The 72,089-nt window shown below is 33.3% G+C and overlaps 1 protein-coding gene across 1 annotated transcript; it reads left to right on the top strand.

Moving 5' to 3' along the window:
* The first annotated feature begins 35,587 nt into the window (after positions 1 to 35,587).
* LOC146994041 (uncharacterized) lies at positions 35,588 to 64,773 on the top strand. Its single transcript, XM_085826295.1, has 3 exons — positions 35,588 to 35,663; positions 58,749 to 59,588; positions 64,250 to 64,773. Exons 1-2 carry the CDS (start codon positions 35,588 to 35,590, stop codon positions 59,432 to 59,434), a joined length of 762 nt encoding a protein of 253 aa, XP_085682421.1. The 3' UTR covers positions 59,435 to 59,588; positions 64,250 to 64,773.
* Positions 64,774 to 72,089: the final 7,316 nt, after the last annotated feature.

Raw genomic sequence — 72,089 nt, 5'->3', positions numbered from 1 at the left:
ACGCGCTGTACGCCAGCTATAAAAATGTTATGTTTAGAAATAGGGAAAAAGTGAGCATACGAAAATTAGATTTCTGCGTGTAATTAAATGCTTTTTATATCTTCTATATCTTATTTTTCTATATCTTCTACTTGTGCCTCTGATATTTAATGTAACGGCATTTTGCTTTAGAGTAAATAGATTTAAAATAATTAAAAATTACATTCCTATTTTCAAAATACTTTTATTTATAATTCAAGGTAAACATTTTGATATTCGTCAAATGGAACTCGAACCTAAAATTTAATTTTTATTAAATCTTTAATCTATTTCCAGCACTATGCATAAAAATGCCCTTTCTTGTTAAAATAACGAAACTGATTTCAGATTTACTAGTAATGAATCAAATTGCAAATTGCTTAGATGACATTTTTCAGCTCTCAGAATACATTTCATTTAACTATGCAGTAAATCGAATGATTGATTGCAGTTAACAATATGTAAAAATCTGTTTGGGCCAGGTCGAGAAACAGGTGGTTTACATCTGGAGGAAACGAATGTTTGACAATGTCTATATACTATATATAATCTAATAATTAGAAACTTCCGCGTAATGCCCTTATGAAATAATTCACTGTATATTAGAAAAGTACGAGAAACAGACGCATATTTTTTCGAATGAAAAAAATCGAAAAATTATGTGCTTACTAAAATCAAAAATCTCAGGCGAACAACACATAAGGCCTTGTAAGGCCTTATGTGTTGTTCCTTATAAGTTATGTGAATTTCCTTATAAGGCCTATTAAATTATACACACTTTTTGCTGCTGCTCATTAAAATTTATTTCTTCGAATTGCTCTTTCAAACTTGAATACCCGATTCCTAAAAGAAAGTTGCTGATTTTGAAATTACGTATACTGCACAATTTTGGTCGTATGTTTATGAATTTTTTCTAATTTTATTTCTTTATTAGCGGAAGTACCCGATGTCAATTAAGTTATATTGAAAAAAATGTATCTAACAACAGAGAGAACGATACCGTTGTAATCCTTCTCTAACGATGTAAAAAATACGATTCATAGTTATACATTTTTCAGTCTGGTGCGATATGCAACCCCACATAAAAAATTTCGATAGAAAAATATAATTCTCTCTCATTGTATCAGAAGCAATGTCACTCAGCTTTTAGTGATTTTCGTCTTTCTAATCAAATGACCATAACAGCTCAAGTTCCATCCAATATTTCACCTATATTCAACTTTAGTCGATTCAATGTCGCAAAATATTTATCATAATTGATCAGAAATCAATAACGCAAACAAACAAACAAACACACAAACAGACATTCTTCTTTATATATATAGGTTATGTAAAATTTACAAATTATTTTATTAACAAAATGTAGGATTTGCAAGCGAGCAGTAGCAACACTTTTCGAAATAAAACAATTCTATCTCCAACGCCCGAGACTGTTACCACTAGGAAAAATGAGTGCGAAAATTAGAACTTTCAGAATTTTTAATTAGTATTTTGGCTCATGAAAGTGGTCAAGATGAGAATAGTCGAAATGGCTTTTCTCGAATTTTCGGAATCGGGAATAACGTATTTAATGTTTGGGAAAGCTATTTTTATTTCATCTTTTATCTATTTTCGTATTTTAACAAACTCTAGGATTTGAAAGAGAGCAATGGTAACAACTTTCGAAATAAAGCAGATTTTCGTCTCCAGCTTGCGAGACTGTTGCCACTCGGAAAATGAGAAAGAAAATTATCGTTTTTCCGAGTTTTTAATTTATAGCTCTGATTTTAGCTACTTTTTTTTTTTTTTTTTTTTCCTCTTTTTTTTTTTTTTTTTTTTTTTTTTTTTTTTTTTTTTTTTTGGAGAAAAGTGACGTCGACCTAATTGTAGAAAGTTTGGTGGTGATAGCTATAGTAGTGACCGAGTTATGAGAGGACAAACACACAAACTTTCTTCTTTATATACTATATAGATAACAAGTATGAAACTTTCCCAAATGTAAGTATACGAACCGCGAGACTGTATTAAAATTTGGATTTACTTATTTGTCAAAAAAGAATTTTTTTAAAAATTTGACATCGCCAAAACATGAATATTTTCGTGATTTAAAAACATTTCGATAACTGGAAGTATATTACTACAAGCAACGATTGCAAAAATAAAGGTCGTGTAGGGACTTTTAAGCCGGATAAAGGATGTTGGTGTACATATACGTGAGCATATACATATACGGTTGGTACAGCTAACCTGCAATATAAAAGTGAGAAGCACGCCTACTCTTTAGAAAATTTCAATATTCTTCGGCTAATCGTTTTTGAGTTATGCGAGATACATACACACATATATTATATCTACATACATACAGAGAACACGAAAAAATCCCTTTTGAATGCATTATAAAATATACTATGAAAAGGAAGAAGTCTTTATTCTGTCCGTATGAGATGTCGCACAAAAATCATCCAAATGGATTCAGATATGGACAAAATGGATATTTCCACTGAAATGTGATACTTGAAAATTTTCGTAATTATAATACTTCCTTTATATTGTAAAATGCAGTAATAAAATATTACCTAAATGGGAAATCTTAAAAAGATGAGAATTAGTACCAGAATTCCACAGCTATACTTTTAAGAAGTGGTCGTAAAAAAAAGTGGTTCGCTGAGAACTTCGTTCTAAAAGTTCAAGCAATAACTAAAACATTTTCGAATAAATTGTGTGTGAAAACTGTATGTCCCGTCGTTCAAAAGTAGTGGACTGTAAATTCACTTGATGTTCCCTCAGTGTAGAACCCAACAAACCTCAGAGTCATAATGTTGACCGAAACTAGTTTATTGGCTTTCAAACATTAAGTTGGCTGAGGAACGGCGAAGAACACTTTGAAACCTCTGACTTCCGTAGCGGCTCACGGAAGTCGGAATTTCAGCAAGAAACGTTGTATTCAGTCTATTTAGTCCTAAATAAGTATACAGGTAAAATGTTGTAAAAATTGCGCTTACCGTTTTAATTCTGTGGGTGTTCCATGAGGTGGAACACTGCGCCGCCAGAGCTTTTAAAAGTGCGACTAAGCGAGCATTGCAGTGAAGCACGAAAATGAGTAGAAGCGTTTGCATAAGAATGAAAAAACTCTGTATTATGGCTGTATACATGGTTTCCTGGATATACACAATATTCTTGAATATATACGGATAAATGAGATACATATCTATATACACAAGTCTTATATACAAAAATGTTTATAAATTTTCCTATTTCTTAGCTTCGTGAAATTGTTCAAAGCAAGTCACACCTTTTTGATGGAAGCACAAACCAACTAAGATTAAAATAGTTAACTACGATTAATATTAACAAAAAAGAAAAATAAGCTTATAATATATAGATACACGAAAAATATCTACACAATTATTGAAAATAAACGGGAATGAGACTAAAAGGACAGCAAAAAATTCGCGTAGGTCTAAGTAAAGATGAGTCAAGCTACTAATGAAATTCCCGCCTAAAACCTACCCCCAAAAATTTCGAGATGCCAATATTAATGCTTTCATAACACAAAAACCACCTCGCCCCTCAATGCTGCTTTGTTTGAATTCATTCCCTCCCCCAAAAAAATCAACGGAAACAGAAAACGAAAACAACGGATGTTCTCTCCTAAGAGCACAGATGTTCTGATTAGTAAGAGCATGAGATTGCTAAAGGCGCAGTGTTCCCGCTAATGGAACACCTGGTTTTATTCAATGATTCTGCGTATGATTTTTGTATGAAAGATTAAAAAAATAATTTGGAACACATAATAAATTAAAGTTATGTGTCTCCTTGTGATATGCTGCTATCTACGGTTTAAAAAGAAAAGTTCAAAGTATATTATAAAAGCATTTTTATCTATTTACGGTTGAATTTAGAGGCTTTCGAAGCGATTCAATTTGGGTGTTCCATGTAGTGGCACACTGAGACACAAAAGCTTAACCATATTTTAGAATCATTTTTAAAAATATATAAATGTAAAGTTAAATATAAAATATTCGTTTCAAAGCGATCGTTGACGATTCCATGTCTCTTTAGTCTTCCGTTGAATCTTAGAGGGACATTGTGAAAAACCTATATTTACTTATTTTCTCAGAAACATCGGTCATCTTAGGATGGTAATCGGCAAGAGGATTTATTGTACCTATATTTTCATTTTGGAAAATTCTGCGTTTACATTTTCTAGATCTAAATTTAAATTTGATCTTTCTCAAAAAAATAGTGTGAAAATGAATGCATTACCGTTAATAATCTATTCCGTTAATAACTCTATCTGGCTGCAGTGGTCCAGAGGTAAAGTCGTTGAACGCTGGTAGCTAGACCCAGCACAGAAACACGCAGCTTGAGAATTTTGTGGTTTTTCTCATGTGTAATGTGCATACGAAACTTTTCCTGAGAAAGTCCTCCCCAAACGCTTCCCTCCCCTTAGGAAAAGAGCCCTAACGTGCTCTTCCAATAATCCAATAATATAAATACGGTACTGAAATATTACGTAGTTTATCCTGACTTGTGTCATCACAACTAACGAATCACAACATGCAAAGGTTACTTATATAAAAGGATTACTTTGAAGTCTTAATTTTATTCAAAGAACTTAATATTAGAAATTTCAGACATGCATAAAACTTTTAAATACATTTAATCTAAAGTAAATGCTCCTTTTCCCTTTTTTAATTTTTTAAAAATATATTGTTCATGAAGAACTGCCAATACAAATTTATGAAATGACTTAATTAAATAATAACTTTTAATAGTTAAGTAAATAAATTTAAAATTCTCTTAAAATAAAAAATAAAAAACTGCGTAGTACTCCCATATGTATCATTAATTTTCTACTTCCTTTCAACTTTTCAATGCAAGAGTTCCTTCTTGGATTTTTAGCAAAAAATTATTAATGAAAGGAAATATATGAAATATAGAGGTAAAAATATTCCTCAATCTTACTCGCACCTAAAATTCATTACTTGAATACGCACCAGCACCTTTTAAAAGTAGAAAAGATATATCTGCAGAATAATCGTCATGCGATTATTTTATTTACTCTCTTTTATAGGAATATATTTTCCACGACGATATTTTTAAACTGCGAAGTTTTGGAACCGCTTTCTGTTCTTCGTCGATGTTTTGTACCACCATTGTTTTCTTCGATGATGTTTTAGACTTACGATATGTTTTCCTGCCTTCTTTTCTCCCACATGTTTTCTACAACGAAGTTTCCGTCTTACGTTGTTTTCTCCGCTACGTTTTCGTCCGCGATGTCTTCGTCGGACCTCCTAGAATTCACTCGCAAGCAAGCGAAGTAATCGTTCCATTTAGACTCTTGTCCTTCGACAAAATAATACCTGGCCCATTATGGATTTATGCAAATGTACAGAGACGTATAAGATTATGGGGTTCATTTAAAAATGACTTTTCAGTCCACTTTCATATTAGTTTGATTACCATTAAAAACGAACATGAGAAAGGTGTCTAAAAATTTGCGTCTTATAATTAGGAATTTTTGAATAAGATTACAATCAAATTTTTTTTTCTTATGGTTGGCACTTGCCTATGTCGGCATCGTCCTGCCCTAAGGCCAGATCGGTAGTCTCTTTATCATGGAGGCGCCTAGTAGGCGGGCCATCATTGCCTCCTATGAAGGGACAGACAATTTTACATCCATGCCTTCTCCGGGATTCGAACTCGAGCCCTTCGGTATCGCACTCAGTTTTCCCTAACCACCATAACGCTAAAAAAGTCTTGCAGCTACAGATTTGATTTTATTCTTGACTTATCATTATAGTCGTTAGAATATTTTATTCTCACAATTAAATATTGTTTTTTTTTTTTTTTTTTTTGGCTTGTACAACGATGATTCAAATTTTAGTGTTTTTCCAGCATCAAAGCGGTGCGCACATTGATTACAGACATGTTGTTTAAAAAAATAAAATTTACGAAAAAAAAAATGCAGATCAATTTTTTAACAGTGGGAATCAATTTTTCGTAACTATTTCAGTAGTGTCAGTTAGGTCAGACTTGTAGAGATTAATATTCAAATATTAAAACTGAGACTCGGTCTTTCAGAAAGCCTCACAAGTACTTTCTCTCTTTCCATAACAATGTATGTTATTGTCGTTATGATTGATCAATACCAGTATTGATCACCGATAATTTTTAAGAAAATCTGTGATAACTCTTTACCGACTTTTAAACAAAGGAATGAAGCTTATACAGGGTGAGCTGTCAAGTACTTCAGAAACTGTGATCTTAAACGTTTAAAAATATTTCATATCTTTTAATGAAATACATCTGACACTGAAGCATGTCTCCATTCGATGATGCCACCGATGCTTGAAATTATATTCACAGTTTCAGCATGTTTATAATAAAAATTGTAACCAATGTGCTACTCACTAGTTTTCTGATATACTCCTGCGCTTTATCTACTTAAAAATTACAAACGGCTACAACTGTGTCTCTGTTCACCTTGTTTATTTAATCAAACTACTTTGTCTTTAACTGACAGAGTGTTGGCTTTATAGTAATATATACTTCTCACACTTCTGCTGCTTTGTTTTATGTTTAAAATGTTTCTTCAGTTTTATTTGGATCGTAAGCGCTTCAAGAAAGTAATTCAGAAATCTGATTTAGAATGTGCGTGTTGATGATTGACTGATTCAGATGCTTGATTATTTTCTGATTAGATCTCATCTGCGTCTGCAAGAAGTGCCAATAATTAGGTAATAAATCTATGCAGACTTTTCGTCAGAACTCGTTGGTATGCAAGTAAATAAAATGCTTACACAAATGAATAAAATACTCCTCATATTACCATTTCGACGTTTCATATACAGATAATTTGACTAAAACCTGATAATAATTTATATTTTTTCTCTCATTGTAATGTTTCTTTATACTTTTATAAACGTTCTTCCAAATAAATGTTTCCACAAAATTATTACAATAGGTTCTCAAGCATTACCCTCTTAACCTTCTAAAACCGGGCCGAAATTCTCATATTATAGCTTTCAGACCAGCGCGATCCGAAACAGTTTTGCCCCCTCTTTGACATTTTCCTAATGAGAAAAGTCGTCAGTTCCCCTCCATAGATGAAGTAAAATTTACATGTTTGTCGGACGCCTACGTCCCATAGTAGAGGAGTTGCTAGATTTGCAATTTTTTCGATGATTATTTTGCTTTCATATTTAAATGAAAGCAAAATTCTAAATAAATAGTGCATAAATAAATGTGCAGTACTGGATGCATATCCAGTGCACACTTTATTTAGAACAAAATGTATGCAATGTTTATATTTCATTCATTATTTCTAATCAATCTCGTAAATAATTTGTGAATTTTTTAACTTTGTTTTCACTCTTCATTTATATTCGCGTATTTTCGTATTAGAAATTAGAAAGCGAGAACAAAATTTAACAAAATATAGTAAATACAGACTAGATCTGTAAGTCTGCAGGCCGGAATGCGATTTTTAATAACATATTTTCATTAATAAAATAATGGTAATGACTAATTTAATGAAATAATAATAATAATATTTATTACCATTAGATGATTAGAATGAGATTCAATACAATTAGATTTTGAGATGAACTTACAGCAATAATAAAGCTTTACATAACAATAACAGAGATTTAAATCTGCTTTTTTCGATAATTTTGTTATTATAATATAAAAATCAAAATCCGAGATACATTGGTTGCGTTTAATAATTAATTTTAACAAATATTACATTGGACTATCAGGCAAAGAAGGTATGTCTTTAACGAGAATTTTTCTTTGTAAAATTGGCTTTTGTTTATGTTAGCCGAGTAAAAAATTCGTGACTTATACATGCAATCATCAAAATAATTTTGAGAACAGTTTTAAATGTTCATGAAGAATTAATTATACATCAATTTCTTTCCATAGGTAGAAATTTCGTCTAAAACTATCGTTATATCCAAAAGTTGAAGTCTATTTCATTTTCAACGAATATTCTATTTGCACATAATATATTTTCTAATTTATTTTAGAAAGAGTAATCTTTCACGTTTTCAAAAGAATAAGGAAATATTGGGTGTTGATACCATGTAGTAAATTTGTTTTTTATATTTCTTCCAGTAATGAAAACGATTACCCTGCAATATTTTCAAAGCAAAATTAAGAAAACCGTTTACGCCAAATTTTGCATAAAGTATCTTCTCGTGTATATTTTTATTTAAAGTGTGAAATTTTCTCTTTGAAAATATCAAAAATCATGAAGAGCAAAATTAATTCATGAGAAATAACTTTGAAATGCAATAATTCCATTGTAATATGACATAGTGGATAAAAGTGCAATACAGTTTATTTATTCACAAATAATCCCCCTCATATGCGTAATTTATGTACTGTCGATTGAGAAATATAGTTTAGTAAATTAAACCGGTTAATTCAATACTTTTCCTTTATCAATACTTTTACCTGCTCTTCAGTAAAGCGGTAAAGGTGGCTGAACACTTATAGCTCGCTTGGACTTGAATCCCGGATAAATAGTTGGATTCATGGTTTTTGTGTAACGTAAATACAAGCCAGCTTCTCTTAGAAAGTCCTCCGCGAAGACATAACTCCCCTTATACAGGTAATCGTTGGGTGCTTTGATGTAATTCAGTAAGCGAACAAATTAATCCAATCAATACCGAAGAACGGGTTGATTACATGTGGAGTTTTCCACCAGGAATGTAAATGCGAGCAATTTTCTCTTAAAAAGGTTTACACGAAAGCATCCATTCCCTTAAGCAGATAGCGTTCGCGTGCTTTTCCGTAATCCAATCCTAATTTTCATACATTTAGTAGTAAGTTGATATACACCTTATTACAGACAAAATAACAACTTTTTTAAGATATTTTTTTATCAACTTGTCTGAATTCTCTCTATCTCTTGAAGAGTATAAGAATTTCAGCAAATAAAACTGGCCAAAATTTTATAACAAAAATTAAAACACGCTTAAAGCATTACATTAAACGCTTAAAGCATTAATGAGCAAATTACAACATTAAATTGCACGCTTAAAGAGCGTGCAAAATCGCTGACGTCAGTACTAGTCAGTCTTAGCAAACGTCAGTACTAAAAAAATAGCATTAAAATTATGAGACAGATTGAGAAAGAGATGGCCTCTAATTAATTTTCAAGTATATTGGCGCGAGACGAAACCTGCGGTTTTTGCCAAAATGTAGCTAAACTGATAAGAAGAGGGAAATAATGCTTAGCCAGCGGTTACTCTGAGCAGCGACAAGGGACCACCCAAAGATCTAAAGATAGGCGATTCTCTTAAATGGGGAGGGCATGGATGGTACGACAGTTGTACCAATGCCGGCGTCTGAGAAAGTCATTCTCCTTGTACAACTGCTGTACCAGCCGGCTTCGAGAGGTTAATCGCATTTACGTTTACTCGGCTGGAGAACTCAGTAAAGGACTTCTTACCACAATGCCCACAGTTGGATAATCTTCGGTTTCTGGCAAGTACTATCTTAGCTGGTAAAAGGCAGCAGACCAACAATAAAGTGCTATTGACAATCAGTGTTCCCATGTTTAGCTATTGTCTATTTTGCCTTTCTCCTCACTTTTCGAATATTTGATTTTGAGTGAAACGATCGTTAAGATAGTAGGGGCTTTGAAATTTATAATCATTCATCCTTTGGTATTTAATTAGGAAAATTCTCATTGGACGACTCAGTGTGAAAGTAATTCAGCTAACAGGGAAGTACTGCTATATGCGGTAGAATTACATTTGCATAAAGGTATAAAACCGGCCCTTTAAAAGAGCTTCAACGTTTTCATATGAACGTGTATTTCTGTTGAAATTCAACTAGTTGCAAAAGCACAAATCTTCATAATTTATTTTGAGATGGTGGAAAGACAGTGCTGATGTGTTATCAAGCTAAAAAAAAAAAAAAAAAGGGAGGACTGTGCTATATCTCCCGTTCTACTGGGCCGATTGACAAAATTCAAACTGCGTTTTTCATGTCTCGAAAGCGCGACTTAGGAATATATTAGATTTATACATAGCACTATTCTAACATAGGCATGTGTTGAAATCTTACTCCAGCTTTGGATTAGCGTGATTGTTTACAAGCTCTTTTGCGATTTCTAAATTTCTTTTCACATTTTTGAAGGTGTTTTTATTATAACATTGCAGTTTTTGTTTAGTATTTTTATCACCTGATAATTATGGAAAATTGTGAGGAAGATGTAAAAAATAAAAGATCTTATGGTCATCGACCAAAGAAAAGAAAGTTCCAGGGTAATCAGCATGATGATACAATGAATAAGAAGTGTGGTGTCAGTTCTTCGTTTAAAAAATTAAATAGTGACACTCTTTTGCCACCAAGAGATAAAGATAACTTTAGAGCCTAATTTTAGTGGTTATAGACTATTTGATTTGGATATCCTATTTCAATTTATTGAAAATAATTTATGTTGTAAAATTTGTAATGTTCATTTAAGTGAACTATTTCATCATGGTTTAAGCTCAAAATTTGAGTTACTATGCTCAAGGTGTTCATGTAAAAGAACTTTCAGAAACTCTAATATGATGGGTGTCCGAAAAAATATATCAGAGCTAAACAGAAGATTTACGTATACAATGCGAACTCTTGGTCAAGGGAAAGCTGCTATGCAGAAATTCTGCTGCGTTATGGAACTCCCTCCTGTGATTGCACATCGTTCTTTCAAATTCGTCGTTAAATGTGATTGTAAGTGGAGACGGTACGTGGAAGACTCGAGGACATACGTCTTTGGTTGGAGTCTGTTCCGTAATAGGGTCAGAAAGCAACACAGTAATCGATACAGAAATACTGTCTTTATATTGCAAAGGTTGCGAGTCATTTCTAGGAAATGGCGTGAGTGAACACAAGGCCTGTTTAGAGAATCATGCTGGTTCTTCAGGAAAAATGGAAATGAATGGAAAGATAAATAATTTTTCATTATCCATGGAAAAAAGAGGTGTAAAATATACTTCTTATATTGGTGACGGTATCAGGTTCAATGTTCTGTCTTACTTTCTTCGGGAACATGCAAGGACCTGACTCGGAACAGAGAGCTTCCTAAAGCTATGTTCAATAACTGTGGGAAGTAGACAGGATACACAAGAAGGGTATACAAAACCCTTTGTTTTTCTCTCTTTACAATAATTTCCGTACTTCGGAATACAAAGACCCACTACTTGTGGTCTAAACGTAAGAATATAAAAATATTTAACTAAACTCTAACTTAACTTTGGAATAATAAACGTGGAAGATTGCCTTATATTAACAGGAAGCCGTACGTAGTACAGAGAACTGTTAACACTACAATACGTTTAAAAATTATCACGAGGATTAAACCTCTGGCCTGGAAGGCAACCAGCAACTGAGTAAAACTTCTAAGGTAAGCGGCCTACTTCGACTAACTCCGTCCTCTCTCTCGCTTGGCAAAAAGCCACAACTTAAGTACTTGGCATTCGCCAGACAAATTTTGCATAAATAAGTTAACGCTTTTAATTCTGGCCGGAAGTAGAAAATAAGAAGTGATAGTAAAGATTTAAAATAAAATAAACGTTAGTAAAACTTAAGATCCTTACATACTTCCCGCCAGAGTTAATTAGTTTTAAACTGAGGTCTAAAACGACCTTGTTGAAAACTTTTAGCTCTAGAATCTAACGCGAGGCCAATCTTTTACAAACATTTCTCACTAGAAACTAGAAATTAAAAAAAAAAAAGAAATTTGTTTTTACAATAGCAGCTCCAAGGACACGCAATTTTTCATCTGTACTGCATCTAAACAGGAGCTTTTATTCAAATCTGGTTCCTTCCAGAGATCTGGAAGGAAAACTAGTTTAATGAAATGTTACACAATGAAATGGCAAGTAACATGCATATTTATATTTCTCTTAACATTCTTATTTCATTCATGACTATTTTAATTATCTCTCCCCGTGCTCTCTGACATGTGTTGTAAAAGAACACCAAACACGAATGTGTTTATGTATACGTGTTCAACACTTCCTCCTACAATCAAAACACTAACGTGTTAAAAATTCAACATACCAAGACCTCGTAACACAACCTAACTTCAACACTAAACACTGAGATACTATTCTGAAAGTGGCTAACTCTGAAGTTTAGCGTCAGAGAGCCTAACTACATTCATTCAATCCTTAACACATATTCACCATGATTTGGTCTTTTTACAGTCACACGAATAAAAAAAATTTTTAACATTACTTTCACTTTTACCATATCACGGTATTTCTTAACATTTAAAATAACAGTTCACATTGTATATAAGAACATATTAACATGCCGTTAATTTTACGCATTTGAAAACATACATTAGTAGTACATTGTTAACTTCTATTCTTTTCAAATCAAGTGCCAATTCTTCTACATTGAAATACTACATGTCAAAAAACTTTCAGACTAAAACTTCTTTCTTGCCAGAATATTTTAAATAAAATTTATTCAATAACTTTTACAATATTTAAGTTTTTACATATTCCTATTATACATCAACTTTAGTTTTACGCGCGAGTAATTGAAAAACATAATACCAAAATAGGTAACAACTCATTTCTCGCCTTTTTGGCGATAAAGGTAGACCTCGCATGACGTAAAACTTCTTGAAATCTGCCACTTGCAGTAAGAATGAAAGATTAACTTAAGTTTGCAAAGTAACATAAAATTTTATTTATCTTTGTTATATTCGGACATTCTTTTCTGAGCCCAGTCCTGGAAGGTAGCGCAGATTCTCGTTTGATTTATCCTCCTTCTTGTGCGGGCTCGCCCTTCAGTGCCTTCCTCTAAAAGCTTTCTTTTTTCTCCAGTTCGGTCACCCTTGAATACCTTCTTTTTCGCCTCTGCCTGTGGTCTTTGCCGTTTGATGGCAGCTGGTCTTGGCGGAACCGGGAGACTTCTTTCGCGTTCCTGCTTGGACCTCGTTGCTGGCCGTTCAAATTTTCCTTGTAACTTTTCCTCCGCCGCTGGTGGCCCTTCCGCAGTTCGGCGACATTTGCTGCGGAGAGTCCTGTCGGATGAGTAGATCTTTCGTTTTAGAGCCGGATTGTAGTTGCCGTCATTTCTCCTGGCTCTCTTTGCATACGTCGTCCTTCTCCCTTCTTAATTCTGGGGGTGTTCGTGAGCTCTCTTTTCTGGACGGTGGAACGGCTTCTTTTTCTTGTTACCTTTAATTTTCCCGCGGGGAAACTTTCTTTTCACTTGCTCCTGCCTCTTAATGGCTTGCCCTTGAACTTGTCGTTGTTCCACCTCTGGAGCTTGTGCCCGCCGTGTCTGCCGTGCCGGATCCTGCAAAAGATCTGTAAATATTTGCATTTTATTACGATCATAGTAGGGTTTGATTTGATCAATGTTTGCGGAGCAGGTTTCACCATTCCTGGCTTTTAACACTACTACAGCGTGAGTTATTTTTTCTATGACATATGGTCCTTCAAATCGTGGAAAAAATTTAGCAGTTTTATCTTCTGGTGCTGAAGAAAGTGAATGCTTAATTTTTAACCCCCCGAGCGTTACGGGTTTTTTCAGGAAACGACGTAAAAATAATGGTGTTTTCTTACCAGGACTGTCGCAAATGCGGTAAGCATTTTTACTCAAACTGCTTCAAAAGCGGGCCCCCTTACCATGTGGATATAATTAAGCTAATTCTCCCCTCCGTTGAATTTAGCGAGTGAAATTAGTTTTTCTCCGTATGGTATCTTCGTCACGAGACTGGTTGCTAAAATAGTATTTTATCTCCTATTTGGCTACTTTATAATTTGCACACTAACACATATGCTGTATATTACTCGTACCTTAAATCAAGATGTGTGCCGAATACAGAAAGTTAGTCAATATACATCAGTAAGAGAAACTACGTAAAATGCTTTAAATTTTCAGTTTCTTTAAGGAATTGCTTCGATAATGGTGAAAAATTAATCTTGCATTTTTTCTCCTTATTTTCTGAGGAAATACTTTTTAATATACGAAGGGAATTTGTGAGAATTTTTTTTTCTCTCGTGTTCCAATTTTTCGAATACAAATTATTCGCAACTTATTTTAGTATTATGTTTATATTTAATTTTCAAATATTATAAGTTTATTCCAGTTTAAAGTGTTAGATTTAAATAATTCTTTAGATTGCATCATAAATTTATTAGTAGTTAGTTATTTATGACACCGTTTTGACTTGTGAGAAATAAATAAAGTATTGTAATCGCGAAACATTTCGATTTTCATATTTCAAAGGAAATTTCCATTTTGAATAGTTCCATCATGACGTTTACACGTACGTATGTCGCATAACTTAACATAAAATGTTGAAATTTTATATTTGGGACTTATGACTAGTTTTAGCGCGACGTATGTCTGTACGTATGTATGCATGTATATCGCATAACTCAAAAACGGTTAACCGTAGAATGTTGAAAGTTTCTGTACGGGGCATCAATAACATCTAATTGTGCACCTCCCTTTTTTATTGCTTTCGGCAGTGCCAAAGGGGCATTTTGAAATGGTAGATCATATCTCATTTTCAAACGAAATAGGTTTAAATGAAGTTTAGCAAAAATTGCGTTTCATTTATTTGTCGTACAAGGAAGTCATGTGGTGTCCGCATCAGATTTTTTAAGATGTTTCAAAATAAATAAATATATGGTTTGAATATCAAATGATCTCAAATATATCAGCTTTATTTGTTTGTAAATATTCTACAAGGAAGTCAAGAAATAATCTAAATAGCATACCTTGAGAAGAAACACATTAAATACATTTTCTTTTCAAGGAAACTTGAAATTTTAAAGAATAACTGATTAAATTTTCTTAATCCTTTTATAAAATATTACATATAAAACCAGTTACGGTTTTCAGAAAGACAATTTAAGGAGGAAAATATTGTTTTAGAATGCATATCGCACAATATTTCCACCTTAAATTGTTTTTCTGAAAAATATTTGTGTAATATTCATTCTAAAGTAATATTTTTACTCATAAATTTGGTATGCTTAAATTTATGTTATCTACCTGTATATAATATAAGCAGTCAGTTCAACCACAATGTAACAATGATACAAGCTCTGTGTAAAGATCGATTTCTATCATCTATGTCCATCTGTTCTATAATCTATTTCTAACTCTATAATCAGCCAAAATAGTGTTATAATTATCCTTTTGAATATTGGAACGGGTAAAATATATCAATATGAAATATGCGATCAAGTAAAATTATCTCATTGCTGTTACATGAGGATGTTGTGTGTAAAACGTCCTTTAAAAGGTGGCAAAAGGTTTAGTTTTATTTCTTTGATTGCGGCAAAACAAGTATTCGTAAGTATTATCTGCCTAATGAAGGCATGCTTTCGTGGAGATCTGCTGAAAGGAAAACTGGCTGGCACTGACGTTAACACATAAGGAAAACCATGAAAGCCTCCATGGAGTCAGCCTGTTCGCCAGAACTAGACACAGGCTCGAAGTACTAGTGTTCAGAGATATTACCGCTGTACTATGTTAGAATTTTAAGTCTATGTCATCTTTAAGTTATTTAGCAGATACTATGTAACAACAAATTATTAAATTCTCAATGACTTGATTCAAGTAATTTTCTATAAAACTGGGCCTTCTGATGGCCGATTGAATAAGCCCAAAGAATTTGAGTTTTCGACCTGGGCCAGAATCATGGCAAATGCCTGGCTGCACTTGTGGATTTCTCCATAGAAAGTACAAATGTGAGCTAGGTTTCCTTACAGAATCCTTCACGAAAGCATTACGCTCTTTAGGCAGATAACCTTAGTATTTTTCATCGCTTACAGTTAAATCAAATGAGCTTCCGATAAAGTGCGATGTAAAAGTAGGACCGAGGAAGTACGACAGTCCTCTATATACATATATCGTTCTGAGGAAGTACGATATACATACACAGAGAAAGTATGACATAAAAAAAGGCAGTAAATACATTTGAAGTGTTGAAACTTTTTTCGAAGGAGAATAAAGGCAAACAATATTTTGCTTCTAGACACACTTTCCAAACTGGGATAAATCAGAGTGCAGAATGCACTTAAAACAAATTAGCTTGAATAATTTTATCAAAAAACTTATTCATGAATGAGAAATCATAAATACAATTTTTGTTATTTTTTACGTTGTAGAGACATTGGGTATTTTGGAAGCAGAAAAAAATGAAAAATAAGCAATGCCGGGAAGCGAACCTTGGACCTTTCAATTATGCGCTGAGCGTGCAGATTACCACACCACGAAGGCATACCAAGAAGGTGAGATTTGGCAACTGGGTTTTTAGATCGCCAAATCCAGGGGAAGGAGAATCATCATCCAACACTCTTTTAGTTCGGGCGCCACTGTAGAGAAATTAGGTAATTTTTGGAAAGCAGGAGTGATGAAAAATATGCAACGCCTTTGCCGGGAATCGAACCCCGGACCTCTCAATTACGCGCTGAGCGTGCAGACCACCAAACCACGAAGGCGCGAGAAATACCTTATAATGTAATGAAATTTATAAGTATTAAAATTTTAATACAGCTAAATTAAAACTGTCTATAAAATTAACTGCGATAATTCGATTCTTCGGTTATCGCCGTTTCAATTATGCAATTTTAATGTAATAACATAATTACAAAATATTTTTGCCGGTTTTTCAGCCGCCTTCTAAAAAAAGGAGCATATGATATGACGTGATTTTCTTCACTGCTTAGTTGTTCGATATATTGCTCATTAGCTGTTTATTTATCTGATGTCTCACTATATATGTTATTAAATTAAGCAAAACTTTATGTATAATGGAACTTAATATTTGCCTATAGCAGTTCTGTTACAGATCGGACATACGTACATATTATTTGTCTCATCGGTACATCATATACCTGGGAGTCTAAATTCCCTTTTCTCATTGTTTAAAATCTGATAAAATTATTACCTTTAAGCTGAGGTAATCTGGAATACCTTGTCACGCAAGGAAATTTCCCTTAAATTGTGCATTTTACATCCATTCGGTCGTTTTTTTTTTAAGTCCAAAAGTGCAGGTTGGCTCTGAAGGACTATTAATTTCGTTTTGGCATTTTGCTAAGAGGCTGAATCATATTTTAAATCTTTGCCACCATGTCTTATCGTCCTGTCTTATATTTAAAGAAATTAAATAATGAAGAATCTCAATAAATGTACGTATGTTTCTCGCATTGTGATAAAACAACGGTACCTAGAGTCACCCAAATTTGAATAACATAATTTTACATAGAATATGGGCACGTGGAAGCCCTAATTTGAATTTGAAATTTATTTTATTATCGATTTCAGATTTTGTAACCCTTCGACGAATTTTTGATTAAAAAAACGAAACGATTTCAAAGCGAGCAATAGCAACACTGTACGGGAAAAAAAAATTATCTGCAGGGCGAGGCACTGTTTCGGAAATTCTAAAGATATGTAATTTGAGATATTGCTGTTGAACTGAATTTTATAGTTTGAGTACGTACAACATAATATTTAATAAATAAAGGTGAACACAAAACGTTAACAAAGGTAAATAAATAAAAGTAAACACAAAACGTTAAAAAAAAAAAAAAAAAAAAAAAACGCCCTTTTGGACGTAATTTAAAATCTGAAACCTTTCAGATTTTTTTTTTTTCTGCGCATTGATTTCTTTTAATTGTAAATAATATGTAAAAATTTTTAAAAATTAAATAAAAATATGTTAAAACTGTCATTTATTTTTTATCGATTAAAGGAAGGCCCTAAAGAATTATCATTTTGTAATAATCATATATATATTAAACGTTAAGGCTTACGCAAAGGAAATATTTCGAGTGTTATTTCGAATTTCATCTGCGACAACAAAGTTTAATCATTTTTAAAGCAACATTGTTTTTGTTTTTTGCTCTTTCTTTCACGTACACATAGGTTCAGTATTTACCATTTATTTTTTCAGTTACCTTCACATATATTACATAGTAAAATCGTGTTTTTAATCTTACCCACGAAACAAAATCTGATAAAGTGATAGTAGTGGGAAAATTAAAAGACTTCTACTATCATTTATATTACATACATCTATCTTTATTTTAAATACTGAAGGACTGAGTATTAAGTATGGTTTTTATGCAGAAAACTAAAAGATTACGGAAATTATGGCACTAGCGTCTGAAATTTTGAACACACATGACCTCTAGCAACTGATTTGGCTTTGCTGATAAACAGATGTGCAAGAATACATCTCTTTAAAAGCCGTCTTCTACAATAAATTAGAGGTATTTGAACTAATTTTTAAAGTTTATATGAAACATATTATTAGGATAGCTAAGCATTTGGCTTCCGATTTGTAGAGTTGTAACGAAAAACAGTAGTATCATACATTTCAAAGCCTTGTTTTTGAAACAAAATAAAAAGGTTCGTCGAATTAGGTCGTATAGCAGTTTATTTCAATTATTAAATATTACAGCTGAGCGTAGCGCAGGACTAAAGAACACAGTAAAATAACTGAACAAGTATAATAGCTGAACTAAATATTTCTTTTTTTCTTCGTTTACCAACATTATATTAGGTATGTAATTCCCTTGTAGTGCATGCTATGCAATGGGGTTAAGAAGAATTTCAGGACTCTGACTTTTTCATTTTCTTATTTTTATTGAAGAATTCGATGACGCAGATATTGTAATTTCACACTGTGTTTCAACATGCGAAAAGGAGGGATTAACGATGACATTGTCCTGGTGGTGAATGGAGAAATTTCTATCCTTTTGATTTAATTAAATTAATTCGAAGGTGAGCATATTTTAGTATACTAATCGTATGTGAAAAACCTAACAATTTTTATACAAGGGATTTTATACTGGGAAGCTGATTTAAACTATTTTTGGTAACTCATTTGCAACTTCTACGCACACTGCACTGTCCCTTTCACCTTTGTTTATATTTTTTCCTGAAAAAAGCACAAAAGTAAAAAGAGTCGATTCTACTTCTTTCATTTGTACATTATTTTACCTTCGAATTAAAAACTTTTACATTACAGACAATTATGTCTTTTTTAAAAGATCAGGTTACTCCTTCAAAATTCAACTCATTCATTCAACTCCAATAAACTCATTTTAAAGATTACTCCTTTAAAATTCAACTCATTCATGCAACTCCAATAAACAGAAAAAAATTGGAAATCGTAACAAAATGCCCCCATTTGTTTCCAAAAAAAGTGTTTTTAATATAGCAGAGACAAATCTAATAATTACATAGCGTAGAAAAATATTTACCTTAACACAGAAAAAATTCAAGGATCATTTATTTGTATGTGAATATTTATGTTAAAATAACAACAATGATTTAAAACTATTAAATCCTTGTTAGTTCATTTGAAATATTTCTGTTCACAAGTCCTTTTACGTTTTCAGAAATGATATAAATTATGGTCTGATCTAAAGACAGTTTAAAACGTCATACCCGATTTTATTCAAATGAACTTAATCACAACGAAGAATGCTACAAACGTTAATACGTAAATGTTTAAGAAACTATCGATGGATTTGTGAATATACGGCTTGTTTTTTAAAGAAAAAAAGAATTCGTTTCTAAAAATACACTAGAACTGTATATTGCTTGTTGCCTTGGATTCGTGATTAATTTATTTTCAATTTTCGATCTTATCTATAGCGATAATTTAATCAATAAATGTAATCTAATTATCTAAAATACTAATTTATTTTAATATGTTATATTTAACATACTGATTATGGATATTCACAAAATATATTTTGCAACATATAAGATTGTGTAAATACATGCTTAAAAATTTAGTATATATCTATGCTACTTTACACATAAAAACATGTCAAAGATTGAATCTTTAACTTGGTTAGCCCCTTCTTAAACAAAATCTGACACTTCGCTCTGAATTAACCAAAGACTAATTAGAAAATATATGTCTTTTTTAATATACTTTTATGTCGATTCGTTTTTCTATTCCTTGTTGACTGAATAGTTGACTAAATGGCTTCAGTATTTAAAAAAATAAAATCTAGAGCCCATATGAAAAGGTTATGATTATTTTCTCATAAGTAACCTAAGTAAGTTCTCTTTAGAACGCCTTCTTTGAAAGAAGTCCCTCTCATAATCTTAATGTGTTATTCCGTAATTTACGAATCTAATCCAACCCAACTGATTTGGGAACTTACCTCAAATTTTTACCGCATCCTTCATTAATTTATCCTTTTAGCTTACCTTGAGATTTGAGCAACTTTCTGCATCTAACATGTATATAAGTAATGCTTCTAGCCCTAATTGCTATTTGTATGAGCCTCCTCTTCGGTTCAAGGTTTGTTACGATATCAAACTTGTTAATAAAGAATAACATTAAAGCTTTAAAAAAACCCAGCTTATTAATTTAGTTGCCTTTTTTCATTGATTTAGAAATGTATTTTCAAGGAAATGCAAGCGAAGAATTAATACGCTAATATTTGTTATTTAACAAAACCTCAAAATCATAATTCAAAGAATGTTTACGAATGTGCAAAACAATTGTTACTTAGGCTGCTACCTTTCCTTTCAAGTTCCAACAAATGAAAAAAAAAATTCTGAAGCATTTTAGTAGCAGTCAAATATAGTAGTTCTGGCTTCTAACTTTCAATTAAAATGAAAATGCAAAGCAGTTCTAAAATATAATGCAAAAATTAATTTAATATTTTTATAACGTAAATATCAAAGACAAAGAATGAAATATTTTTAATGATGACACTAAAAATAAATTTAAAATGAAGTAAAAAATTATACAGGGAACAAAAATACACTTCAGCAAAATCTAAGGCAAACTAAGTACATTCAATGAGTACAATGATATGAAATATATTGTGAATTAAAAATAAAATGGGAAAATAAATAGTTATTCTTTAACTAGCAAAAGCATAAGTTCTTACTGTTGTACGTAGCTTTGACTCATATTTCTTGAAAATTTAACGCTTGATAATATTCTACAATAATCTTTAAATTTACGATATAATTAATACATACATTCAAAATTAAAATATTTTACACTCAGATTTGATACTTAATGACAGGGTTTCACCACCAATTAAAAGTTCTTTTCACTGAATTCGCAAACATCTAACCAAAATTTTTTTAGAGATTTTCTAAAAAGACAAAGTTCTTTATCTAAATATCTGAGTTATGGTAATGAAAATGATAAGATGAATTTAAAATATAATAGCATTTTCACTTTAAAAGTAAAAGTAATGAAGAAACATACCATGATTTAGAAGTCCTGAACAGTGTGATATGTTTTAAAACATGGGTGAACACATAGTCCTACATTACATTCTTCGCACCAGTATCTGGTTTCGCGTCTAATTCTTTTTCCTTTATCATTTCTTTGTTTATTGCACACAACACATCTACGCGAAGGATTGTTTCGAGTAGCACCAGTATGAGGAATAACAGAAGGAAAATGTCTTCCAGTTAAACGTAGGATGCTACCATATTGTGATGCGTCATTTGGGTGCGATAACTGTGTTAAATGCTCTTCAATTAATCTCTCTATCAGTCTCAGTCTAAATTCAAGATGCCTGTTAAGGCCTCCACACTTCGTATAAATGACGAAAGCATTCCATACGGCTTGATCTAAGAGATGCCGAAAAATCTTTTTATAATACTTTCGTTGTTGGTCTCTTATGACTGGATAATACGCTAGACACTGGTCAGCTTTATCCACTCCTCCCATTTTTTTATTGCAGTCAATTATAGCAGTAGGTTTTCGTATGAGTTTATCATTTTTCGAAAGAGTTTCGAAATCTGTACCATGGTAGGTACTTAAAAATGAAATGGGTTTTTTGTCTTGCCATTTCAGAACGCATATTTTGCCTTTCTGAAAGGCCATAATTTCGCCCTTCTTCAATCTTTCTGATTTCAGTTCTTGAGGAAGACCTTTCCTATTTGCACGCAAAGTGCCACATATATCTGTTTTTCCCGCGATAAGTAATTCCGAAAGTTCAAGTGAAGTATAAAAGTTGTCTACCGTTAAGCTATAGCCTTTGTTTAGTAAATCATGTATCAGCGTCATTGCGCTTTTCGTTGCAACTCCAAATTGTTCGTATCGCAGATCAAATTTAGTACCTTTACCGGTATAAAGTACGAAATTCCAAATATATCCACTTGACGATTCGCATAATTGGAATATTTTAATTCCGAATCTAGCTCTTTTAGTCGCTATATATTGTTTCCAACCTAGGCGGCCTTTATAACCCAGCAGAGATTCATCTATAGCTATATCCCTGTCAGGGATATATGCGTTTTTGAATTTTTGTCGCAGCCTTTCAGAAAAGGTATAAATTTTTTTCAGTTTAGGCTGAGGATGTACACTTTTGTCGAAAGTTTCGTTATTTTCAAAATGTAAGAACTTCATAAGGAGACTGTATCGCCTCTCTGTCATTATTTTGCCTATAGATGGAGTGCTTATTATTGGTCTTTGAGTCCAAAACCATTTCTCCACTGGCTTCTGCATAATTCCTTGCAATAACAGCAATGCAAAAAACACTTTTATTTCACTTGGATTTGTTTCAGTCCATGCGCGTGTTCTTGCTCGTGGACTTAATATAGTTGCGGCCAAATACTGGGAGGCATATCTATTAGTTTCTTCAACTACAATGTTTACAACTTCATCATCGATAAAGAGAAGGAGGAATTGTAAAGGATCATTCGCATCCTTTATGGTCATTTTTAAACCTGGGCAAGCGCTGAATGGAAATTTAGGAGGAACAGATTGAGTTTTAGAAGTGTCTATCTTGCACCAATCCCGCACTTTGCTTAATTGTTCTTCATCTGAATCACTTTCAGTTTCAGATGAAGATAAAAACTCGCTTTCTGAGCTAGATAATAAACTTTCTTCTTCAGATTCACTAGCCATATATGCTTCTTTCCAAAACAGCACGAAATAGCAGCAGCAGATAACACAACAGCAGAATAGATGAAGTGGCTGATGAATGAGATCCGGCAGTTCGGCTTTTATAGAGTAAAATCACTTTGGGGGTAGAAAACAAGTAAATAGCTTGGTCAAAGAAGCTTCTTGAGAAAATAAATGTATTTTCGAGTTACAATGCAATTTCCCTGTAATTAACTATATAAGAGTTACAATGCAATAATTTATATACTACGTTGCATTATCGAGATGTTAATAGAAACCAAAAAAAAATTCTTTGTAGCAAAATTGTTAACGATATTATTTCTCCAAGACATTTACGCAGGTGTGTATTCTTTTCATGAATGATGAAAAATAAGTTAACAGTTTTCCGAGCAGATGCTCCAAATTATACAGCTTTGAAGATTAAGTAATGAAAACATAAACTCTTATTTCTGGTTATGTGCTGAAAAAGATATTACCCTTTTCAAAGAAAACACCTAATAGCGGAATCTCCAAGTTGACTTCAACGTAAATATACCTCCAGGGGGTACTGAACTAAAAGCTTACCACCTTTGTACATTTTCTACTTTGTATGGGAGACCATTACCTTTGTGCAAGGACAAAAAAGCAAAGCATCCGCTATCTATAACCTGATCTTTCTCAGTTTGTTCCTTTTGTTAACTATGACGAGAAATGGAGCTGCCGTAAATTCTAAATTTATTGCTTCTTCCAAAGACGCTGATTTCAAGTTGTGTATTTGCCGTCTGTTAGTAATTTAAGCTACCCTGGCTTTAAATTCAGAAACATCCTTTCATCAGTAATTACAGTACATATAAACACAATATCATTATTTAAATTCAGACTTTAAAATCTTCATCTATGTTAAACTATAGAAAGCGCAAGCAGTTTATTTCGTGAAAATTTATCACATTTTTCGTAGAAATTATTAAAACGGTTTTGTATGTAAACTATATATATATATATATATATATATATATATATATATATAAACACACATAACAAAACACTGTGTATACATATGGTGATGTATGTTTGTGAGCATGAGTGCGCGTGTATGTTATATTTCCCTATTATATATCAGTATTTTATTGAAAGTAGTTGTAGACGACATTTAATATAAAAAAAAAAAAAAAAAAAAACTGAAAAGTATAGTAAATCTCAAAATGCCATTATGAAACTGAATATTACATGAAATCGAAAATTTATGTGAAGCAACTATGGAATGAAAATAAATTCTAGTTAGGTTTCACAGAATCTCTCCGGAAAATGCCTCACGGAAAATATGCATCTGGTTAAAAATATCGCTAGAATAATAAACAATGTAAATCTTTTTATCAGGTACATATACACATGCACCTTGAAAAATATTTGTAATTTTTATACTTTGTAGAGATATATAGAGGATTCTTTAATATTAAATATATTTTTCATTTATTTATTACAAAATATTCTTTTTTACTAAAAATATGCTTAATGATTACATAGTTTATATATCTTAATTAATTATGAATATTTTTTTAGTTTCTTGTGTATTTGTGTTTCGTTTCTGAGAATTATTAAAATTCAGGCAATCTGAATTTTACACAAAAATAAATTCATTCCTAGTAACAAGTATAACTTTTGCATTAGAAATTATTCACGATAAATGCAATCTTGCTTTTTCGCCAACAGAATGTTTTGGCTTATTTGACTACATCAAAGCATACTATAGAGCTGTCTGCCTAAGAGGAGGGTCTCTTTGTGGAGGACATTTTAAAGGTTAGATTATTTAATTACGGCAAAGACTCGAGGGCTATCTGCTTAAGGGGATGGATGCCTTCGTGGAGGACGTTCTAAGGGAAACTGGCTCGTATACACGTTGCACATGGTGAAAACCCTGAAAACAGCCATGCAGCCAGCCTGTTCGCGGGATTCGAACCTCGGACCGAACTACCAGTGTTGTTCAGCGACTTTACCGCTCGGCCGCTGGTGGGCCCCAGTACTTTTTAAAAAAACTGCTCGTATATATGTTATATATGCGGAAAACTATGAAAACGCCCATGCAGCCACCCCGTTCTCCTAGAATCGAACTTAAGTCGAAAGTCGGTATTCTGCGACTATTCAGCGACTTTACCGCTCGGCTGACAGTGACAGAATGTCTGCTACCTATACATTAATCTACTACAGAGGTAGATTTGTTTCCGAGAAAAGGATGCGAAACAGAAAAGAGATGCGAATGTGCCAATTGGTAGTGCTCTATTTAAATGGTCAACGTGTAAGTTAAGTGGGTGGCCAAATCAAGTAAATGTTTTAATGATATATCTAGCATCTAGATATGATTCGAAATTTTTTTGAATGGAAAGGCAACGATCGGTTTACAAACAAATTTAAAAATAATGGAACATAATATTCATTTTCAAATACTATTCTATCTAATTTTCGAAATTAAAATGCCCAACAATTCATATAATTAATGCTGTCGTGCTAGTACATTTATAAAGAATTACTGGTTTACCTTGCGTCCTGTGGTGGTGCAAGTAGTAGCAGATTCAGCTAGTAAAATTGGAAGATCTGTGGTTCGAATCCCGGTCCTTAAGGGAGGAGAATATAAGGAATGATCTTTCTCTTTTTTTTTTTTTTTTTTTTTTTTTTGTGCCCTTGTAAGTAAATTGACAGCACGTCTAGATGAATAAGTTTGAAGATTCATGATTGTGATCCAAGCCTCATCAGTGGTTAAGATACACCTCTGAATACTGGCAGTTCGACCTGTTTTGGGTTCGATCACAAGCGAACTGACCGGCTGCATGGTTGGTTCTTGTGGTTTTCCCCCTGTATAATATGCTAGTTTCTCTCAGAATGTCCTCCACGAAGGCATCTTTCCTCATAGGCAGGTAGCCCTCGCAGCTTTGCGTTATTTAAATAACTGAATCGATCATGATTTTGATCCGTCCAAGGAAGTTTTGAGTTTACCTGTTTCATGGCTTTACTATTATTAATGAATTCCTCTCAGGATGTTATCCAAAAATATATTAACAACTCAGATTATTCGAGAATTTTTTTTCTATCCGAATACCCAGTAAAACACCTTTGTTATGCATGAAAACTATTATTCATCAGTTTCCACTGAGGGATGGTAATTGAAAGAAATATGATTATTTTCTAAAGCTTAAATGTGAACTTTAGTATAGAAGAAGAAAGATACTAGGATGCTAAAACAATGAAATTTTTATTAATTACATAAGAATAAACTGGCGGTTCTAGCTTCATTAATCGTTCACATTATGCTATTTGTAATTATTCAACTTAGAGTGTATCACTTAGTTTTAAAAAACAAGTGATTTATGCATTTACAATTACCAGACAAGGCATTTTTTAAAGCATAAAGATAATGTACTTTAAAAATTGAGTTTGTAATCAAGCTTCGCTATCTAGGAATAAGATATAGCGCTGCAGTTAAGTTATATTCTTTCTTAAAAAATATTTCTTTTGTTCACCCATTAAAAATAACAATCAGCAGCGTGTGTTTTTGAAAATATCCCTAAATGCAACATAAATACAAGGCAGATTTCTTTAGGGAATCCTTTACGAAGACATTTTACCACTTAGGTGGAAAACGTTTTGCTAAATTAAACTCTAAATTTACAAAGGCGATTTTATGAGAAAACAGAAGGAGGACTCTACATTGGACTAATAATTAGCAAGTTGCTCATCAGGGAAAAATAATGGCAATCTTGGATAAAATAAAAATCAGAACGATATTATTGCAAATTCTTCAATAAAGCATCTAACATATTGCAAATTAAAAAGTTAAAAAAGCGTTCTTTATTTTGTGAGTTTATTTGTGAAACTATGTGAGAAATAACCTCATTTTATCTTGTAATATTGGAAAATGTTTTCAGCTGTCATTATCTATCACAAATTAAATACTTTGAAATTGGATTCATTTTAAGCTGTTTAAAATATTATTTGTGTTCGTGCTTAGGGTGAAGAAATGTGTGTGTGCTGTGTTCATTCATAAGTATATGTATTTCGCCAGGATTTTGATTTTGCACTTCCCAGTTTTTATCAAATAACATAAAATTAGCATTTCATGGGGAAAAAAAACAACATTTTTTGTTTATCTTTAATTTAAACAGCAAAGGGATTAGAATTTTTGTTACTTTGCAAAAAGTACTTAGTAAAAAGATGGATTTCGAATTTGAAATGTTTTTGCTATTTGGTTAGTAAATTAATTAATATAATGTAGTATACTACTTAGTTAACTATGTTTTTATTGGGAACCATTTAAGGACATATTATAACGGTGGAAATTACTTTTGTTCTTTTTGAAGTTCCTCTATACATTATAAAATTAACCAATTGATCAAAATTTGCATTATATAATAAAATAAGTACTGTAACACAACAACAACGATAAATAGCCTTCTTATATAACAGCCCCAATTAAAATTGCTAACTAACTAAAAACAACGAACGTGGAGACATTTCTATTATGTAGGAAAGTAAGCTTTAAAATATTTTGGAAGAACTGGTCATAAATTATGTGAAAGAAAGTGAATCCAATTTTCATTTAAAAAAATTTTCTTATAAGGTGTCAGCTTATTTTAAGCCATTTTATCTAGTAATAACAACATGATATTGTTTCAGATTAAAAATAATGAATGCAATACCATCCATATTTCGAAATGGACTTATTTAGTTATGCTGTTATAACTACTAATAACTGTTGATGAAACATTTCCACAGCAACATAATTTTGATCTGCTATGCAAGTTTATTTATGTGTTTATTTTTTTAATAAATATTGAATCGCCGAATGTAAAAAAAAAAAAAAAAAGCATTAATAAAATATTTAAATGCCTGTCTTTGAGTCTGAGTTCGAACACAGCATATTTAAAACGAGAGACTATTACAAGACTTTGCTAGGATCCTGCTAGCCGCGCAAGACGCTTTGTTAGAAGGAAACAACTGATTGAAAGCATGTGTTCAAATATCACATCTGTCATTTATCTGTCGAGAAAAGGTAGGACTTTTGTATGAGTATGTTTCAAAGCTTGTTTTTCCGTTCCCTAAGTACGCCAATCCCCAGGGGTGTAATTAGTCTTTTACGACAAATCTGAACTACTGCAGTTCTTCCGAAACGTGAAGAGGATATACTTACGATGACATTACTGAATGATCTGAAAGCCATCTGCTATTCTGAACTATTTTGTACTTTCTTTAAAAATGCAGAAGGTTATAAGTACAGGTTTTTGCGCATTTACAGTTATTGTTTTCTAATTACTGTCATGTAACATAAATGCAAAAGCATTTAATATTTATTTAGTCTTTCACATAATATGTCAAAACAAATTTTTCTTAAGTCACCTGTTTATGGCTGAAGTTGCTATGTGTATTTCTTTAATTTATGCTATGGAAGTTAAAAATACAGCGATTAATAAAAAATATAAAAATTCTGCACATGTAAAAATAAAATTATGGTAAAATGCTTGAACACCATCTCCAAAACAAGAGACTAAATTAAAAAAAAAATCATGTTTGAGCAAAAATATTAATGTCATCTTTTCTAACATACGTGACAATTTTCTATAGAGGGACAAGCTTTTTTTTACTTCTTAGACCTAGAGTACTATTTTTTTACTTCTTACTAAACAATCATAGATTCTTTCCCAGATTTTACTAATCAAGTCTTGCTGGCCTAAGATGTAATACTTTGATAAAGAAATTCTAAAAAGGTTACCTTTTTTTATTTCAGTAATTCTAAATACTTTTAAAAATTCGGACTACTACAAATTTTATTAAAACTCATACTATGATTCAAAAAGGTGCTTCAAACCGAAGTTTTTAAATTAAAAAGAAACTGTATTTGATATGGTAATGAAGTTAAAATATCATTGCACCTGCTTAGGCAATATTCAGTCTAAGAATGCTACTATTTTAGAGAATTCTATGCATTTCAAATAAAAAATAGCACAAATAATTATTATATTTTCAGATTATACACGACTACTGCGTCATTCGCCAACAACATATATTCAAAAAACAATAAAAATTTTTAAAAAAATACGTCCAAAAGGACATTTCTTTAACGTTTTCTGTACTACTTTTTTTTATTAAATATCATGTTCTTTGCACTTACACCATAAAATTCAGTTCAATAGCAATGTCGATAATTAATTTTAAAATGAGCATATATTTAGAATTTCCAGTACACAATTCCGCGCGCTGGAGATAAAAAGGTTTCCACCCTCGTAGAGTGTTGCTATTGCTTGCTTTGAAATCTTTGAGTTTGTTACTCAAAAATTCGTTAAAGTTTCACGAAATATGAAATAGATAATAAAACAAATTCCAAATTTCAAATTTGATCTTCCACATGCCCATATTTGTAGGAGGATTACGTCATTCAAACTTGGATGGCCTTTTTTCAAACCCTTTTTTTATCACAATGCGAGAAATATACATACATGTACGCAGATTTTCATTATTTAATTACTTCAAATGTAATGCGGGACTAATAACATTTGGTGGCAGCAGTCTGAAAAGTGATTCGCCGTTTCTAGTGATTCAACGCAAAATCGCAAAAACGAAAACTGTATTAGTATTTAAAACAATAGTCTCTCACAGACTATTGTTTTAAATACTAATACGTCCCTTTGGACTAATAAATAAAAATATGAAAGGTTTCAGATTTTAAACTACGTCCAAAGGAGCGTTTTTAACGTTTTGTGTGTTACCTCATTAAATATGTTCTACGTACTCAAACCATAAAGTTCAGTTCAACAGCAATATCTCAAAATTATTTTAAAATGACCGTATCTTAGAGTCTCTCGCGCTGGAGATAAAAATAGGATTTTTTTCGTACGGTGTTGACATTACTCGCTTTGAAATCGTATAGTTTTTTAATCAAAAATTCGTTGAAGTGTTATAAAATATGAAATCGATAATGAAACAAATTTCAAATTCAAATTAGGGCTTCCACATGCCCATATTGTATGGAAGATTACGTTATTTAAATTTTGATAGCTCTAGGTACCGTTGTTTCATCACAATGCGAGAAACATGCGTACATTCATGCAGATTCTTCAATATTTAATTTCTTTAAGTATAATACAGAGCGATAATATTTAGTGGCAACAATTTGAAAAGTGATTCGCCGTTTATAGTTTTCAATGAAAAATGCCAAAGCGAAATTAAAAGTCCTTCAGGGCAAATTGCCCCTTTGGACTAAAAATAAAGTAAGTAAATATAAAAAAATAAGTTTTCGTGCTTCTTTTCTTAATAGTATTTCGTTTTATTTATTTACTGCGGTTTTTTTTTTTAACTGAAATTTGTTACTTTTAGAAAAGTTGGGGGTTATATTTCGGACATTCAGTTGTTAGGCTGTAGGTTGGTTATTTTAATAATTTATATAGGAAAATATAGAAATTTTAACACACCTTTGCCTTTCTGCTTGTAGTTATTTTGCGTTGAACAATGTAATCAATTATGTAAGAAAATCAAACTCATTGAATTTTTTTTTCTAATACAAATCGCATTGAAATCAATGTACATAAAAAGATTTGGAATATTTGAAATGAATTTGAACAGAACATCATCAAACCAGTATAAGCCACGAATATTGTTCCAAAATGAATAAATAATTCGCCATTATTATTTTTACTATCAAATTAGATTATGCTTCATAAACCCGTTCAAAATACGCTTATTATAAATTGCTGATGATGGCTAATTTTTATTTGAATTATTGCTTAATTATGTTATACTTTACATGTAATTATATATAATTTATATTAAATGCAGTATTAAATTAAATGCAGTAATTAAATGCGCTATTCGTTTCGTTCGAATAATTAAAACTTATAACTTGTCGGTTTTAATTATGTATCTATATATCCATAAGTAAATTTGTTTAAATATTTCCTAATGCTATTTTTTAATTGAATTCACGAGCATTTCGCATATTTCTGAACATTCAATTTAAAAACTAAAGGATATTTTATGAAAATGTTATTTGTTTAAAGAGAGTATTGAAAAAACATGCTTACATGCTACTTTTTTATTTCGCGAAGAATGTCCCCGTTTGTTTGTTGTTTATAAACCACTACATGCTCAAGCGTTTTCTTGGCGATTAAACATATCGGTCTAAAACGAAAAAGAGCAACCCTCTTTGCCTCCTACTGAGAACTGTCATTTAGAGATCTCCAGGGTTCCAGAAATAAGGGGGGCAGGAGACATCTGCACGGCCGCTTTAAGGCGGTCATAACGCTTTCGAGGTCTCCACCACTGACCGCCTAGAACCGTAGTAACGCTTTCGAACACTTCTCCAGTGACCGCCTAGAAGCGTCCTTAACGCTTTCGAGGTAGGCTGTATTGACCGCCTAAACCCGGTCATAACGCTCAGAGGGTTAACACTTCATCCCCTACTTTATAAGTTACTCCCCGTCGTTTCAAGTCATAATACAGCTTTTGTTTTCTCTGTGCTACTTCAGTATTCTTTTTTGCTTCTTTAATTAGTTTTTCTATATCACCCATTTTAAATTCTGGGGCTCTTTGTTGCACATAAAATAATTTATCTAACGGCGTTATAATCTTTCTGCCTAAAAATAACTCAGCAGGAGTTTTGCCCGTTGTATCATGTTTTGCGGTCCTAAGGGCGAAAGCAAATTCATTGACATAGTTATCCCAGCTTTTATGAAAATCGTTAACATAACTACGGATAATTTTCACTATATTTCTATTCACCCGTTCCGCTATATTTGATTGCGGCCGATACGGGACCATTTTTAAATGACGTATGCCGAGTTTTTGGCACATGTCTTCACATACATTACTTACAAATTCAGGACCATTATCCGATATAACTTTTAGGGGCGCTCCGTATTTTAAAATATATTTATTTAAAATAGAATCAGTAACTAATTTCGCGGAGGCCCGTTTTAAGGGAACAATTTCGGTCCACTTACTAAATTGATCAACCATAACAAGGAGATAGTGTCTTTTATTTAACTGACTTTTTGGGAAAGGGCCCAATAAATCGATGCCAATTATTTCATTTGGAAATTCGGATTTAATACTATTTAGAAACCCGGCCGGGCGGAAATTAATATAATTAACTGCTTGACATGCTGGGCAGGACTGGACATACGCCCTTGTTAACTTTTGAAGTTCAGGAAAATAGACTGCCTCGCGTACGCGTTGGATAGGTTTTCGAATACCAGCATGAGAAGCTAAAGGGCTGTCATGGAGCTCCTGCAGGATATTTAATCTAAGACTAGCTGGGATAACAGGTCGAAATTCGTTGTTGGAATTCGTAGTTTTTGTATAAAATAATAGACCATCTATTAGTACGTTATGGGCCGCCCTATTTCTTATCGCCACAATATCTTGGTGGCTAAAATTTTCAGGATCCTTTAAATACTCATAAATGCTTCCAAACTCTGGATCCTTACCCAGTTCGGTTATTACAGTTTCTCGGGAATTTATTGTACATTCTGTGAGCATTGCCACCTTTACAGTATTACCTTCTTCATCTATTTTAATTCTGGATAGGGCATCTGCTACGATATTTTCCTTTCCGGGGGTATGCTTGATTACCAGATTATATTCTTGTAGCTTGAGTGCCCATCTTATTAACCTTGGGGATAAGTTTTTCCCTGAGTACAATCTAGTTACCGCCGCATGATCAGAGTACACTGTTATATGCGCCTTTCCAAAATAGACTCGGAACTTTTGCACTACTAACAGAACTGCAAGTGCCTCTCTCTCGGTCGCGGAATAGTTTCTTTGTGTTTGATTTAAAGTTCGGCTAAAAAATGCCACGCGCTGCTGATTTTGCGAAAGTAGCGCTCCTACCGCATAATCCGAAGCATCCGCTGAAATTTCTAAATTCTCATCCTTTTCAGGAAATTTCAACACAGGGGCTTGCGTTTATGCTTGCTTTATTTTTTTGAAAGCACTATTGGCTTCGGCCGTCCACGAGAATCTTGCCTTTTTCCTTTTTAATTTTAATAATGGTTCAGCAATAGCTGCAAATTCTTTTATAAAGGACCTATAATATGAACAAAGTTCTAGAAAAGAAGAGAGCTTCTTCGCCGTGTTTGGAGTCGGATACTTTTGTACAGCGATTATTTTTGAATCGTCTGTCTCTATTCCTTTCTGAGATATTTTGTAACCTAAATATTTTAATTCAGGGGCTGCAAATTTGCACTTTTCGACATTAACTTTTAGACCGGCCTCATTTAATAAAGAAAACACCTGTCTTAAATCCTGTACATGTTGGTCGAGATTATCACTAGTAATAATGATATCCTCTAAATAGATAAATGTGGACTTTCCATGAACAGGCCTTAACACAATGTCCATACATCGCTGAAATGTTGCCGGTGCCCCTGAAAGTCCAAACGGCATACGCAGAAATGCATAAGTGCCAGACTTGGTTATAAAAGCAGTCTTAGGCACGTCGTCAGGCCTAATCCCTATTTGAAAATAACCAGTCGTTAACCACTTAACAGTTTCGTTTTTCTGCCATATTATGTCCAAAAATAAGCACATTTTTTATAAACAATTTTGTATTAAAATCGATTGTATAAACTCAAATCCACAGTCAAAATTGTTACAAGTATTGCATTTATTAATTTATTTTAAATTTTTAATTAAGCGAAAAAATGGCATTTTTACTTAAAGTGGGTTTTTTAAGAACAACTAACTGAACTGTAAAGAACATTTTACAGGATTGGAAGCGAGAGAAAGAGCATGCAATATTTTAATACTTACATTTTATTTCAAAAATCAGCTTTTGTATGGTAAATTTTAAAGCATGGAGATAAACAAAGTCCTACATCACAATCAGGACAAAAATATCTTGTTTCTCTTCTGATCCGTTTTCCGCTCTCGTTCCGTTTTGAGCAACACACAAAGCATTGCCTCGTCGGTCTCAATTTCTTTTCGGTGGCAGGAATCACTTCTAAAAAGTGTCTTTCCGTCAATCGTAAAGGATTGGGCAAAATTCCTGGTCGTCCTATTCTTTCATTTACTGTTCCATGCCTTTCAATCAAGCGATCAACTAAATCTAGTCTAAAATTCAAATGGGAGTATTTTCCGCCGTGCTTCTGGTACAAAACAAAAGCATTCCACAGTGATATATCAAAAAGGTGGAAGAATATTTTTTTGTAGTATTTTTTTCCTCTCTTCTTTATGATGGGATAATTGGTAAGATGTTGATCTAGTCTGTCTACACCTTCCATTGTATTGTTATATTCCATTACTACTTGTGGTTTTTTTTCTGACCTCATCATTGTGAGATGGCACTTCGATCATTTCGGGATTATGTATTGTAGATAAAAGACTTACAACCTTCTTATCCATCCATTTGATGATAAACACTTTTCCTCTTTGGAAAGCACGGACTTCACCTTTTTTTAGTTTTTTTTGATTGCAGTTCCTTTGGAACGTCTTTACTGTTGAGTTTGAGTGTTCCATACATATCTGTTTGTTTGCTAAGAAGGATATCTACCAGTTCTGGAGATGTGTAATAATTATCTGTCGTTAGGCAATATCCTTTATTCAATAGTGGCTGCATAAGTGTCATCACAACTTGAGATGACTTGCACAAATATTGGTAATTATTATCGAAAAGTGTGTCTTTTCCAGTGTATATGATAAGCTGATATACATAACCAGACTTTGACTCGCATAACATAAAACTTTTTATACCGAATCGTGATCTCTTTAGTGGTATATATTGCTTCCAGTGCAGTCGTCCTTTAAAGAGCATCAAGCTCTCATCTATTGTTACATCTCTTTCAGGTGTCATGATTTCTTGATAACGTGCATTCAAGTGTTTTATTATAAGCCACAGTTTTTGTAATTTCGGACACTCATGTGTTTTAGCATCAAATTTCGCATCATCGGAAAAATGTAAATATCGATGAATTAGGTGAAAACGACGGTAAGACATAATTTTTGAGAAAAATGGCGTTGAAGTTGAATGTCGCTTACTCCAATATAGTTCAATAGCAGGTTTTTTTACAATCCCTTGTAAAATATTCAATGCAAAAAAACACTTGAATTTCGTTTTTTGATGTTGGTTCCCACTTGTTTGCTCTACTATTTCTTCGAAGATTACAGTTTCGAATACTTCGATCTGCATATTTGTTGGTTTCCGAAACTATCACTTCAAGTAGGTTACCATCGAAGAAAATATCAAGAAACTGTAAAGTTCCGTCATTTACATCAATATTCAAATGGATAGCAGGATTCGCTGTGAAAGGAAATATTTGCGGTGCTGGAGGAGGATTATTGATATCAATTTCGCAAAAGTTCCGAAACTGAGTTAGCTTATCCGAACTTTCCGTTTCTTCGTCACTAGAGAAGTCCGATAACGAACTTTCACAACTGCCTGAATCATTTAGCGAAATTTTAGATTCACTGTCTGATCCAATATCAGAATTATATTCTGTAATAAGCCGCTCACTATCACTCATTGTAACACAAAATGAGGAAAGAAAGTATTCGCAACGCGTGATACAGTAAACTAAATTTGCACTTTTTCCCGCGTAAAGCAGTAAAACCAGATGAAACCGGTTTACACTTATTTTGAAAGCCAGTCTTTACTGGACAACTAGAGCCATCTATTAGAAGCAATGGAAACTAAAAAAATGAGAAAAAGCCGGGCAAATCAGTGGATCGGCGTAAAAAAACATGCTGCCCGAGCGGCGCTCAGGCAAATCAGAAAAGTCCCCTTTCGCTGCACCCGAGCGGCGTTCGGGCAAAACTGGTAAGTGGTTAAGTCTAAAGTCGTCATATATTTGGTGGATGTTATGTTCCTTAGAATTTCTTCAATAATAGGTAAGGGATATACCGGATATTTAGTTATGGAGTTTAATTTACGGTAGTCAATTGCGAATCTCCACCTTTTTGGATGTGTCAATGGATAGTCATTATTTTTCTTACATAAAACCACCGGGCTAGCATAACTACTTGAGATGGGCGTAATGATCGTTTTACGTAGCATATCGGTGATATGCCATTCTATAATTTTTTCCTTATTCTTATCATACCGGTATGCTTCGTGGCGAACTGGCATTGAATCTCCGGTGTCAATACTATGGTTAGTAACCTGAGTAAATCCTGGAATATCACTAAATAACGATGCAAATTGACTTACCACTTGTCGGATTGTTCGTTGCTCTTCATTAGGCAGGTGGTCAAGGTTTAACATCGGCGGTTCAGCCTTTTCTTCACGAACTGGTTTCATTGTCAGCTTAAGGGACGCTCCATTAAAATCTAGCGTTGCTTGTGCCTCTGAAAGAAAATCTATTCCTAAGATAATATGTGCTTGCAGATTCTTTACTATGAAAAACATAACCTTTACTTGTTCGTCCTTGATACGGACATACCGCGGTAATTTACCTATACACTTACATCTTTCTCCTTGCGCAGCTAACACTGTCGTATTATCCGAATTATATATACGATATTTACGAAAATACTTCCTAAAAAATCTTCTGCCACACAGGAACACTGCGCGCCTGTATCCAGGAGTGCGGTGGCTGGGATATTATTCACCAACACTTCAATCTTCGGAAGAGTAAAATTTTTCACCATTACTGTATTTAACTTGAAGGAAGAGGGGTTTTCCTAGCCTTCGGATTTCCGCACCCTCCCGTCAGCAGAAATCCGTTTTAGTTTAAATTATTTTTCATTTCCGTGCTTTCCTTCTTTTTCCACTGGCCTTGAGACTTTTTTCCTGGATTGCTATTGAACTGTCGACGTTCGCCGGCTGTTTTTGAATGCTCGGGTTTCCTTGCCCACTGATTCGCTTTGCTTCCGTAGCCGTGTGCTTGAGTTTGCTGTAGTCTTGGCGCACCAAATTGGTTTCGCTGTTGATATTGGCGTCTTCTTTCAATGTCCGCCGTTCTTCTACTTTCAAACTCGATTGCTAGCTCAAATAACTTTTCCAGTGTAGTCGGATTTCTTAATTCAATAAAGTCTTGCACTTGGGGCAGTAACCTCGGCAAAATCACTTGAATTATCTCAGAATCCGGACGGTTTCCATACAAGATTTTGAAGACGTGAATTTTTCTTAAAATACAGCTTGAGAGATTTTCGATTCTTTGCTGATATATGCTGTAAAGTTCCGTTTCTAATTTCGCACGATCCCTTACGACAGGGAAGGCTTTTACTAGGGCAGTCTTGAAATTCTCGTAAGTATAGGTGGGACTTCCTGCTTGAACCAAGAGGCTTCTGCCTATACATTTGAACCAATTAAGCGCTTAACCCCTCAAAGCGCTGGTAGCTAAGGTAACTTTTTGAAATTCGTGCACGGGTAGAGCATGAAGTGGTCATCCTAATTTTTCCAAAAAACTGGTTACCGGTGAGTTTCCATTAAATGTTGCTTATGGTTTCATCGAAGCGCGCATGGTCTGGACGATGTAACCAAATCTTTCCGGGGCGGCAGCTGGCATTTCTGGATTCTGAGCCGCTTCTGCAGGCAGCACAGGTTCTTCTTGAAACTCGGCCATGTTTATTCTTTTTCGTTGGGGGCCACTATCAGGTTCAATGTTCCGTCTTACTTTCTTCGGGAATATGCAAGGACCTGACTCGGAACAGAGAGCTTACTAAAGCTATGTTCAATAACTGTGGGAAGTAGACAGGATACACAAGAAAGGTATAAAAAACCTTTATTTTTCTCTCTTTACAATAATTTCCATACTTCGGAATACAAAGACCCACTACTTGTGGTCTAAACGTAAGAATATAAAAATATTTAACTAAACTCTAACTTAACTTTGGAATAATAAATTTGGAAGATTTTCCTTATATTAACAGGAAGCCGTATGTAGTACAGAGAACTGTTAACACTACAATACGTTTAAAAATTATCACGAGGATTAAACCTCTGGCCTGGAAGGCAACCAGCAACTGAGTAAAACTTCTAAGGTTAGCGGCCTGCTTCGACTAACTCCTTCCTCTCTCTCGCTTGGCAAAAAGCCACATCTTAATTACTTGGCGTTCGCCACACAAATTTTGCATAAATAAGTTAACGCTTTTAATTCTGGTCGGAAGTAGAAAATAAGAAGTAATAGTAAATATTTAAAATAAAATAAACGTTAGTAAAACTTAAGATCCTTACATAGGTGATGCAAAACCATTTGCAGGTATAACTGACGCCAAACCATATGGTTCATTAAATATAGAAAAAATTGCGTGTGTTGGACATATTCAAAAACGAATGGGAATATGGCTACGCAAATTAAAACTTGAAAGAAAAAAAGTAAAATTAAATGACGGTAAAATCTGTCTGGGAAAGGGAGACTAACAGATAAGTTAATAAATGAAATAACTTCGTATTATGGTAATGCGATTAGAGAATATAATGAGTCTGTTAGTGATATGAGAAAAGCCATTTGGGCAATTTACTACCACAAAATATCGAGTGATGAAAAGCCGATTCATGACGTTTATCCTACAAATGAAACCACATGGTGCAAATACAATAAAGCTAAGCAAAATAAAGCTGATTATAAGCATATAAATTCTGAACCAGTCGCTGTAATGGAGGCAATAAAGCCAGTTTTTATAGATTTGTCACAACCTTCGTTATATAGACGTTGCCTTGGCGGCAAAACACAAAATAATAATGAATCATTTAATTCCTTAATTTGGGAATTTTGTCCAAAGACATGTCGTGCTGGTAGTAGGATAGTTCAAATTGCTGGAAACGAAGCAGTAATTGCTTTTAACGAAAGGTCTGTTGGTAGACATTCTGTAAAAAATGAGCTACAGCTTTTTAGAAGTAAGTTTTCTATTGAAGGATTTTTACAAATTGATAACAAGAGAATAGATAACGCAGAAAAGAAAGGCTTGTCAGAAACAAAACAACAGCTAAGCTTGAAAGGCAGCAAAAAATGTCAAAAGTGCAGGCCTCCATAAAAATGATGGGAATGTTTATTGTGCTGGTGCGTTTTAATTTGTAAATAAAATTTTAGCAGTTTAGCATAAAATTTGAAGTAAGTCGTAAAAGATTTTTCACCCATGTTAAATAACATGTATATTATACAATATAATACATATCATATGCTTAAATGCTTGAGTTTATTTAAGTAAAGTGGTTATGTAAAAATAAATTTTTGTGCAAATATGCCACATGTATTTTAATATACGGCTATCATTCTGTCATGGTAATGTATATAGCAAGGTAAATTTAACGTGTTTCATACTAACAAAAGCTTCTGCAATTTATTAGGATTTATACTTTTTAAATATATTTTGAAAATAAATATACTATGCACTTTATTATTAGAAAGTTATATACTGAAGTATTGGCATTAAAACTCAAATTTCTTAAAACACGGTTTTTCGCAGTTGTATACATAGCATTTAAAGTATGCTAAAGTTACATTGTGGAAGAACTATTAAATGTTTTATATGTTTGATATACAGTAATATATTACAGAGAACTTTAGCTAAGACATTTGGCTATAAGTAAATTCTTATTTGTAAGGAAGTTTTAGTTTTATCATTCTTAGTCGATATGTTATACTTCGATGAATGTAGCAGTTTAGCATACAATTTCAAATAAGTCGTAAAGGATTTTTCCCACCTATGTTTAAATAATATTGCATAATATGATACATATCATATGCTTAAATGCTTGAAAGTACTTAACTGATGTGGTTATGTAAAAATAAATTATTTGTTCAAATATGCCACATGTATTTTAATACACGGCTATCATTCTGTCATGGTATTTTATATAGTATGGTAATTTTAATGTGTTTCATATTGACAAAAGCTTATGCAATTTATTAGGATTTATACTTTTTAAATATATCATTTTGAAAATAAATATACTATGCACTTTATTATTAGAAAGTTGTATATTGAAATATTTGCATCAAAACTCGATTTTCTAAAAATGCATTTTTCCCAGTTGTATACATAGCATTTAGAGTATGCTAAAGTTACCCTGTGGAAGAACTATTAAATGATTTATATGTTTGATATACAATAATACATTACAGAGAACTTTACCTGAAACATTTGCCTATAAGTAAGTTCCAATTTGTAAGAAAAATTTTAGTTGTATCATTGATAGCGTAGAGCCCACCAGCGGCCGAGCGGTAAAGACGCTGAACACTGGTAGTTCGGTCTGAGGTTCGAATCCCGCGAACGGGCTGGCTGCATGGGCGTTTTCGTGGTTTTCCCCATGTGTAACGTGTATACGAGCCAGTTTCCCTTAGAAAGTCCTCCACGAAAGGCATCCCTCCCTTTAGGCAGATAGCCCTCGTGTGCTTTGCCATAATTAAATACACCAAACACCATTGATAGCGTAGAAGCTTCAAATCATTTTTAGTTGATATGTTATACTTTGATGATGGCAGCTTATTTTACATTAATTATGCTTATACCAACTATTGGAAATTGTATAATATTACAATATCTCTCAGAAAATAAGCATTTTATATATTTTATGCAAGAGAAGTATTTAAAAAAATATTTACATTAAAACTTGATTATCTCAAAACATAAATTTTCACTGTTGCGCGCATGATATTTTAAAAACGGTTCTTGGTACACACTTTAAATTTAATGAACTTCTTTATATGAGTATTATCATCTAACTGAAAAAAAATATATTGAATATTTAATAGTCAAAAATTTTACGCATGGAAATATTAAAAATTTTTTATTAAAATGCATTGTATAAATTTAGTTCTAAATAAAATGAGAATTTAACATGAAATTCTTAAGATTTTTGGTTCACAGTAGTCTTTAGATGCTATACAAGCTGTATATTAACTATGAAGTTAAAATATATAACAGAATGTTTTAAATTGTGTACGCAAAGTGGGAGTATTACGTGAACATATAAAAATTACCTCACAAAGAAGATTAAATTATAAAAACATTTGTGGCAACACAAACTATTTGCTTACTAATTCAGCTGTGGAATGTAGTGAGCTGTAAAATACTGGAAGTAATAGCTTTAAAAATAAATATTTTATCCCAATTCTTACAACAGGATCATATTCAGAGGTTTTGAGGGTTTTAAGGTGTACGACACCCTTTAACGTAGTTCAATGGAGAACGTGATGCAACCACTTCGCATTCCCCAATGACTTTAGGTTTGGCACTTACGTTTCAACCGTCACCGGAATGACGGCCTTGATAATTCAACGAAAGAACATATTATTAGTACTCATTTCGTGCTCTTAACGTTCTTAGCATATTTCATAATGCCTTACCGGAAATTTCTGTTTTCAGCTATAATCCTGGAAGGAAAAGTTCTGTTCATGCTGGTTCTATCATCTCGACTTGAGGTTTTGGATGATGGTAAATTACTCATGTATCGATTGTTATACTAAGGGAACTCTATTTGTATGCCTCATGATTGAAAAGTCCATTATTGCCACCAACCATAACCGAAATCTGAAAGGATTTTATGTGGGACTTCTCAATATCTGGCAATCTCTGGCAAATTCCGCTCAACATCCACGATTTGTTTTCGTGACTTCTTGCTGACTAGCAGCATTATCTTCTGTGTCCTAATGTGTTCTGCAGTTCTTTCGTAAGTGCTCATCACCACTGCAGTTCTAGCATACTAAGGTCGCTTTCGTCTGACGTCTGTTCCGCCTCAAGGCACTTACTTAAGTGGGTAGCCTGCCTGGACGAGCTATCACTTGTCCACTAGCTTCTGGGTTGGAGTAGTTCCGATTGGGCAATGGTGTGTGCACGTTTCTGAAAGGACTGCCACGTTTCTCATGGCGTACACTCTAGGCATTTTTTAAATCCTTGAGATCCACTATTCGCTATTGTTTCTATACCTCAGGTTCCCGTATGCCACCGAGGAAGTATTTCATGGATTGTACTTCACGTATTTCTGTTGAGCAGTCAAAAAAGCAGAGATGGGAGAGCATTTCGATATCAGTGGCGAGCTTCTGGATTATTTTGGTGAGCTTCTGCTATCGAGATATTAACTGCAGCCTTCTATAGCCTTTTAAACACTTCTTAGTAGAGCTTTCGCGTACCGGGTACAGCATCAAAATCTAGCCTCTGGTTTTCTAGAAGAGTGGGACCGATATCGTCTTCTTCTATTCTCAGAGAAGCTGCGAAATTACAGGTTTGTCTTCGGAATCCTACCCATTTCCATTTGGAGCTATACAGAACTGAGCCTTGTACATATGCCAAATGTTTTTTCCATCACACGTGGAAAGCTTGAGAAATGGGTCGGAAAACATAGGTACTAATTTAAAGGTATCCGAATCGTCTCCAGTTGTCATTATGAATGTGTTCAAGCTGTCAGATTCTTTGACGACAACAGCAGAAACTCTGTCATCGATTTGTTGTTCGACATCAGAAACTCTTCCTTTCATTTGTAGTTTGACAGCATTAACTCTTTCTTTGATTTGCTGTTTGACAACAGAAACACGTTCTCCAGTTTCTCTAACTCTCCTTTCGACTATGTTATTTCTGCTTTCAAAATCCTCGAAAATCTTCTACTGTTGTCTTTTACTTCTTCTTGACAGGCTTAAGTATCAATTTTGGATAGATTCCATCTTTCCTTGAACTGGTATAATTTCCCCTTTCCCTCTTTTGTTGGACGCATTTATCTCTTCTGTAAAGGAATCAACCTCTCCTTTTATATCTTCCTGGAACGCAGCAAAGACTGTCACAAGCTGCCTCAGATGCTCCTCAATTGTTCTTGTCACTAGCATTCTGTCCTACTTCTAAGACCCAAAATTGTTCCTGGCATAAATGTTCGTAAAGCATGCGGAAGAGCTGGTAGCTTGTTAGAATTTATTTGTCCCGAAAAAACACTAAACAATTCTGGAGTTTTTCGAAAAGTACGAGTAAAAAAATATAATTCCAAAAATATACGAAATATAAAGGAACACTGCTAGTAGTTATCACTTTAAAGTGCTGAGAATGATGAAGAAAATACGATGAAAAGCGCACGTAAGGAGCGAACATAAATCTGTCAATACTCCTTACTTTATGCTGAACTGCAAAGTTCGGAACTGAAGTTCATTCTGGTCGTATCTCATTTTCTCACTCTCCATACCAAAAGCCCGAAACTGACAAAACTGTTGGACGTTCGAAATTTTGGAAGAGAAAACAAATGAAGCCACAAGGAAAAATCTACATGTCTTATAATGATTGTCACTTTAAAAAAACTATAAACTGTATTTACAGTGGTACCTCGAAATACGAGTGCCCTAACATACGAGTGTTTTGAGACAGGAGCTACAGAGCGAGCGATGTTTTTGCTTTGAGACGAGAGCAAGATTTGAGATACGAGGAATCGCACACTACACCGCTGTACACGACCGCAACATGCGCGCGCATGTAGACGTCGCGTGCAGCGTCTAACAGTTTCTCCCACCTCAGACTAGTCCTCAGTCTGAGTGCTTGTTTCCCTCGCTTTGGAAGCATTTTTGATAAGTTGGGTTCGCGTTTTTTGCTTTTTGTACATTTAGAAAACATTATCATATTTATTTTTATAACCCTGGGTCCAAAGGAGATGATGATGTCTATTGAATTAAAGCGTTAAATAATAGAAAACCATGAGCAAGGTGTGCGAGTAATTGACTTGGGGAGGATGTACGGGCGTAACACATCAATGATATTTACTGTGCTTGAACAAAAGGAGTTGATAAAGTATAACGCCAACTAAGGGCGTTACAATAATTTTTAAGCTCAGACCTCTCTCCGTCAAGACATGGAGAAACTACTGATGGTGTGAGTGAGAGAGAAGCAGCTTCAAGGAGGAACCATAACACAAAGCATCATATGTGAGAAGGCACTATTACGAGTTATTTTCGAGCGATTTACGGTTATTTTCTAAAGAAGATCCCACACACTTCTACAAACGTGGAATCGGAAGACCCGTTTAAAGCCAGTCGGGGCTGCTTTGACAACTTTAGGGAAAGGACCGACCTTCACTCCGTCGTCAGGCATGGTGAGGCAGCAAATCCGGATGTAAAGGCAGCTGATGTAAACATCAAAATGTTTTCCGAACAGATAGTAGCCAAAGGACACATCTCCCCAGCAAGTCCTCAACTGTGACGAGACAGGGCTTTTCTGGAAAAGGATGCCGAATAGAACTTACGTAACGGCAGATGAGAAGATGAGAGGTCACAAACCCATTAAGGATAGATTAAATCTAGCAATTTGCGTCAATGCGAGTGGCGACTGTAAAATCAAGCCTCCGCTAGTATACCATTCGGAAAACCCCAGAGGCTTTAAGTCATATAATATTTTAAAAGAAAACCTGCCAGTTATAATTTATATGATATATATATTTGGAGGGCAAATCCGAAGGCGTGGGACAGAATGAACTTCTTTGTGGAGTGGATAATTCTGGTGTTGGCCTCGACAATGCCCCTACTCACCCATCAAATCTCGAAGATGATTTACTCGAAGAGTTCAAGTGTATAAAATTTCCCTATCTACCACCCAACACCACTCCTATCCTGCAGCCCATGGATCAGCAGGAGATTTCTAATTTTAAGAATTTGTACACCAAGCACATTTTTCGCCGCTGCTTTGAGGTGACAGAGAACACAAACCTTACCATTCGAGAGTTCTGGAAAAACCACTTTAACATCATGATGTGCCTAAGAATTATTGTTCAGGCCTGGCTGGGTGTTACAACGTCTGCATGGAAGAAGCTGTGGCCTGAGGCTGTAGCTGAAAGAGAATTCGAAGGATTGGAACCCAAAGTGTCAGTGGTAGAGGAGCTTGTTTCTCTGGGAAAATCCATGAGTCTGGAGGTGGAGGAGAGTGATGTGAACGAACTCGTAGAGGAACAGTCTCAGGAGCTGACAACCGAGGAGTTACACGATCTGCATTTGCAGCAGCATACGGTGGTTCAACGAAAAATTAGTTTTGAAGAGGAGCCAGAGATGGAGGAGGTTATCTCTACAAGAGATATAAAACAGATCTTGAGAATGTGGGATAAAGTTGTAGAGTTCGTGGATAAAAATCACCGAGAAAAAGTTGCAACTAGTCCTAAATCGGAGTTGTTCAACAAAACTTGCCTAACTCAATTCCGCAATACCTTGACAGGTAGGAAGAAACAAACCTCCTTGGACAGTTTTTTTAAACGATCTGCGGGTGAAAATGAGCAGATCATGACAAAAAGAGCGAAGACCAGTGACAAAAATTAAGCGCTTCCGTAGGCACTTTTTCTTTTAATTATGTTTTTATAGAATATGTATTTGTTATTTATAAATAAATGTTTCTTCTTCTTTTTGAATAAGAAACTACATTTTTCTTATTCAAAAACACTTAAAAAAACAGCTGAGGTCGTGTTTTGGGAGTTGGAACGGATTAATGGCATTTCGATTACTTTCAATGCGGAAAATTGCTTTGAGATACGAGCAAGGTTACGAAACATATTAAACTCGTATGTCGAGGTACCACTGTACTTAATTATATATTCGTTAGCAAGCAGATAGTAATAAATAATTTTAAAACTGTGCTGCTATCAATATACAAATTATTTTGACTAGTATAATTAATTTAGAATTATGCGAATACATATAATATAAGATGATGTATGTTACTACAGATACGTGTTAATATAATACATATATAAGTCTGTGCATATATATGAAATCATAATTCTATTTATACCAGTGAACAGTTAGAATTACTGAACAAGCATGAAAGGTTACCCAAGAATGAAATATGGTGTAACAATGAACACTTAGTTTAGAAATTCGATTCTATTATATATTGGTGTAAAAGTCATTGTAAGAGTGAAAATTTTTCATTCTGCCTTAATGCGATTTTTTGCGTTTAATGCGTTGTTTGGTGATTTTATGATCCCGAATTATATTGATGTGATATATTAATACTGCATTTGTAGATATACGTTTTTTGAGAAACGACTCAAAGCGATTGATTTTTTGTAAAAATTTGGATTTATCCTTATTTTATTGACGTGCACCAGCACTGAATTGAGAATGGCATGTGCTATGCTTCGATGGATGAAGAAGCGTTTGTAAGTAATGAATATTATGAACGTTTGAACATATTTAAATGAATAGTATTAAAAGTATATATTTACTTATATCATATACTAATAGTTTACGGTAAATTCTTCATTATAAATCTCATCACAGTTTCATTTCTCATTCTATTGCATTTCTATAGCGGTACATAAATTTTGTGGTTTACAGATTGTAGATTGCATCAGTTTTGCAGCGCAATTTATTCCTCGGTATGTTACTTGTAGTGTTATTAGAAATTCCATTATTTTTGTATTTTTTCTGCAATTGGTAGTATCTGATTAGGAAATTTATGTTTTATTTCAAGATATATATGAAGTTGGTTATATCAAGTGTTAAATAAACGTTGTTATTCGCGCAATAGCGTTAGCTTTATCGAGATAGATAAATGCAATTCTTATTTCTTAAATTCTAAAGATATAAAGACACACTCGAATAGTAGATTCACTCACTTTACGTTTTTTAAGGGTTATATATATATATTAAGGGCGTGTTCAAAACAACCATTGACGAGTAGTCTTGGCGTAATTTGTATTCATACCAAGATTATCCATTTCTCAAGGCAATAATTTTTGTTATTTTTGCTAAACCGTTTACGAAAATATAATTTTCCGAATCCTGAACTCTTATGCATGGAACGGCAGATTTTAAGATATTTGTTTTGCAATTTGATGCAAAATTCGTATTTTTAAAACACTGATGTATATGTTCTTTTTTTTAAAATTCTGCCAGTATATAACATTATATAACATTCTTGTGTTATCACCATTTATAGTTGTCGCTTGCTGTACAGCTTGCTGAATACATTTTGCTTTCTAGGTATCTACAATTACATCGTGTTGTTTCGGTACGAACAGGGGCGAAGTATTCATCACTTAGATACATTTAAAGATAATTAATTAATTTTTTCTGATTTTGATATCTATAATATACAGACAGGATTACTGATAAGAAATTTAAGAAAATAGTAAATGAAGAAGTAAATAGAAAAATTTCTTTCAGGTATTGTGAGATGTCAATATAAACTTCATACATTTTACTAGGGGGCTGTTGACAAAGCAAAATCTTTACTATATATGTCTACGAGCTCTACGTATACAGTGTGTTGCTCAAAGTAAACTTTCTGCATTGTGAAGAGTACTACGTGTATGTCGTGATGCGTTCATGCGAAGCTTGTTTCCTCGTATGAGCTCTGCCTCTTTGAACCGAAATTGTCCGTAATCTGCAGCGTCTTGAGTTGTTTATGCAGCTTCTTGAACTGTTCTGGTATTTCCTGTCGAATCTGACGATGACGCGGACAGTCTTGCATCCTTCGTTTACTTGCGACTTCTTCCCGTCATCGCGCATATTCTTTTGACGTTCCGCTTGCCTAATGGGCCTCCGTTTCGCTTCTGCTTACCTTTCCGGAGCACGCAGTGATTCTTGGTTTTCTGAATGTCTTTTGCTTCTGCTACTAGTTTCTGATACAGTTTGAGCAAGCGAAGTTTCTTGAGTTGTTGCTTGTCTGCTGGAACTCCTATTCGTTTCTTCTTCAGTTTCTTGAATGCATAACCTTTCTTGTCACTATGCTTGCCTGCTGAGTTTCTAGTTGTATCTTCATTCATTTTTGAAGCATGCAAGTTTTCTTGTACTTGCCTGCTGAGTCTCCTAGTGCTTTTTACTTCATTTTTTCTGTAGCTCGCTGTAACATTTGTGCTGTCTTCTTGCGTTCAGACATTTTAGTAAATTGAAAAAAAAAAAAAAATTATGTAACTGTAGTAAAGTAACATTGCATCTAAAATATGTTAAATACCTACAGAAGTTTAAACTTCTACTCAGGAAGGATTTATACAATAAAAGAAATTAAATTTTTTTAAATAAAATTAGAATAGCATAAAATGCATAGAAACATTTTATTATGAAGAAAATGTATTCATTCTTTCCAAGCAACCAGCTATTCGTAAATAAATTTTTCTTGCCAAGTCAGGAAACAAAGGCCTTTGACACTTGGGATAATACATTTGAAGTTATGATTTAAATTTATTTTAATATAACAAATTTGCAAAATTCAATAAAAGAATTAACGTAGCGATAGCATATCGTGTCACGTATCTAAAGGTGAAACATAAGAGTTGCCAAAAGCAGCTATTCATTTAAAATACTGAAATTAACGAAATATTTTTCGACATACAGTGACGTTATATGGAATCACGTGCTTTCTTCAACTCAGAATGTTACCGTAAATAATAACAATAAGTTTCGAGTTTGGCAATACTATTTATTTCATATTTTTTTAACTAAAAAATGTCTCTTAAACAATACGATTTGAGAGTGAGAACAGCCATCATTTTTCTAAATAAAGCAATTTGATCTCCAGCGCTTTCCGAAATTTTATATAACATCTCGAGTGATAGTCGTAGGAAGATAACAATAGTCGAAAAGTTTTACCAAGAATTTTTGAAATCCGCGGGTACCTCAAATCTCCCCCCCCCCGTTCCGGAGGATATGATGTTACGAAGGAAAAAAAAAACAAAGACGCAAAATCCCACATATATTTAAACTGCTGATTCCTGTTTACAATATTCAATTTCCTTTAAAAACATTAAGCTTCATTTAAATAAAAGGAAAATAAATTCACACATTTTCCCTAGCTTTCAAGCTTTTATTGTATTTTTAAATATTCTTTTTGTTACTGTAGCGCAAATTTTCCTCGGCGTCATTAGGAGCCGTAGGTCGAAAACATATAAGAATCATTGCTGTAAGTAATGATCATATGATAAATTGCATACATATGCGATTCTTTTGATTAGAATTTGAGTACAATTCTTTATACATCACCTACTATGCCCCTTTATGTAACGACAAGGATTATTTTCAATGATTATCCGATGAGAATGATTCGTTACAATGATTATTTGATGGCAATGATCATTTGCAAAGAATATTAAAAGCCGATGACTACGATTACTTAAATAGAATATGCATGTCATACGATGACAACGATTATTTCCAAAGAATCTTCGATCACGTCACTATTGTATATCGCTATACTTCTGGGGTTGGGGGGTTGTGTATTGTACTACGGCCCTGTAATTAAGCGTTTTAAATGACATCAAAAACGTTAGTAAAACTTAGGATCCTTACATACTACCCGCCAGAGTTAATTAGTTTGAAACTGAGGTCTAAAACGACCTTGTTGAAAACTTTTAGCTCTAGAATCTAACGCGAGGCCAAACTTTTACAAACATTTCTCTCTAGAAACTAGATATTAAAAAGTCGTTTTTACATTATCATCTCTATGGACAAGTATTTTCATCTGTACTGCATCTATAAACAGGAGTTTCTTAGTTGAAATCTGGTTCCTTATGGAAGGAAAACTAGTTTAATGAAATGTTACACAATCAAATGGCAAGTAACATGAATATTTATATTTCTCCTTTAAAATTCTTATTTCATTCATGACGTTATTTAATTATCTCCCCATGCTCTCTGACTTGTGTTGTAAAGAAAAACACCAAACACGAGCGTGTTTGGTGTTTTTCTTTACAACACAAATTTTCTTTACAACACTTTTTCATGTACAAGTGTTCAACATTACCGCCTGCAATCAAAACACTAACGTGTTAAAATTCAACATAACAAGACCTCAGAACACACCTTATATTCATCTCTAAACCCTGAGGTACTATTCTGAAAAGTGGCTAACTCTGAAGTGTAGCGCCAGAGAGCCTAACTACATTCATTCAACCTTTATCACATATTCACAATAATTTGCTCTTTTTACAGTCACACGAATAAGTTAAAATTTTTGGCATTACTCTAATATTTTTACTTTTAACATATCACAATATTTCTTAACTTTTAAGATAACAGTTCACATTGTATATAAGGACATATTAACATGCCGTTAATTTTACGCATTTTAAAACATACATTAGTAGTACATTGTTAACTTCTATTCTTTTCCAAGCAAGTGCCAATTCTTCTGCATTGAAATTCTACATTTCAAAAGTCTTTCAGATTAACCACTTCACCGTTTGCCCCGATAGAGTATCGTCAGTTTGAAATGTTTATTTAACCGTCAGCGACGGCAGACTATCGTCGAGGTGAAATTTGGCATGAACCGTGACCCCCGAGAGAGATTCGACGCTTCTTATTTTTCCTACCCCTCAGTACCAGTCGAAAAGGAAAAGAAGTGATTGATGTCTTAATTGACCAGACTCACTCCACAGATTGTACCTGAAAAGCAAACGACGGGGGATCGCTTTTTCCGAGGGAATAATCCCCCTTAACACAGATTTCGAGAGATGCACAACAATTCACACACCTTCCCATTAACTGACAAACAAGTCTGAAGGTTTTAAATGCTATCCTTTCAAATCCGAACGTGGCCTTTTTTTTTTTTTTTTTTTTTTTTTTTTTGAGTACATACACTGTATACTCTGAACTCTTTCTGAAGTAATAAGAATTTCGGATAGAAATAATTCCCTTACCCTTTCATGATTAACTTAGTGTAAATAAAATATTTTCTGTTTTAATTTTGATTCCTTGAAGAATTTTTTTTTTTTTTTTTTTTTTTTTTTTTTTTTTACTTTTTGAATGTAGAGAAATGAATTCACTTTGAAAACGTACCACTTTTTCATGTTATTTGGCTGTTTTTTAGTTGAAGTAATTGTATTCGCTTTTGTTTTATTTTATTACTGTGAGAAGTAAAGGAAGTTTATAAGCGCGAAAATTTTTGGGGTTCATAGTTCATCGGAAATATCCATTTTGCCCGTTCCCAAATCCATTTTCACAATCCTTTTCCAACTGTGCGTAAGGAAAGAATAAAGAAGTCATTTTTTCTTAAATGGGTAGTTAAACAGTAAAATAGATTCAAAATAGATTTTTTTCCTGACATCTAAATGGTACGTACATACGTATGTATGTATCTCGCATAACTCAAAAACGATTAGTCCTATAACAATGCAATTTTGTATGTTGGGCAGCTATAACATCTAGTTGTGCACTTCTCTTTTTTATTGCAATCGGCAGTACCAAATATATATATATGCACACTTTTAAAATAATTCTACTTTAATTAAACTTAGGAGATAATATAATCAATTAATCAATACTGTTTAGGAAATATATATATACTGCCCATTACCAGCTTAAACGTTTTTACACGGCTTTTATTTTATTTTCTCAATCTTTGGTGGTAGTCATGTATATCCAATTATGAAAGTATTATAAATGATGAAAATATGCATGTTTTGACAATGTCAAATTAAAAGAAAAAAAAAATTATTTGGATAAATATTGAAATCTATCTTTCAATGTGTTCTTCAGGTTCCCATGCCTATTTAGGATAGTTCTGTACTCGTTATGAAAAAAAAAAAAAAAAAAAAAGTTACAAGAAGCTTGACATCTGCACGACAAAAATTTCCCGGGATATTCAGTGCTATTTTTCGTCTCATTTTCAACTTGCATGAGTCATCGGTTAATTAGAATAATTCGAGAAAATAAGTTTAAATGAAACGCAGAAAAAATATGTATGATGTAAATAAGTCGTCTTGTGGTGTTCACATCAGTTTTTTTTTATTCTTCTTTTTGTACATTCCCCAAAGTATTTCGGTTTGGTTTAAATTTATACGGCAAAACATTCGAGGGCTATCTGCATAAGAGGAGGGATGCCTTCGTAGAGGCCTTTGTAAGGGAAACTGGCTCGTATACATGTTACAAATCGGAAAACAACGAAAGCGCCCATGCAGCCAGCCTCTCCGCAGGGATTCGAACCCCAGACCAAACTACCAGTTTTCAGCGAGTTTACCGCTCAGTTGCTGGTGGGATCACGAAAATAAACGAGATGTTTTCATTTTTTGGTCAATAGTTTAACTTATTTTTGGAAAGAATAAATCTTAATTTATTCTTCTTTGGTTATTGTTTCAGAAAAAAAAAAAAAAAAAGAAAAAAAGAAAAGAAAAAAAGAAAAGAAAAAAAAAAAGTCGTCTAAATGCATTCGGGAATGTTTAAAATGTATGCTTCAGTTCAAATATGATACCTGAAATTTTTCACGATTGCAATATTTCGTACAAGAAAGTTAAAAAAAAAAAATTATCAAAAATTTACTGCTTAATTTTATTAAGAATAACATTGAATTTTCAGTCCATTATTCAAAGCATTGTCATTTCTCCAGGCATCTGTTACAAGAACAACTGAAAATTTACTACCTTCTTACTCTTTGACACAGGCACTATACATAATTAAAACATTCTTTGCTGTAGAAAAATTACAATAAGCTAAAAAACTGTAACTTAAATAATTGCAATTTTAAATACGAATTTTAAACATCTAAGCTACCGAAGTTCCCCCCCCCCACACACGCACATAAAGAAAAATAAATAGATACACACACACACAAAAAAAAAAAATAAATAAATAAAATAAAATCTGAAAAATTCAGATTTTAATGATCGGAAATGAATTAGAGTTTTACGAAATATGAAAAAAGATAATAGTAAAATAAAAAAACAAATTCGAAATTCAAAATTTGTGCTTTCGGGTGCACATGTTCGCGTGAAGGATTACTTTATTCAAAATTTCATAGCTCTGTGTAGCATCGTTTTTTTACAATCTATGCAGATTTTTCATTATTTAATTTCTTTAAATATAATGCAGGGAGATAGCATATTTTGTGGCAACAATTTGAAAAGTGATACAAACAGAAAAATGACACAACGCAAATTTTCAATGGCGATGGTAAAACTGAGACTAATAGTCCTTTTGGGCTAAAAAAAAAAAAAATCTGAAAGTTTTAAGATTTTAACGGTCAACCATCGGATTTGATAGCGTATCTTAACACTCTCACTGAGTCCTTAGTCTCTATTGCACTCATTCCTGCTAACCCATTTTTGTTTGTATTCTTAGCTTTAATATTAAGTATCGCTTTCATCGCGCATACACTTCAACAGCAAAATCACAACTTTTTTAAAAGCAGCCTATTTTTTGAATTCCCGATGCAGTTTTAAATGCTGCAATATATTTTTCTATTTTATTCAGTCTTTTCTCATTTCATAATACCAATCCTCAGTTTTCTTAATAACATGGCTTAGAGAACTTTTCTTTTTTGTTTCTTTTTATTAGTCCAAAGGGATTTGAATCCCGAAGGACTATTAGTTTCGTTTTGGCATTTTGCGTCGGACTCATAAATGTCGGTTCACTTTTCAAACTGTTGCCACAAAATGTTAGAGTCCAGCATTATATTTGAAGAAATTAAATAATGAAAAATCTGCATAAATGTATGTATATTTCTCGTATTGTGATAAAACAACGGTACATAGAGTCATCGAATTTTGAATAACGTAATCCTCCAACGAATATGAGCATGTGGAAGACCAAATTTGAAATTTGAAATTTGTTTTATGATCGATTTCCTATTTTTTAAAATTTGACGAATTTTTGATTAACAAACTCAAGGATTTCAAAGCGAGTAATGGCAACGTTGTGCAGAAAAAACATTTTTATCTCCAGCGCGTGAGTCTCTGTATCGGAAATTCTAAAGATATGCTCGTTTTAAAACTATTTTGCGATATTGCTGTTGCACTGGATCTTATGGTTTAAGTGCGAGGAACATGGTGTGGTGTGGTGGTGTATTTAATTATGGCAAAGCACACGAGGGCTATCTGCCTAAAGGGAGGGATGCCTTTCGTGGAGGACTTTCTAAGGGAAACTGGCTCGTATACACGTTACACATGGGGAAAACCACGAAAACGCCCATGCAGCCAGCCCGTTCGCGGGATTCGAGCCTCAGACCGAACTACCAGTGTTCAGCGTCTTTACCGCTCGGCCGCTGGTGGGCCGCGAGGAACATGATATTTAATAAAGAAAGGTAACACACAAAATGTTAAAAAACGCCCCTTTGGACGTAATTTAAAATCTGAAACATTTCAGATTTATTTATTTATTTATTTATTTATTTATTTATTTTTACTAAGTTTTCGTATGTGAATTTTATTTATTAAATATAAACTTTCGCTACATAAAATTATATTCAGCAGCAAAATGACAAAATATTTGATAATGAAAGAGAAATATCTTATTTTTTTTCCGAATGGCAACAGTCTCGCGAGTCGGAGATAAAAAATGTTTTATCTGGAATAGTGTTGCCACTGCTCGCTTTCCGATCTTTGAGACTGTTAACTAATAATTAATTAAAGTATTACAAAATATGAAAAAATAATAAAACAAATTCGAAATTAAAATTTGTGCTTTCAGGTGCACATGTTCGCATGAAAATTACATTATTCAAAATTTGACGGTTGTATCTACCATCATTTTTTCACAATACATGCAGATTCTTCATTATTTAATTTCTTTAAAAATAATGCAAGGCGATAACATACTTGGTGGGAACAATTTAAAAATGATTCAGACATTTAAAGTGACAGAACGAAAAATCCCGATATGAGATTAATAGCGCTTTTGGGCTAATAATTAAATGTATGAAAATATATGAGAAGTAATTCGAGCGTGTTTTATTACAGTGCATTAAGAAAAATAGTAGCAAAACATTATTTATAGCTATTTCAAATAAGCAAATATACTGATTTTTGCTTTAATTAACAAAGCTTTTATTTCACAATCAAAAATGGCATTTGCTTTTGAATAACTTTCAATCGATTTTACTCTTCTTACTAATTATCAAATGCAAATCGAAAAGTCCTAAAATGCATAGCATTAGATGAGACGGATGCGAGTTTTTAACACGTTTTATCATCACATCATTACCCCGAATACACACACACACATTTATATATATATATATATATATATATATATATAAGATATTAAGATATTTTATTTATTTTTATGTAGGATTTTTAATTTAGGAATATTTCGTACGAATATAGTTTTATTATTTATAAAATGATGTATGATATATTACACTTTAAAATTATTCCTATATTTAAAATAATTATAAAAACAGATTTCCAGGGACGACATAGCTTGGTCTTAAATGGTAGTGTGGTCAAAGCTGATAATATCTCCTCTACGAGGTACCAGCTTTTGTGTTCGATGGTCGCCTTTATGGGGTTGTCACTGACGTCCTTGAGTGTGACAAGTACGGGATTCAAGTTCATTTCAATAGAATTTCTCAATAGACCTCACAGGTAGTGGAAGGGGGAAGGAAATATTTCTCTCGTTAACTGAGCTAAATTTCAGACACAAAATGTTTACCTTTGGAAGAGAAAAATGGTACAAAATATAGAAGTTTTGCTCGCCGATGAAGTGGTTAAAACTTCTTTCTTGCCAGAATCTTTTAAATGAAATTTTATACAATAATTTTTACAATTTTCTTAAGGTACCTTTCTCAAAGGTTATCAATGCTTTTTCAAAATTCAAGTATTTACACATTCCTATTATACATTAATTTTAGTTTTACTCGCGAGTATTTGAAAAACAATACGAAAATAGGTAACAACTCCTTTCTCGCCTTTTTGGCGATAAAGGTAGGCATCACATGAGGTAAAAATTCTTGAATTCTGCCACTTGCAGTAAGATTGAAAAATTAACTTAAGGTTTCAAAGTAACATAAAGTTTTACTTATCTTTGTGATATTCAGACATCCTTTTTTCTGCCCAGTCCTGGAAGGTAGCGAAGACTACGGTCTGGTTGATCTTCCTTCTTGTGCGGGTTCGCCCTTCGGTTCCTTCCTCCATGAACTTTCTTTTTCTTCCAGTTCGGTCACCCTTGAAGACCTTTTTTTTAGCATCTGCCTGTCGTTTCGGCCGTTTGATGGCAGCTGGTCTTGGCGGAACCGGGACAACTGTCTCTCGTTGTTGCCTGGATCTCGTTGCTGGCTGTTCAAATTTTTCTTGCGTCTTTGATTCTGCAGCTGGTCTTCCTTCATCAATTCGTCGACATTTGCTGCGTAGACTCCTATCCGATGGGTAGATCTTCTGTTTTGGAGCCGTGTTATAGTTGCTGTCATTTCTCCTGGCTTTCTTTGCATTAGTCGTACTTCTCCCTTCTTCATTCTGGGGGTGGTCGTGCCCTCTCTTTTCTGGTCGGTGGAACGACTTCTTTTTCTTGTTACCTTCAGTTTTCAAACGGGGGAACTTTCTTTTCAATTGCTCCTGTCTACTAATGGCTTGCCCTTGGGATTGTCGTTGTTCCACCTCTGGAGCTTGTGCCTGCCGTGCAGGATCCTGCAAAAGATCTTGAAATATTGGCATTTTATTACGATTATAAAATGGTTTTATCTGGTCTACGTTTGCGGTGCAGGTTTCACCATTCCTGGCTTTTAACACCACTAAGCCTGAGTTACTTTTTCTATGACATATGGTCCTTCAAATCGTGGATAAAATTTGGCAGTTTTATCTTCTGGTGCTGAAGAAAGTTAATGCTTAATTTCTAACACTTCATCTCCTACTTTATAAGTTACTCCCCGTCGTTTCATATCATAATAAAGCTTCTGTTTTCTCTGTGATACTTCAGTGTTCTTTTTTGCTTTTTTAATTTATTTTTCTATATTGCCCATTTTAAATTCTGGGGCTCTTTTTTGAACATAAAATAATTTATCTAACGGCGTTATAATCTTTCTGCCTAAAAATAACTCAGCAGGAGTTTTGCCCGTCGTATCATGTTTTGCGGTCCTAAGGGCGAAAGCAAATTCATTGACATAGTTATCCCAGCTTTTATGAAAATTGTTAACATAACTACGGATAATTTTCACTATATTTCTATTCACCCGTTCCGCTATATTTGATTGCGGCCGATACGGGACCATTTTTAAATGACGTATGCCCAGTTTTAGGCACATGTCTTCAAATACATTACTTACAAATTGAGGACCATTATCCGATATAACTATTAGGGGCGCTCCGTATTTTAAAATATATTTATTTAAAATAGAATCAGTAACTAATTTCGCGGAGGCTCGTTTTAAGGGAACAATTTCGGTCCACTTACTAAAATGATCAACCATAACAAGGTCCGGTGAAAGTCGATATTCTCCAATTTCGGTCACGGTAACATATGTTTATAAGATTATATATATATATATATATATTGTTTATATATATAATCGTTTATTGCAATGCATATATATATATATAATCGTTTATTGCAATGCATTGTCGGAAACGCTTTCCTGGCCCATAGTGACGAGAGACAACACAAGAAAAATAGGAAAAATAGGGCAGGTGCTGGGAAAGTCCTGGGGATGCACGGTATTTTCCAGAACATCTCATGTTGGATGTGCGAGAGATGGGATACCTGTAACAAGGTGCAGGTCGTAATTTCGAACACCTTTTTTGAGGTCCATAAGTGTCTAATTTTGTTCCTACTTTTTAATTTCTCTTGTGCTAAGCATAACTGGTGTCCGATCTTTCTTGTGTTTTGTGTTGTTTGCACCGGCCAGGAAAGTGTTTTCGGCCATGTTTTGCCATTTAATTTTTCCTCATCGTCGTCTCTCTCATATATGTGTATAATTACTTATGACTCAAGTGTTGCTACTATATGATGACATTTACAAACACGGTGTTTAAAATGCTACATATTCCCATCCGAAAATATCTTTTTCTTTTCCTCTTGCCCTTCAAATACGATATATGTGTTTTCATTGCAAAATTTCCTGGAACTTTAATTTTTCTTTTTTCGAGGACAATGGAGAACATATTTCAGTATAGGCAGCTGTCAATATTCAAACATCAAATTGTAAAAGCCATTAAAGTGTGGCCGAAATGATCAGAAGGGCTAAATTCGCATAAGCATTTAGGAAATACATTTTGAAAGATTTTGTAAATTTTCCTTCAATAAATTTAATGGAACAGGCAAAAGAAATTACAGGGAACAATAAATATAGGAGAAAACAGGTATATATTTTCCTAATTTACTTTGATTTGATTGATTTCTTTCTTTCTTCCTGTATAAATAAATAAACTTTAAGAATGCAACTGAAGAATGAGAATAAAAGTTTCAATTGAAAACAAATGGTGGCAAAAATCCTAGTGCGGCTCTGCTGGACGACGAAAAAGACCAGCAATATGATCCGAATTTGGAATAACGAGAGAAAATTTGAAATCTGTGCAGCCAGCGATGCAAAGAGACTCGTTAAAATACAGATTTTGCTGAATCAGAAAGAACGTTACGTGTATATCTTCTAAAATGCTTTTTCCATCCTTTGTTTGTAGTTGTTTCCCTTTTCATTTCAGTTTCCTTTTTTCCTCCTATTTTGCAATTTTCGTCATTGTTTCCCTCTGTTTTTAAGCCACCTGTTTATTATTTCTGTTATTATTATTGCAACTTATGTAAAAATTAAGTAAGGAAAAGTAAGGCACCGAAACTTTGCAAATTATTACGCTCTACGTGAGATTCATGGAGGCCGCTTATTGCATACAAATAACGCAAAATATTTTAACTTATCTGCTTGGCTTTAGGTCAGAACAACGAAAACAACAAATTCACCCTTTGTAGAAAACAATTCTGCCAGGCAATAATCTACGGGGAGTTTTTTCCCTATGAAACTGGGCCAAAAGTGTTATATAGTATCTAAATATGGAAGTGGTGTACATGTTAAACGTGATCGTCATTGCATTCATTACCTTCACTATTTTACTACTGAAATAAAGATATACCGATTTTTTTGTAGATTGGAAAATCCTTTTTGTGATCATGAAAAGGAGCAAAAACTGGAAAACGAGAAAGAACTGGAAAACGAGAAGGAACTGGAAAAGAAGCGAGAACCGGAAAAGATGCAAAAACTGGAAAAGAATCAAAAACTGAATAAAATGGAAGAACAGGAAAAGAAGGAGAAACAGGAAAAGAAGCAAGAACTCAAAAACAAGAGAAAACTGGAATTGACACAAAAACTAGAAAAGAAGCAAGAACTGAAAAAGAAACAAAAGCTGGAAAAGATACAAAAACTAGAAAAGAAGCAAGAACAGGAAAAGATACAAGAATTAGAACAGAAGCAAGAACTGAAAAAGAAGCAAAAATTGGAAAAGAAGCAAGAACTGAAAATGAAACAAGAGCAGAAAAAGAAGCAAAAACTGGAAAAGAAGGAAGAACTGAAAAACAAACAAAAACTGGAAAAGCAACAGAAACTAGAAAAGAAGAAAGAACTAAAAAGAAGCAATTACTGGAATGGATTCAAAAACTAGAAAAGAAAGAAGAACTGAAAAAGAAGAAAATACGGGAAGGAATACAAAAACGAGAAAAGAAAGAACTGAAAATGGAGAAACATATTGAAGAGATGCTAAAACAAGCACACAAAAATGAACTGGAAAGGCAAAAGTTGAGGGAAAAATTGCAAAAACCAAAAAAGAGAGACCTGAAAATGAAGAAGGAACTGGAAAAGAAGCAAGAGCCGGAAAAGATGCCAGAAATGGAAAATATAGAGGAGTCTGAAAAGACGCAATACCTGGAAAAGAAGCAAAAAACGGAAAAGATTCCAAATCTGAAAGACAAGCTGGAACCGGAAAAGAACTGTCAAACCCGAAAAGGAAACCGGTTGAACTGCGAAAAGAGCCAGAACTGGATACCGACTGTAGAACGATTGATTTAATGACCAAACGAAGCAAGACCCGGAAAAGAAAAATAGAACAAATAAATCATATACCTGCTTCATTTTACCAAAATTTATTATCAACAACATTTTTATTATCAAGAACTTTATGGTATTCTTAGTATATGGACGGCATTTGATAATATTTTGCTCGGTAAGGGTAACTATTGATATATTATTAGCTAGTAATTAGTCATGCTAACTTTAAGATACCAGTATTATTTTAGCAGCAACTAAGTACACTCTTTCGTAGTTCAGATCTATGTTTTCAGTGCCTTTCATGGCTGCGAGGTCTTCCGGTTTTACCTGGAAAGTCACAGTTTATTGACTTTTTTAACACATAGCTTTACACATGACAATATTTTTCAACAATAAATTTATGTTGTGCTACTGGCTTTAAATTGTGCAAATAAATATTGCACGGCATATCTTTCATAATTGAACTCATGAAATTAATTTATACAAATTTCATTTTAAAATTTGTTTGACCCTGAGCTGTCTTATCCAACTGCAGATATTCATAGAACTTTATATCAAGGTTCAAAGAAACGTTCAAAAAGGAATGTTTATCCACTTTTAATTATGTGTTAATCAGCATGATTTGCATTACTAAGATTGTAATTCTAAACAAATTAAAAGCTATTGTAGTATGTACATTAGCTTTTCATTTGCTTTCACCTTGTTTAAATTCAGTTTGACATACCACAGTTTCCGTCTCTACTCAGGATTTTTTCAGTGTAAAAATTCAAGATTACCAATTGAAATGAGCGAAAGAAATAACTTTTAAAATGTGTGTATACATTACATCAGAATCATAATATAATTAGATAAATAAACTGAATAATATGTTATAAAGCGAATTTATATCAATTTCGATTTCTTTCAAAATAGAGATTCCTTCGCACCTCACAAATCTCACAGAAACTCTCGGTTTGTGATTCGTGAGCTTTAGTTTTTTATATTTGGAATTTGGCAGCAATATGATTCACTGTTACGATGCAATATCTTGCTCACAAATTGGTTATCTAACTACAAAATGGTATAATTAAAATAAAATGAATATTATTAGATGGAAATGTTGGTTTCCTTTGCGTTTATCTGAATGGTATCGTATATATAAACCTGTTGGAGACGTTTTTTTCCCACACATCGAATAGAGACACATAGTCACATAATACAAATAATATGAATACAAGAATATAGTGTAAGATGAAGCTCTACCACATTTCTCTATTACTTAAGACTGCGAAAGATTTGTTAAAGCATTACAGGATCATACTCTGATGGATCTCGCCGTTCTGTTTCATTTTCTGCCCTCGAAAACACATTATCTTAGTACAATAGATTACTTTTGAAGGAATGGATTATTTGAAAACATTGTAACTGTAAGAATTATTCTCTGACGTTATTACTGAAAAAGCGGTTGAGAGCATAATCTTTGGCTATGCGCTTTAAGCTGTATTAAAACCATTTTGAAATGTAAGGCCTACAAACTGAAACTTAACTTTATCTTATTTCTCTACTATTCATTAGAGTTATATACATTCCCATCAATAGATACTGAATGGCTAAATATTCTGCTTACCCAAATCAGTTATTTTTTTCCTCTCTTCTTTTTCTTAATTTTAATTAGTCCGGAAAGTAAAGCTATAGAGAATTTCAATTCTTCATTAGAAATCTGACTTAGAATTTTGTTTTCGGAGATAAAAGTTTGAATTCTTTATCCCTTTTCTAAACACAAAGATTGAAAAACGTAACATCGAAATTTTGAAAACATTTATACACTAATAGAAGGGAAAAAAAACAGAATATAATGCTTCAGCAAGCATGTAAATATCTCTATCACTTAAGTTTCAGCTATGTTTGTTACAGTATATTCAGGCGTATAAGGCGCACTTTTAAAAGAAAATGCAAGATGGAAATTTATGGGTACGCGCTGTACGCCAGCTATAAAAATGTTATGTTTAAAAATATGGAAAAAGTGAGCATACGAAAATTAGATTTCTGCGTGTAATTAAATGCTTTTTATTTAAGAGAAATAACATAGTTTATGTACTTAAAAATTTTCGTTATCGGATTCTGTTTCATTTTCACTTTCACCTCTGATCTATACTTGCATAGACAGATCCAAGTTCCTCATATACGTCTCAAGCTATAACTTCAAGCACATCATCGAATTCTGTTTCAGTTTTGCCATTACTTTTACTCTGATCCACACATAAATAATCATCTTTCGTTGCATCTAGACCGTCAGATATACCACATAAATTAAACAGGTTTAATTTTATTCCATGATTTTATTATCTACTGACACACTATTTATGGACTGGCATGACGTATTTCGTCTCCATTTGTAATTGTTTTTTTCACCTTCACTTTTGTTCGAGTATTCCACTAACGTTTAAAATATTCTATCGATGATTTATTGACATATATGTCTAATATCTGAACTAATGGCAATAATCCGCCTGGATAACCTGTCATATCTGTATAACACTCTTTCAACAACATATTTGTGTTATCCGTTAGATGGAGGCTGAACATGTTCCAAAGTATTAGACTTTCTTGATTATTTGAGACAAAAGGAAGCTTTTGCCAAATATTTCTTATCCACAGTTTCACAACATTTTTCTCCGCCGATCATTTCTCGTGAATACGGATGAAAACACTTTCGGGAAACTGCACTTCAGCAAAGTCTTTCTTTTCAAGATATCGATGAGTTTTTAATTTCGTACCGTCGGCTAAGCAGGAGATCAGTACGGTGGGGTGAGATTTATCGTTGGCCTATTGATTTTATGTTAACCGTTATTTTTCTTTCATATCACTGTTTCTTTATCTTCTACTGTATCAAAACTACAGGAATGACATCCATATTTGCAACACGTGATAGTAAATAAATTTTTACATATTTTTAAAAACTCATCAAAGTTTTATCTCTATATTTTCGAAGCCTTTGAAAAAATTTTATCTCTTTTTCTCGGAGAACTGAATTATTCCGTGAAGTAAATCGAATACACAACCTCAGTTTGCTTTAGAGTTTTCACTTCCATTTGCACTCCTTTTTTCTATTTTTAAGGCAAAGAAACGTACGCTGTTTCTTGTTACAATTAATCCATTCTGGTGATGATGGGGATTTTCTACGATGCAGTTTCCAACACTTTCGCCGACGGTAAGCTATTTCATTACTTCTTTATGCAATACACATTTATTCTTTGGCGCAATAATCATTGTAAAATTTCATGCCTCTTCCACTCGTGTACGAAGCATTCACGAAAACCAAACTGCATGATTTCCATTTTCTTTCGCAAACTGAATGACTTAACATTTGAAACTTACATTTTGTTTGTTTCGTTCGGCGAAAGCCATTACTACTGCTGAATAAAGCACTGGATGAACTATACTTCACTAAAATCAAATGTGATATCGTTAAGTCTTTGATGTTGACATCAGGACCACGGCTTCAAATGACTACAGAAAGAAGAAACATGACTCCTAATTCCGCAAATTCACTTTGGTCGAAAGTGCACTCTTATCCGAATTATGTTCCTTATTTCTCGAAGTCCTAGAATAACATTCTCTTCCACATCCAGAATGAATACAAATCACCTCCTACCTTGCAGAAATATTTTCCCCGATAATCAATTCTCCTGCGCACCACCTTACCGCTTGCCAAACTGCAACGTTTCCGCAACTGACATATTTGCTCGTGTTTCCTAAGGTATGAAATAATCAAGAAGAGCTGTTGCGGGATATGATGTTTTTGGTATTGCCAAACCACCATGTGTATTTTATTGCTTTCTTTATTTACTAAAGATCTGATGCATTGTAATTAAGCGATATAAGAACTTGATTTATATGCGATTACGTTTTCTTATACAAAATGTTCCAACAATGTGCTTATGCGTTGTATTTTCATTTATTCAAAACTCAGTCTAGTTATATTTATAAAATTTTCAATAGCAAACGAATGTTTTAAGAAAACAGTCTAAACGTTTTGGGTCAAGATACTTTTCAAAAAAAGTCTAATCCAAGAATTATTTATATGAGAAATTTTATGTAAAAACAAATGGCGCACATTTTTACGTTTGAAATTTACTGGCATATTCCATGACAAATTTAGTAAGAGATTTCAGGTTTTTACCAGCTATAGAAAGTCAAGGATTTCTAGAATAATTTACAAAGTCAAGTACGAGTTCTGTCTATTGTTAATTTGTATTTTAATTTCCAAAATAGAACGTTGAAAATTAAATTTTGAGAGAAGTCTTTTTAATTTTTTTGGGTCGCTGCATAATGAGTTCATTTCAAAAGAGCTGAAAATAAAAGTATCAGTTTTCTACATTTTACTAATTATTCTTTCCTCCAATACCTAGACTTCATTTCGGAAACTTCCGTTTGGTTATAATTGACTGATGTCAATCGAAATCAGACGGAGATACTTATGTTCAAAATTATTTCATAAGGAGTGCAAACTTATTCCTCATAAAATTATGAGTGTCGGAGAAACATATGAAGAGCCAGGCTTCGTAATTTTTACAAAACAAATGACTTTAAATTTAAAAGTACCAAAGCGCAAACATTTACGTTTTTCAAAACACATTTGTACTTGCAAGTCAATGCCTACCACAAACGACCAAGATCCGGTCTGAACTTTTGCAGACAGTGCACAGACATGCGTTTCGAGTACCTTTCATTTTGGTTATTTGCGTATGCCATGTAACCTTCTCAAATATTCTCATGCTTGTGACTCAGAATTGAATTATCATTTTAACTGATATTTTTATGTGATGTGTAACAATAATTTTGTTTATTTTTCAGGATGAAGATTCAGGCCCCCTTTGCGCATACCGACTGTAATTTGAATAGCCAGTTTACAATAACAAGCTTAATAGTAACCGACCGTCACAGGGAGACGCCCGAGGCTTAAAGGAACGCGAATCTCTATCAAAGTTGCAACTTGTGTAAATGCAATTTTGACTTTTAAATTCTTTTATTTTCGCTTTCTCGTGTCAAAAATGTTTTTCTCTTCAATATTTAGTTTAATAACGTGAAACTTTAATTTAAATTTTTTTTTCGCTATTTTTACTTTAAAAAGATTTTAAGTTCTTTCATTTTACAAAAGTAATACTGATTTTAAAAACTATAAATATTTCCTTTTGGTTTTTTATTTTAAAGAATTGCTTTTAAATGCTCACTTTATTTTTTTTACAGAAATATTATATACTCTTATAAACTAAACATATTTCTTTTTCGTATTTCCATAAATGCCATTTTTTAAAAATATTTTACTCCTTTTTATTAAGGGGTGTTGGAAACCCTATAGCAACAATGTTGAATTGGCCATTTTTGGATTACCTTTTCTGAAAATCTGCTGTTCTTACAGGTTTGAAGGTTTTTACGTAATTAAATTACATCTATCACCTCGCGCTCTTCCAACCACGAGGTAGGTTCGTCTATGCACTCGCCATAGTAGGAAAATAATCTCTATCTTTGAAATTTTATCCTCTAATTAATTACACATAACGGTACACAATATACAATAAAACAAATATCACTAGCATAGTATACATTTAATTATATACATAATATAAGGCGTGCAAAACATGTTTTAAGTAATCTCTACTATATACATAATATAAAGCGCGCAAATCATGTTTTAAGTAATCTCTTTCCACACGGCATGGCTGCCGGTCCAATCGCTAAAGTACCAAGTCTCGTATTCACGCCACCAGCCTGCCTCGATCGGTTTTTCCGAGGAATCTCGAATTCTTTTAATACGGTGTCTTTAATCATAATATTGTTATTTCAATCCATTTCATCGAGAGTCACGATCAAACTTTTAACTTTTGTTTTTAAACTCTGCAAAATAATTTTCCCTTCTTCAGATATTTTATAGAGATTAAGAATCACTTCAGCATGATGTAAAATGAACAGCCATTTCTCAGCTTTCGATGGTGGGTCAAACATAACTCCTTTCATTATTTTCAAATGTTTCAATAATCGTTTGCCTTGCTCTAAGAATCTCTAAGAATCTCCTATATCTTGATAAAAATAAGAACCTTAATTTCTCATTTCCATATAAAATATACTTTCTCGGTGTCTACTGGCTTTAACGCGTGACATTCGAATCATGTTATTAACAGACATAAAAACAGTTATAATTTTCTAAGTTAATATGGTTAATATATAAATTAAGAAGGACTTACCTTTGATCCCGATAGTGAAAATATCGAACGAAGAGCACAACTTGACGCTGTTAACTTTAATCATGAGCACACTGCAGTGGCACGTAACTTGACATGATTACAACACGGTAATTCACATTACCCCTGATTTAACTTTTCACGATTTCACTAGGATGATGAACACTGATGATCCCATTTTACCACTCACTGGCTGTTAAATTTTTAGCACATCACGCTTTCACAAATCGGATGAATTTATTCGCACACATGGCCCTAAACGCGCCATTTTCTTTCGTCATAAAAGTCTTCTCTCATCGTAGATCCATTAGTGAACTATCACCGAATTTCATTTTATAACTTTCAGTAACTTTTTACAACCATATTTATTTATTATTTTCACTATTTAGTGATTTCCTTTTTCACAATCTTATCCGATCGACTGCGCCGAATTGCACCTCGCGCCGTTTCAACTCCGAGGCGGGTTCGGTCATTTCTCATGCACTCGCCATAATAGGAAAATAATCTTCATCAGCTTTGAAATTTTATCCACTAATTTATTAAACAATACACAATAAAACAAATACCACTACTATACATTTAGCTTAAATTATCTCTTTGCACACGGCATGACTGCCGGTCCAACCGCAAAAGTCACAAGTCTTGTATTCTTCCCACCAGCTTGCTTCCACTCTGTTTTCCGGCGTAACTACGTCCCTTCCTTTAACCGTCTTTCGTCCCTCGCGGATAAAATGTTCGGGAAACGTCTTTCGCTAAGGGAAGGAACATCACAATACCTAGCTGAATATCCTGAAACGAGCTTTTTTATCATTTTAAATTTTAGAGTATTTTACAGTATATTTTGTTACGCATAGTAAAATTTAGCACTGATTATAATCAAAAGCTCATTTCGGCAAATATTTGGAAGCGTAGTAAATAAGGTATAAAAATTTCAGATACCTGTGAGCAGTAGTTCTTGAGAACAGGTACTACATCGAGTATAAAAAATCACGTTCGGGGGAAAAACGCAATTTTATGTAAAAATTCTCAATTATCAAAGTATTCAATGACAAATTAAAGCCAGATTTTGTACAGTCCTAATTTTCATAGAGATTAAAGAACGGTGTTTTAAGAAAGCTAAAATTGTAGAGAATTTGAAAATGCAAATATCAGAAATCCTCATTTTATGAAATGTTTTGGCTTTCAACACCCCTTCAACTATTCTATTCTTTAAAGTCCTTTCTCTTTTTTTCTATTCTGGTAAAACTTGATATATAAATTTAATTCTTTGTCTTTTAATTTTTAATTTTATATCTCTGGTCTCATTTCTCTTTAACGATTAACATTTTGCATTTGGCTTATTATTATTATATTAAAATTATGCGAAATGAACAAACAGTAAATAATGAGATGCTCAATTAAAAACAAATACAGATTTAATGATAAAAGGGAAATTTTTAATGTCATTACAAACAAGATTTCAAGGGGTTCAACAGGCCGTTGCCTAAAAAAAAAAAAGAAAACAATTCGTCGTTTCCGGAAGAAATGAAACTTTAAAAATATTTTCGTTGTCACAAAAACCAAACATTTTGAAACATTACGTTATTCAAACTCTTACGTCACTTCCGAGTGTCACGTTATCTAAGATGGCATAGGTTTCGGCTACGTCCCCAAGCCTCTGGCATCTCCTGAGGGCGGTTGGTTACTACACCTGTACCAACGATAGTGAACTTCCGGTGATATCCTTCTGTCTGTACCTGAATGAAACTGGCTCTATTTGACGGCACACTAGCGAAACACTAAAAAGTCATGATTTAAACGACGATGATTTAAATAATTTAACTGGAATTTTGAGGACGAGGATTTAGATTAACTCCTGATGATTTTTTATTTAGGTGATCGTGAGTATATGGTTTAGTGATGAAGAGTATGAATAATTGAGTAGGATGATAATAAAACTTTAGGTGATCGGGCTTTGTATCTAGGTGAAGTTCTTTTATTCTGACGACGACTTCAATGATGATGATGAAGATGATACATAGGATGGTTTAGAATGACTGATGTGATTTGGGTGATGATGGTTTATCTTATTCTGACGATGATCATGGTGACGCGATATACATGATGGTTAAAATGACGATGTGTATTAAGTGATAATAAATATTTAGATGAATTTGATGGTAACATAGTTTTGACTGATGACGATTTTATACATGATGTGAGAGTGATTTATATAATAATTTAGAGGAGTTAGACAGTGAAGACGATGATTAAATGAGGATGAAGAAGATGATGATTTGGTTGATATTGCTTTCTATTTAGATGATCTGGAAGATTATGATTTATCTATCTCGACGATTATAATGGTGATGATGACATATACGACGGTTTAAACTGAAGGTATGATTTCGATGATGATGATTATTTAAATGATGGTTTTGAATTATCTGGTGATAATTTTATAAATTCTTTCTTGGTTATTCAGATAACAATTTTGATGGTGATTTAGAAGGTTGAGGTGATGAAGACGATGATCAAATGTGAATCATATTGTTGATGGTGGTGATTTAGATGATACTGCTTTTTATTTAGTTGATTTGAGCTATGATAATTTATCTTAATTTGGCGATATTTTCAATGACGATGATGATGATAATATATATATGATGGTTTAACATGAAGATGTGTTTTGGGTAGTTATGCTTAGTTAGATGTCTTAGATTAGCAGATGAAGTTGATTGGATTTAGAAGGAAATTTATAAAGATGATGATTTCAATGAGTTAGATATTGATTTAGATGAAGGTATATTCATTTGATAATGATTACTTATTAGAGGGTCGTCCGAAAAATTACTTTGCCGTAAACCATAAAAAACAAAGTCTTATTACCTGGAAAAACCTATTGCAAAAGATACAGCTATATTTCTGCTACTTCTCAGCATAAGAAACATCGGAACTATACCAGTTGTCATAGAGTCGGTTACCTATTTCCATTAGAGTGTCATAGAAGTCTGTCGCTTGGGAAGAAAGGCAGCCCGTCACATTTGTCTGCAACATTTCACCTGTAGGAAAGTGTGCCCAGACAAGAACGTCTTCAGGTGCAATAACACGTGGAAGTACTTAACAGCAAGATCGGAGCCATAGAATGGATGGTCAGACCTCTCCCAGCGAAACGTCTGCAACATATATTTTGTGGAATTCCCCGTATGCGTCCGATGTTGTCGTAGGACACCACAACACCAGCACTGAGCATCCCAAACCATTTGTTCTGAATGGCTCTTCAGATGTTCTCTAGTAAAGCGCAATAAAGATCAGCTTTCACCGGAGCACCACTCGCCAATACGTCAATGAGCAGAATGCCTTTACTATCCCAGAATACCGTGGCTTCAATTTCCGTGCATAGACTGAGGATCGTCCGGCGCGTGGATCCCTGTGACGCAATCAATCGTGAGTTGCTGTTTTCTGTGGTGAAGTGAGCTACCCACATCTCATCACCTGTAACGATTCTGTTAAATTGCGTTCAATAAACTGATTTATGTATCTGCTGCCTCTAGTTCTTTGTGTTTAAGTTTTGAGTATTCGAAATGGAACTCAAATACAATCAATCATATATATAGATTACATATCAATTCATATATTTGAATTAAATACATATTTACTTACCGGCCCGAAACTTTCTTAACACGTTGAGCGCGGCGCCGGTCTCTGGGGACCGACAGTGAACTTTCCGTGTGGCCGGCGTCGGTCCCTGGGTACCGGCACTGGAATTTTCGTTTGCCTGGCGTCGTTCCACGGAACCGACAGTATAAGTTAAAAAATAAATATAGTCTCAATGAAATGTGATCAAATTTAGCATTAATGAAATGTATTGAAACATTCTAAACAAAAATACCGCTTAGCTTTAAGTCTTAGCTCGCTGCCGGCTGAACGGAAAGGACAGCAAATTCGGCGCCGAACTCAGCGTGTTAATTAGAAAGCTACCGCTCGGCCTTAAAAACGCACAGCAGTTTGGTTTAAATAACCATTGATAACACTATTCTATAACGTTCTTTCTATAACGTTCTATAACGTATTATTCTATAACGTTCTTTGTACGTTAAAGTACATATAGCACAAGAGTGTGCAAGGAAACTGATATATAACAAATTTATTTAATATTTTTCATATAATAAGGAGAATTTCAAACTGTAAACATAATTCTAAAAATCCATGACATTATCGAATTGAGACCTGTTTCGATGTCAGATATATCTCGTAATGAAATCTGAAATTTTTTGAAATTTAACAACTAATTTTTTAAGGTATTTGACAGTCCAATCTGTATAAGTTTTATTTATTTGTTTAAATGTTTGTAAAGTGTTATCACAGATTTTCATAAAAAAGGGTGTGAGAGATAAATGATAAAATTGATAGATTGAAATGGAGGGAATATTATGCATTTGTTCAGAAACATAAACGTAGTATTTGTGAGATTTCTCGCACAGCCAAGTTATAATTGTTTTGCTAATTCTTTTTTTTCATATTTAATTCTTTTAAATTAATTTCTCAAAGTTTGTCATAATTTATGTGACTCAACTAGGTACGGAAAATTGATTCGGAATGTAAAAGAAATATATGTATTCTGTAACATTATTTTTTGTAAAGTTTAATTTTTTTTAATTAACAAGGTCTGTAACCAATGTTTGCACTTATTTAATGCACGGAGTTCCAAGCAATTTCATCCATCATCCTACAAGCTGCAATAAACACAAAAACACAACTCTGAAAATGAAATATTCTAACAAGGATTGTAAAGCCAAAGGCATATAATTAGTCTCATCTGTATGCTCAGATCATTCAATATGATTTCTCTCACAGCTTATAGATTTTCAGATGAGTTACTCACGTTCGTTTTTAATGGTAATCAAAATAATGTAAAACTGCAATTAAAAAAGATTAAAATTTCGACAAATTGACTAAATAAAAAATATATTCGCTGGTCGCTTAAAATTGTTTCAACGGTACCTAGTTCCAAATTGCAAGACGGGTATTCCACACACGGATAATCGAGAATTAGTATAACATTCTACAACAAAATAATGCAAATTCCTGGTTTTTTCATATAATGCATTCATGCTGTCAGATTTATTATGTCTAATCTTATAATATTATTGTAAAATTACTGCCGGTAGAAATCATTCTTTGAAAATGAAGGCCCCTTGCCACCTTCTTGATGCCTAATTTCAAATGGATAATTCAAACGTGGCCAAAGGAGAAATATTAAAATTTTCAAAAATTCGTGTTTACGGTTTTTTAATACCTAGATTTACCACTGCTAACTAATATTATGATATAATAATATATTAATAATTAGTCAAATGAAATTTATGTGGCTTCGTGTCAACCACTTGGTATTTTTAACGCTGTGTTTGAGCAAAAACAATTACAATTGGGATAATCAGTTCCATAAAACTCTCAGTATTCTGCAATCCTAACCACATGACCAATGGTGCCCCAAACATACAAGAAACAAACAGGTATTTACAAGTAGGAATGATTTTCGAAACGTTTGCTTGAACAAAACTCAAAACAAAATAAAACAAAAGGGTCGAATCCAAATGTTAATGTTTCATAAAAATGTGCAGGATAATGTTAGATGTAAAGCCTGTTTTCGTTTCCCTGGCAGACGTACTAGGAAGTTTCATAAATGAAAGTTTTCTCTTTTGGTGGGATAGTGGCTGTGACCTATACATCGAGCATTCATTGCAGGACAGTACGTGTATAATTACAGATAGATAGAGATAAGTAATTAATAGAGTATTTGAAATATATAAAGTCATCATTCAGATCTTCGAAAGTGTTCAAATAGTAAAAACACGATACCGTATGCTTTCACCACTTCACTTATGATGTATACTATGCCCATATGAGGTACTTCTCCCTGTTAGAGTTAACTAAATCTTAGCTATTGAAATATAGCATTTTCATCTGATCTCTCTCTTTCTTTTCTGTTTGTTTCTTACTTCTAGCCATCTATATCCAGTTCTATATCTTCTACTTGTGCCTCTGATATTTAATGTAACGGCATTTTGCTTTAGAGTAAATAGATTTAAAATAATTAAAAATTGCATTCCTATTATCCAAATACTTTTATTAATATTTCAAGGTAAACATTTTGATATTCGTCAAATGCAACTCGAAGCTAAAATTTAATTTTTATTAAATCTTTAATCTATTTCCAGCACTATGCATAAAAATGCCCTTTCTTGTTAAAATAACGAAACTGATTTCAGATTTACTAGTAATGAATCAAATTGCAAATTGCTTAGATGACATTTTTCAGCTCTCAGAATACATTCCATTTAACTATGCAGTAAATCGAATGATTTTTTGCAGTTAACAATATGTAAAAAGCTGTTTGGGCCAGGTCGAGAAACAGGTGGTTTACATCTGGAGGAAACGAATGTTTGACAATGTCTATATACTATATATAAACT

The sequence above is a fragment of the Stegodyphus dumicola genome, chromosome 11, assembly GCF_044657685.1.
Source record: "Stegodyphus dumicola isolate Sdum_Otavi_A_Nest chromosome 11, ASM4465768v1".
NCBI lineage: Eukaryota > Metazoa > Arthropoda > Arachnida > Araneae > Eresidae > Stegodyphus > Stegodyphus dumicola.
Note: the sequence above shows the minus strand (reverse complement) of the source record. Positions and strands in the feature narration are given on the sequence as shown.

Bases quoted from the DNA above. Each gene is read 5' to 3' on its own strand.
- LOC146994041 (XM_085826295.1), top strand. From the start codon at position 35,588: ATGCTGCCCGAGCGGCGCTCAGGCAAATCAGAAAAGTCCCCTTTCGCT. The intron at 35,664-58,748 runs GTAAGTGGTTAA...AAACTAGAAAAG, and splicing joins GCGGCGTTCGGGCAAAACTG to AAGCAAGAACTGAAAAAGAA.